The sequence below is a fragment of the Psammomys obesus genome, unplaced genomic scaffold (assembly GCF_907164565.1).
Source record: "Psammomys obesus unplaced genomic scaffold, mPsaObe1.curated_primary_1811, whole genome shotgun sequence".
NCBI classification, from domain to species: domain Eukaryota; kingdom Metazoa; phylum Chordata; class Mammalia; order Rodentia; family Muridae; genus Psammomys; species Psammomys obesus.
The window spans coordinates 19,335,731-19,387,476 of NW_026594428.1; the positions used below are offsets into that span (position 1 = coordinate 19,335,731).

The window sequence follows — 51,746 nt, forward strand, 5'->3', positions numbered from 1 at the left end:
TATATATATATATATATATATATATATATATATATATATATATATATCACATACTCCTTCTTCCCAAGGCTTAGGGAACATCATGGAAGAGCAGGTAGAAAGTTTGTAAGATCCAGAGGTGGTGGGTAACTATAATGAAAAAGTGTTTTCCAGCTACAACAGGGTAGATGCACTCATGAACTCATAGCCGTGACTGCAGGCACTGGACTTATATAAGATCAATCTTGATGAAATCCCGGCAGGAATGAAGGAAGTGTCATGAAGTCTCACCCCTAGCTGAGGCGGTGTTAGCAAATGATGGGTGCTGGGGGACAGAGAGCCAGTTTTCTTCAGGGATAGGCTCCTGTGGGCTGTCTGTGCTCCAGTAGATGCCCACACACTCAGGCATCACTAAGTACACTCAGGAGGTTCAAGACCTCATAAAACTGGGACGGACTAGTGGCGGTAGGGATAAGAGAAGTGGTGGAGGGGACGGGATGCAGGTATGAAATTCTGAGACAATAAAAAGGAAGAAACTGTGGTGCACACTTGAAATTCCAGCACTTGGAAGGCTAATAGAGGAGTTTTTCTGCAAGTTTGAGATCAGCCAATTACTTGCATGTCAGTATCAATACTAAACAGTGAGCTCTGGGCCAAACTAAGCTTTGGAATGGGATATTACATTTATAAAGGGGAGTGGGATGGGCTGTTAATAAAGCAGACCTTGAATTGAGCCTGGCTGCTGGTGACCTGGTATAAATGTTCACACCAGTAGCTTCACATCAGTAGCTTCACATAGGTGGTGTAGTGGTAGTAGGTATGCTCCTCGGTGCCCCCAGTTACCTATACTTAGGACAACCTGATTGTGAACGTAAGGAATGACATGAGACCATGTCCGTTGGCTGCCAGCTGTGTCAACTGCCTAGGAAGCTCAGAGTTGGCTGATTCCAGACTGTGGAAGGCACCTCTGTGGCCCTAAGGCTACACTGTTGACTTTGAGTGGAAGGAGGTTAAGCCAGAGATCTGTCCTGAATGTAGTGCTTGCTAGCCTTCTCCGCAGGGCAGCTGCTCAAGGATGTAGTGGGCCATACTTAGGGATGCAGTTTTTCAGTGCTCACCCACTTCAGTTTCTCTGTTCCTTGTTCCCCTGGGACAGGAGCTCATGGTTTCAGTGATTCCTTCAGTAACATGGGCTTAGGGTTCAAGGCCCAACTTTGGTAGTTCAAAACTTATTTTATCAGTTTCTTAAAATATTTTTAAATTATTATATTTTTGGTTTTGCCTACATGTGCATCTGTACCTCACATGTGTGCCTAATGCCTGCAGAGGCCGTAGAAGGCATGTGATCTCAGAACTAGATTTATAGCTGGCTACAAGCTGCCATGTGGTTGCTGGGAATCAAGCTCTTAACTGTTGAGCTCGCTTTCCAGTCCCCAGATTCTTTAAAGGTTAGCAAACTTGAGGGGGCATCAGCCTTGTTGTAAAATTAATAACAGGTACATTTATTAAATCTGGATGCCAATTTGCTAATTTGCCACAGGGGACGGGCTCTGCATGCCCGAGAATACTTGTATCCAAGGCAACCTCTCCTGCAGCAGCAGACAGAGCAAAGGGAAGGAGACTGGAGAGGAGCTGTAGTCACACTGCATCCTCTGCAGCTGTCAGAATGATGCTCCAGTGATTAGCAGACCATATTGTACTGTTAGGGCGGTTTTTACTGTAAATGCTATTCCTTGATTTTCCATTTCTCTCGACTCCCAGCAGGCCTGTCAGGAGAACACATTGCCTCATATTGGCTGCAATATAGTTAAATAAGTAACAGCTTTTAAATTGGATTAGCAACCAATGCTGCTACCAATTACTCACATATCAATATCAAGTCATTTGGGGTAAATTAATTTGATCTGTGGGTTATTCATCCATTATTGATTATTTGCTAGATTTAACTCTGGAAAGTAACTAGTATGCTTCATCACAGCATTTACAGTACACTATAAACTTACTCAGTCTGGAGTTCTCGGGCTGGCAGCACTGGGGCTGCCTACTGGCTTGTCAGAGACACAGGGGGATGGTCTCATCACTGCTTACTGAGTCTCCAGGGAGAGAGCCAGGAAGTGGCTGTACCAATCCTTCGTGTGACTGTGAGAACTGCTGTGGTAATGCTTACGAACATGAGCCCACAGGTTTGTCTCCTGCCTGCTTCACTGCTGGGTACCATTTAGAAAGCTACTTAACCTCTGAGATGCTTTTTCCTCATCCATAAAATGAGGTCAATAGTAATTGTCACCTCACAGGGCTATGGGGGAATTATACTGTTATGTACAAGCTGTGGGCTGAATAGGTCCTCAAGTAGTATGCACCTTCCATGTGTCTGTCACTATTCTTGCAGTTCTGGATATGGCATAGTGAGATATGGGTGCTGTATTCATTTGCTCTGATTCTCTGGTCCCCCAGACATTCATCAGCTCTATGGGCCTGTTGGTATAATGTTCTTTGGAAATGTATACACCTTACCCTTGTTCATTCAAATGCTGATTTCTCCCCCCCACACACACACACACACTCTCTGGTTTCAATCAGTATATGGCATTGTGACACTCATTCTAAGCCTCCTCTCTCAACTCTTGTGTAAACAGGCCAAAATAAAGCAACTAGACACAATGTTGAGCTGGGAGGAGCCAGAGGACAGGAAAGAGGAGAGGGGCTAGAGGGCAGAAAATGAGTGGGAGGAGATGGGGTGAGAGGAGAACTAGAAGAGAGAGCTGAAGGAGAGATCTTGGAACTATGTGGAGAGGACTGGACCTAAGATATCACAAAAAGCAAGTATAATGTGGGAAATCAAAATGTTAGGAAACTATGAGTGCTGGGAGGTTTAGGATGGAGTAACTATTGCCCAGCATTGTGTTCTAGGTTAACTAAATAAACCCAGTCTCTGTGTGGTGATTTGGTTATATAGCTGTTTAGGACTAACAGCAGAATTACCAGAAGATATATCAATAGTAAATATTAATAGTCATTTAAAACAGGACCCAAACAAATCACACCTTGTCTACCAGACTGTATCACTCATTTTCCCTCTCCCTCCATGTTGTGCATATATGTGTTTATGCATGTTTGCATGTGTTTGGGTGTTCATTGGTGGGAATGTGCCTCTGAACCTAAAGCTCTCTGCTATGGCTAGTTTCAGTACCCGGAATGCTCTGGGATCCTGTGTGTCTGGAAGTACAGGCTGGGTCCCACACTAACCAGGCATTTTTGTAGGTTATGGGGATACAAGCTCTGATACTCTCAGTCATGTGAAAAGCACTTTAACTGTTGAACCATTTCCACAGCCCCTTGGCAGCCCTTTTCACATTGCTAGCGTACCTACCATACAACACAACTAGTATCTTAACACAATTTAAATGCATATACCTACTGTGCTGCAGATCACAGGCAGCATTTCCATACTGCCGGTCTGAAACTACTCACACACTATACCTCCTCACTCTCCTCTCCCAGGTCATTGCTATTATCACTCTATTTTCTGTCAGGAGAATTTGTCTATGCGTCTTACTTGATATCAGTGACATTGGACAGTGCCCATCTTTTTTCTGGCTTATTTCTCTTTTTATAATGTCCACCAGGTTCACCCATGTGTCAGTGTTTTTCCTTGTTTGAAAATACATAGTATTCCTTGAATGGATGTTCCAAGACTCTATGCAACCTTTGAGAGCAGTCTGTCTTTAGATATATACTCAACACATCCCAGTCTCTTCTTCTGCTGGGTGCTCATGAGGTGACATGGCGTACAGCGGTGTACATCAATCAAAGCTACAATCCTTGTAGTTGGAACAAATCTTTCTCTAAATAGAGAGTATTGCTTTATTTTCTCAGGAGAACCCAATCCATTGCATGTTCCACAAAAATTATGCCCATCTCTGCTTCTACCAGTTAAAGTGCCACAGCTTAAAACCTCGCCAACACTGGATACTCTTTCCCAATTTAAACATGCTGTCTCACTGAGTAAAGCCGGTTATTGAACACTTACGTGTGCAAGGCACTGTGCTCCACCCCGAGTGTACTACAGCTGAGACAGAACTTTGTGCCGTGTGGACTGCAAGAACACTGTGTGCTGAGCACGATTCTGATGGGTACTCTATAAGGGGACATGCACCTGGCAGAAGGTTGCAAGCAGTTACCAGTGAGCTCAGAGCAGGCAGCAGAAACCAGCAGTGAAGGGAGGCTGAGTTATGTTAAAACTACCCAGCAGGGTATTAAAACAGATGCTGAGACTCATAGCCAAACTTTGGGCAGAGTGCAGGGAATCTTATGAAAGAAGGGGAAGATGAAAGACCTGGAGGGAACAGGAGCTCCACGAGGAGAAAAACAGAGCCAAAAAAATTAGGTACAGGGGTCTTTTCTGAGACTGATACTCCAACCAAGGACCATTCATGGAGATAACCTAGACCCCCTGCACAGATGTAGCTCATGGCAGCTCAGTGTCCAAATAGGCTCTCTAGTAAGGGGAGCAGGGGCTGTCTCTGACATGAACTCAGTGGCTAGTTCTTTGGTCACCTTCCCTTGAGAAGGGAGCAGCCTTGCAGCCTTACCAAGCCACAGAGGAAGACAATGCAGCCAGTCCTGATAAGACCTGATAGGCTAGGGTCAGAGGGAAGGGGAGGAGTTCCTCCACTATCAGTTGACTGGGAAAGGGACATGGGAGATGTGGGAGGGAAGGAAGGTAGGATTGGGAGGGGATGAGAGTGGGGCTACAGCTGGGATACAAAATGAATAAATTGTAATAAATAAAAAAATATATTAAAAATAAAAAATAAGTAAAGAGATATTAAACAAGAATTTTAAACACACACACACACACACACACAAAAAAAAAAAAAAAAAAAAAAAAAAAAAAAAAAAAAAAAAAAAAAAACAACTAACAGCAACCACCTCGGCGTCCAGCTGAGAAACTGTGATCTTGGGAAGAGAATGGAAAATCCCAGAGAAGTTGAGATGGCATTCCATTCTTACCATTTGCTTTTCCTCCATTTCTGCAGTGGCTGAGTGCATCTTGTTGCCTATCTCTCCTTTCATTGTTGCTACTATCCATTATGTATTCATACCTTTTGCCTTTTTAAAAGTACAACCACTCTGGAAATCAATCTGGCGCTTTCTCAGACAACTAGGAATAGCGCTTCCTCAAGATCCAGCCATACCACTCCTAGGCATATACCCAAAAGAGGCACAAGTACACAAAAAGGACATTTGCTCAACCATGTTTGTAGCAGCTTTATTTGTAATAGCCAGAAGCTGGAAACAACCCAGATGCCCCTCAACTGAAGAATGGATGCAGAAACTGTGGTACATATATACAATGGAGTATTACTCAGCAATGAAAAATAAGGAAATCATGAAATTTGCAGGTAAATGGTGGGACCTGGAAAGGATCATCCTGAGTGAGTTGTCCCAGAAGCAAAAAGACAGTCACGGTATATACTCACTCATATAAACATACAATATAGAATAAACCCACTAAAATCTGTACATCTAAACAAACTAAGCAAAAGAGAGGACCCTAACTAAAATGTTCAAATGTTCAATCCCCATCCTGAAAGACAAAGAGGATGGACATCAGAAGAAAACGAAAATAGGAAACAACCTCGGAACCCGCTACAGAGGGCCTCTGAAAGCCAGAAGAAAACAGGAAACAACCTTGAAACCTGCCACAGAGGGCCTCTGAAAGCTTCTGCAGTATAGACTGTCAAAGCAGATGCTGAGCCTGATGGCCAACTGATGGGCAGAGTGAATGGAATTCTATGTAAGAAGTGGGAAAAAGTAAGAGCTGGAGGGGACGGGAACTCCACAAGCAGAGCAACAGAACAAGATAATTTGAACACAGGGAACTTCCCAGAGACTCATACTCCAACCAAGGACTATTCGTGGAGATGACCTGGAACCCCTGCACAGGTGTAGCCCATGGCAGTTCAGTGTCCAAGTGGGTTACATAGTAATGGGAAGAGGGACTGCCTCTGACATAATCTGATTGGCCTTCTCGTTGATCACTTCCCCCTGAGGGGGGAGCAGTCTTACCAGGCCACAGTAGAGGACAATGCAGCCACTTTTGATGAGAACTGATAGACTAAGATCAGAAAGAAGAGGAGAATGTCCCCTATCAGTGGACTTGGGGAGTGGCATGCATGCAGAAAGAGGAGGGAGAGTGGGATCGGGAGGGGAGGAGGGAGGGGCTTATGGGGGGATACAAAATGAATAAAGTGTAATTAATAAAAAAAAAGATTAATAAAAAAAATAATAAAAAAAGTTCAGATATTCATAGGTATTCCTCTTCTATCTGTAAGGATCTCTTTGCACATTAGATAGTTGGTCATTTGAACTGGCAATGTTCCCCCAAAGGCTCAAGTCTTTGAACACTTGCTCCCCAGTAGGTGGTGTTGGTTGGGCAGGTTATGGGGCCATACAATGGGCAGCTTTGCAGGAGGAAGTGTGTCCCTGGGGGAGGGCTTTGCGTGTTTATAACCTCACCACATTTCTGGTGTAAGCTGTCTGTTTTCTATTTTCCTGAGAAAGGTATGATCTGCTGCCACGCCTCGCCCACCATTATGGTCTCCTCTAGCGCCATTAAGGTAAAATAAGGCCTTTACTCTTTATGTTACCTTTGATCATGGTATTTTATCACAACAACAGAAAGTAATTAATACAGAGATATTTCAGCCTCTGGTTCATGAATTTGAAATCGGGCTTTGGGACCCATATGCTTCTTTTACAAACAATATTCTTTGTTCACTTTTCTTTTGGAAAATTCTCTGGTTCTTCCACCCAGCTTTGAAATTTTTTCCAACTTAAGTATATGAACTCTTTTATACAATTATTTCTTCTATTTTTCAATTACATTTTAATATTGTTTATGGTCTGTTTGATGACATAGAAGTTTAAATTTTTAATAATTAAATTTATCAATATAATATATATTTTTCAATATAATATCCATCCTCAGTTACTTTTGATTAAGACATGTGATGCATATGGGAAGGCTTGTGGTTTGATGAGGGTTGACAAATACATACCTCATGTAACCATGCCTGCAAACCAGATGTGGGACGCTTCCCTTCCCTGTTCCTGACTATTCTCTCCACATTCCGATGGTCCACAGACCATCATCGATGCTCTGACTTCTATCACAAGAAAAATGTTGCCTCTTGGAAAACTTCAAATGGGTGGAGTCTTAAGCCCTCGCCTGTCTGGCTTTTCTCCTGTGTGTGATACTTTTGTCTGTCTCCCTTAATATAGTATCTGTGGGGCTATTGGGAGTAAAGCCACCATGGGTACCCTTTCATCTGCCTTTCTGTAAGCATTATTTTCATTTGTTTGTGGCTAAATAGCTAGAGTGAAATTTCTGGGTCACAGACAAGGTGGACATTCAGCCTTATACAGGGTGGCTGACTCTTTTCTAGAGTGATTGTATCATTTCCTCTACACCAGCAAGAAGAGTTGTTCTCACTGTTCACGTCAGCCCTGCACTTTTCATGCTTTAATTAACTTCTCTATGAACTCAGAGACAACAGGCTATAATTAATCCTTCCCCGGGGGGCGGGGGTGGGGCTGCCACTTGTCTCAATAAAATTCATTAACTAGTTAATGATGGCTTGTTACTTTAGATATTGAAATGCTTTTGTATGTGTTTTTCTTTCTTGGACTGTGCCTTTCGACCATTGGTTTTATTGGGTTTGTCACTCGATTTTCTTTTTGTTGGGTCATAATACACTTTAATAGCTAATAGTAAAAGTCACTCCCTTGTGCTTTTTTTTTTTTTTTTCAAAAGGTTTCTGGTTATCCTCATGCATTCAATTCTGCAAGATGTTCACAATTTCTAAAAATTTGATTTTTGTTGTAACAATGGAATAGACAATGAAGTCAAAGTGGTATTCTGGCTTCTGAAAATTGTTGCCAATGAGATAATAACCCACATTTACTTTGTAAAATGTCTTCTTATTATCTCATAATAACCATCTGTACTGATGGACTGCATTGTGATAATTCCATAAATGGATACTATGTGTTTTTTAAGTTGTGATAATTATCGCTTACATCTCATTGTTCCTTGTGTTTGGAATCATGAGATTTTTCTAATTCTCCATAAACATCTGAGAGGTTTGTGTGAGTTATGGTCACTGTGTCCTAGAATGTTACCACCTGCTGATTCTCACTCACTGCATTTTAGAACCCATTGACCAACCTCCTCCCTTCCCTCCCAGAATTCGTAGCCTTTAGTGATTAATGCTCCACTCCTGGACTTCTCATCCTAGTCAGAATGCCTATTATCCAAAAATCAAATATAACAAATGTTGGTAAAGATGTAGAAAGAAAGGAACTTGTATTCTGGTGGGGAGAATTTGGATTAATGATGCTGCTACCATGGAGTACAGTTTGGAGGTTCCTCAGACTAGCAGTATGTCTAACATGCACTTTAGCTATCCCACTTCTGGGTACATATACAGCAAAAATTAAATCAGCAAGTCAAGCCATACCCATGTACCCATGCTTACAACAGTTGAGAGATGGAATCAGCCCAATGTGCACTAGCCAGTGAGTAGGTAAGGAAATTGTGGTGCGTGTGTATGTGTGTGTGTGTGTCTGGTGGGCATGTTAGTCATGAAAAGAATAAAACTTTTTAGTTTCATTTTTAATGACTTTTCTCCCCATACTAGCACTATGACTGCATATTTATAAGCCTTGTTTTCTTTAATTTATTTTTAGTTATAGGAGGATAGCACACATGTGCACGTGAGTGTATTTTGCTTGCAGAAGCAAGAGATCCCTCTGGAGCTAAAGTTAGAGGTGGTTGGAGCTGCTTGATGTGGCTGTTCCAGGTCAAACTCAGGTCCTCTGGTAGAGCAATATATGATTTTCACCATTGAGCAATCTCATCAGCCCCCATCTTGTGAAATGTTTGGGACTGGAGGGCATGATGTTAAGCTAAAAAAGCAGAGGCAGAAAGACAGATACCACCTATTCTCAGCCATAAGCAAAAGCATATTTCTTATTTCTTTTAAAGGAAGCATTATTATTCCAGAGAAAATTCAGGAAAGGTGTGAAAATTCCATATCTAGTTGGAGTTCAGAAGCCTTTTTAATTAGAGCCTCAGGCATCATGGGAATTCCTATGGAAAGTAATTTAAAAGTCTATTTTGGGAGGCGAATTTACATTTCTTGTTAATCTGCTCCAGATATGGCTGTGCTGTTCTCAAGACACTTCACCAAGCAAGCTCCATGTGCTGCCAGCTCAGACATGAAGTCACCTTCAGAGGGTACAAGTTTATTCCCAAAAGATCACCGCTACTCTCCCTTCAAACCTCAAAGCTACCTTATGGGGCTTGGCTTTAGGAGAGAATGGTTGTGACTCAAGACAAAAAGGGACGGTATATTCTAGAGACATGGTCTCGCCCTGAGTTTGGGGCCCATTTTTTAAAGATATTAATTAAAACCTAAGATAGAAACTGATGCTATGCATGTGCATGTAGTTGTCTTTCTTGGCTCTTTTCTTTTTAGAGTGGGGGTACAGTGTTTACTTGTTTTCTTTGCCTTTCTGGGAGAAATTAAACCAGAGAATTACAAATATCAGCATGAAACTGACTGTGTACCTTTGCTGGGAATAATGATAACGTAGCCACTACAGACATCAGCAGATGAGGTCCTCAGAAAGGTAAAAATGGAATTACTGCGAGCCAGTAACTCAACTTCCAGATATATACCCCTAGAGAACTAGTGGCAGGGATAGATCTCTACAGCCCAAGCTTATGACAACATTGCTCACAACAGCTGTAAAGGGGACACGGCCCAAGTATCCACAGGCAAATGAATAGTTAAAACAAACAAGGTCTCTACACACAAACAAATGTTAGTAAGCTTCAAAAGTGAAGGGAATTCTAATGCCTATTATAGTATGGTTTGATCTAGAGCACTGGTTATTAACCTGTGGGCCACAGCCTCTTTGGAGGAGCCTTTTCCAGGGGTCACATATCAGATATCCTGCACATAAGATATTTATATTACAGTTCACAATAGTAGCAAAATTATAGTTGTAAAGTGGCAATGAAATAATTTTGTTTGGGGGTCCACAGCATGAAGAGCTGTATTAACGGTTCACAGCAGTGGAAAGGTTAGGAATCTCTGCCTTAGAGTGTATTCATCCAACAAAGCCATATTTCATTGGCAGGTACTCTGTCACAGGAACGTGCCACTACAAGGCATGCTGGGAAGTGCCTCTGGAAGGCAGAGGAGACATGTATAACATAGGAACATTAAATGTAATTTCTTGCATGGCAATATGTTGCTATATAAACATACGAAAATAGTTTCAGTCAATACGCATTTTGATCAAATGGAGTGTGAAGCTGAGAGGCATCCTGGTGGGGGTGGAAATGTACAGCAGGGCAGCCAGGCCTTCTTTGCAGTGACATTCAAGGTGACATTGATCCCAGGGCCTCAGATCTAGGTGGATGGGAATGTTGTAGGAGACTTGCCAGCTTCTAGTCACAGATGTAGGGATGGCTTATGTACTGTCAGGTTTCTTTTATTCTCCAAATCCACATGGGAGCCACGGGCAGGGTACCACCACCTCAGCTGACGAGAGGAACCATGCTCACTCAGATGTGATGAGACAAGGGTCTTCTATTGGTATTAAATGTATGCTTGCAAGTTCATGTTTTGGCTTAATCTCCTAAGAGAGAAAATTTCTAGTATGTTAAAGATTTCTTCATCAAGTGTGCTTGCCTTGGCCAGGTGTGGTGGTGCAAGCCTTATAAAGCAGAAGACACCGGAGAACTACCACAAATCAGAAGCTGGCCTGCTCTTCCAAGTGACTAGATTTTGGCCTAGTCTTCCAAATGAGGTTTTGTCAGTTTAGTATCTGTAATATTTGATGCCCCTTCATTATGAAATGATGTCATAAGTTCTCTCACCCCTGTTTCTGGCTTGGCTATCCTTCTGCAACCCAATACCTCATTGCTTGCTATAGGGATGTACATTTAAATAATTTTTGAGCCCATTATCTAAAACATAACTTTCTACACAGATTATTTCTCACATTTAACATAGCGAGAATCAATTCAATGACAATTTCAGAGCTGGTTGCTTGGTCCTTCCCTAGGTCTGCCATGATGCATAGAGAGATAAGATCTGATGATGACATATGCTCAGTATCTGTACAGGATTTGTTCATAGCAGAGACTATGCTTCTAATACTCTTCAGACTATAAATTCTTCTCAAGCCCATAGAAGAAATTTTGATGTTGCTAAGCATTGAAAATATTAGCCAGTGTATGAATCATTTCCTACCAATATGCACGATGCCTTCTCCAGTGTAATTTTCTGTGATATTACTAACATATATTTTTGCTTTAAGCATTTAGTTATGTATTTATTTAATAAAACTTTATGGATTTCCTCTGTGCACCAAGCACCATCTAGCTCCTGGGGATAAGCAACAAGCAAAGATAATCTTTATTCTAAGGCAGTTCTACGATGTAGGAAGAGGGACGGGTGAAAGGTGAAACATTGACTACTGGTGTGTGGTAACAACAGAGGAGACAGGAACAAGGTGCCATGACATAGCATGGGGTAGACCATAGGCTTTCTGGATGAACTGAGTCCAGGAGTGACTCAGATTGAAGAGGACATGACTCGTATCGGTGTGTAGAAAAGACATCTCCAACCAAGTCTGTGAGCCCTAAGCCACAGATGACATGATGTGCATAGCAAAGTGCCAGCACGTTCCTGGTTCATTTGCATCCAGCAAAGCCTGGCCCCGAGATCGGAAGAATAGACATGTTGGTCTCAGGTGTGATAGATCTACTTCTGAGCAGAGGTTGGGGAACTCTGTAGCAATGGATCCACCCACCGTCCATGACCAGCGTGCATGACTTTTATTTTTCTCTCTCCTACTGCCATTTTTTCAAAGGTACAAATGCATATTTTAATTCTTTACTGTTGATAATTTCATAGAGCATATAATGAAATATGATTGCATCAAGCTCAACATTTCTCTCTTCCAACTCCTCTGATATATTCCCCAACAAACTGATGTTCTCCAGGCCCCACCTCTTACTAAGGAGCAGTGGACAGACAGCTTCTGGGGAAGGGAGGATCATTCTTTTCTGAGGATGTGGTCACTGGTAGGTTCCCCATGCTCCAGAGGATAGCCACACATGCTTGCAGTGTGGTCAGCATTTACTAAATTTAATAGGTTATTTAAAAAGAAAAAGGAAGTTGCTATTTTTAATGACTCTTTAGCAAGACAAAGTTTCCTTTTAGGAAGGCAGCGGTGATCAAGTCCTGCACCTATACTGGCTTATAACTCTTGAGCAATGCTAGAATAGTTTCTTTTCTATCATCTTAGAAAATACCAATTCTACTCTCATTTTACTGCTTTTATGTATTGAGCAAAACTCCTTAGGAATCACTAAGGGTCCTTTGCTTTTTGTTGAAAATTTTATTGCATAGCATTTCTAAGACCAATCACATACTCTGTAACTCTCTCCCTGTGCGCAGTAAATTACTTATAATTAGGCTTGCATTTGTTACCACATATTTACATGAAGGCTACAATACTTTAATTGACAGCTATACTTTAATTGGCTTTAATTGACAGCTGCAACTGTTGCACATTCTCAATTCAGGTAAAGAATAGCTTTTTATTAGTTTTTTTTAAGACAGCCTTATAAAATCTCTTTAGATAACTATAATAAAATTTTCTTTTGTTCCAAGACACTGAGAAGAGTAGATATAGTTTGCATATTTTAGCCTCTTACAAAACAAATACAAAACAAATGTAAGTGCAACTCAGTTTGCATGGTGCATAGCTGCTTCCTGGAATAGGTGGCCATATCTATGTTTCATTAATGCTTCATATTTGAGACAGAGCTTGCCCTGGGACATGTTGCCTCTGACTCTTGATTATATTACACAAATATGAGAAAAAGGAAGGTGATAAAGTTAAATTTCTGAGAGGTGGGAGAAAAGTCATCACTCAGGAGGATATGTAGCCAGGATCTCACTGAGAATACAATTAGAGTCAGAAAACTTTGCATAAATCTCTGGCAAATACTTCCAGCTCTTGTGCAATATTATACTTTTCTACATAGCATTTGCCATGTTCTGGCCAACAATGGGTAGATATCCTCCTAAAGATGCAGTGACTGGCACTCTGGTCTTTGAATAGCTATTATGCCCTTCACATCACTCTGCTATGTCCTCACATTGCTGGTGGCACAGAGCAACTATATGCTTGGCATTTGATAGGGTCAAAAAATTGTTCAGTGGATGAACAAAAGCAAAGCCCCAAAAGGAAGGCTGCTCTTAGGAAAACTAAAATTCTATGCTGCTTTGACCAGCTGTGCTTCTTATGTTGTTCCTTAGAGCTAAGCATGTGTTTCTAGCTTTACATTAGCAATGAGGAATTGTGGCCTTCAGGTCAGACTCACTGTAAGAACTGCCAGATAAAACGATGTTAGAAAAGATAACAATGAGCAGCAGGGGGAAAGCTCTGTAGAGAAGACTGGAGATAAACCCCTTTGAGGTTTCCTGGTTGCTGATTCTGCTACCTCCACACAAAGCACATGGCATTGCTAGAACTGATTTGGCTTGTGGACCAAATGCTTCAAAGATGTCATTGGTCACTGAAACTTATATGAATTGTGGTATGCATTGCTAATAAAAGAATTACGGCAGGTATCTCTATCCCTGATCTCAAGCTGGTCTATAGAACAACACTAATAAAAACTGCATGGTGCCGGCATAGAAACAGACTGGAGGATTGATGGAATCGAATAGAAGACCCAGAAAACACACAAAACACACCACACACACACACACACACAGAGATACTTGAGTTTTGACAAAGAAGCCAAAAACAGTACAATGGAAAAAAGACGGTGCTGGTCTAACTGGATGTCTACATGTAGAAAACTGCAAATAGATCCATACTAATCTCCCTACACAAAACTAAAGTCTAAGTGGATCAAATCCGTCAACATAAAACCAGACACTCTAAACCTATTAGTAGAAAAAGTGGGGAAGAACCTTAAACTCATTGACACAGGAGACAACTTCCTGAAGAGAACACCAATAGCACAAGCTCTAAAGTCTACAATCAATAAATGTGACCTCATGAAACTGAAAAGCTTCTGTAAAGTAAAAGACACTGTTGTCAGAACAAAACAACAGCCTACAGACTGGTAAAGGATCTTCACCAACCCTATATCTGACAGAGGGCTAATATCCAGAATATATAAAGAACTTAAGAAGTTAAACACCAGCAAACCATGTAATACAATTAAAAAGTGGGGTACAGAGCTAAACAGGGAATTTTCAATAGAGGAATATTGAATGGCAAAGAAACCCTTAAAGAAATGCAGGGACTCTTATGAAAGAAGTGGAAGATAGTAAGGCCTGGAGAGGACAGGAGCTCCACAAAGACAGCAACAGATCCAAAAAGTGTGGGCACAGGGTTTTTTTTTTTTTTTGCTTTTTTTTTTTTTTTGAAACTGATACTCCAGCCAAGGACCAATCATGAAGATAGCCTGGAACCCCTGCACAAAGGTAGTCTATGGCAGTTCAGTGTCCAAGTGGCCTCCATAGTAATGGGGACAGAGACTGTCTGACATGAACTGCTCTTTTTTTAAAAATTTTCTTATTAGTTACATTTTGTTAACTCTTTATCCCAGCTGTATCCTGCTCCCTCATTCCCTCCCAATTCCACCCTCCCTCCCTCATCTCCTCCCTGTCCCTTTCCAAGTCCACTGATAGGGGAAGACCTCCTCCCCTTTCATCTGACCCTGGTTTTATCAGGTATCTTCAGGACTGGCTGCAAAGTCCTCCTCTGTGGCCTAACAGGACTGCTCCTCCCTTGGGGGGGAGAGGTCAAAGAGCCAGCCATTGAGTTCCTGTTAGAAATAGTCCTTGTTCCCCTTACTATGGGAAACCAATTGGTTACTGAGCTACCATGGGCTACATCCAAGCAGAGGTTCTAGGTTATATCCATACATGGTCTTGGTTGAGTGTCAGTCTCAGAAAAGACCCTGTGCCCAGATATATTTGGTCCTTGTGGAGCTCCTATCCTTTCTACATCATACTAACTCCCTTTCTTTCATATGATTCCCTGTATTCTGTGGAAGGTTTGGTTATGAGTCTTAGTATCTGCTTTGAAACACTGCTAGGTAGAGTCTTTCAGATGCCTTCTGAGGTAAACTCCTGTCATACGATATGAACTGCTCTTTGATTGGCCTGCTCTTTGATCACCTCCCCCTGAATGGGGAGCAGCCTTACCAGGCCACAGAAGAAGACAATGCAGCCACTCTGATCCTGATAGACTAGGATCAGAGGGAAGGGGAGGAGGACCTCCCTTATCATTGGACTTGGAGAGGGACAAGGATGGGGAAGAGAGAGGGTGGGATTGGTAGGGGAGAAGGGAGGGAGGTGCAGGGGATTACAAAGTGAATAAATTGTAATTAATAAAAATAATAAAAAATGATAAAAATAAATAAATAAAGTGATTACAATTGATTAAAAAAAAAAAGAAATGCTCAACTTCTTGGTCATTCAGGAAACGTAAATCAAAACAACCCAGAGATTTCACTTCACACCCATCAGAATGGCTAAGAGCAAAAACTCAAGTGAAAACACATGCTGGAGAGGATGTGGAGAAAGGGGAACCCTCTTCCATTTCTGGTGGGAATGTACACTTGTACAACCACTTTGGAAAACAATCTGGTGCTTTCTCAGAAAATTAGGAATAGTGCTACCTCAAGATCTAGCTATACCATTCCTAGGCATATATCCAAAAGATGCTCAATTATACAACAAGGACTTTGCTCAGCCATGTTTGTAGTAACTCTATTCATCATAGCCAGAATCTGGAAACAACCCAAATGTCCCTCAATGGAGGAATGGATACAGAAATTGTGGTACATTTACACAATGGAATACTACCCAGCTATTTAAAAACAAGGAAATCATGAAATTTACAGGCAAATGGCTGGAACTAGAAAAGATCATCCTGTGTGTGGGAACCCAGAAGCAGAAAGACACACATAGTATATACTCACTCATAAGTGTTTATTAGATATATAATATAGGAAAAACATAATAAAATCTATACTCCTAAAAAAGCTAAACAATAAGGAGGACTCTAGGGAAGATCAATCCTCATTCAGAAGGGCAAATGGGATAGACATCAGAAGCAGGAGAACAAGACAGGGAGCCTACCACAGAGGGCTTCTGAAAGACTCTACTGATTGGGGTATCAAAGCACATGCTGACTCATAGCCAAACTTTGGGCTAAGTACAGGGACTCTTATGAAAGAATGGGGAGATAGAAAGACCTGGAGAAAACAGAAGCTCCACAAGGAGACCAACAGAGCCAAAAAACTGGACCCAGGGTGCCTTGCAGAGACTGATACTCCAACTAAGGACCATGCATGGAGAGGTCCTAAAATCCCTGCTCAGATGTACCCTAAAGACTCAGTCTCCAAGTGTGTTCCTTAGTAAAGGGATCAGGGGCTGTCTCTAGCATGAACTCAGGGGCCAGTTATTTGATCACCTCCCCTTGGGAGGGGTGCACCCTTGCCAGGCCACAGAGGAAGACAATGTAGCCAGTCCTCATAAGACCTGATAGGCTAGGGTCAGATAGAAGAGGAAGAGGACCTCAACTTTCAGTGGACTAGGGGAGAGGCATAGGGGGAGAAGAGAGAGGGAAGGTGGGTCTGGAAGAATATGAGGGAGGGAAAAATTTAAGATGCAAATCCACAGAAATGAATTGATTTTAATTTGAAAAAAATTGCATTTAATAAATCTATTAAATATCTTAAAAAGAAAAGAATGACAACATTTGAAGTTGTTATTTTGAGAAAAAAAAACAAAAACAAACACCAAAACCCTGGTTTGCAAAGCAAGGTTTGGAACTTGTTATTTTCCACTATAGTTAAGAGATGAGAAGCCCGTCAAAGCCTAGCCCAAGTAGGTGGCCCCTGATACTACCTGTGGTAACTGCGTCATGGTCCCAGAATTCAGATTCCCTGGTTCAGCACGTGGAGTTCATCACGAGACTTTCTGGAAAGTACGCATGTGCTCATCATCTTCCTGCCAAGCTTCAAACCACCTGAGATGAACCTGCGACATCACAGATCATTGAGTGTTGGGAAAATAAAATGTGCATAGAAACTGGCTCCTTCAAGTTGTTTAAAAAGCATTTAGAAACTGAAATTTGGCCTTAGTGTCAGTTTGCATCAATCCAAGTCAACAGGAGAGTGTGATCTGCCCGTGGGTAAGTGTGTGCAATTAGGACTGCTCTTTTCTCTTGTGTCTTGGCCCCTTCCTACCACACTTCAGCCTGGTGTGTATCTGTGATTGTGTTTGCTTTCTCTACCTTAGATCAAAGAACGATGTGCTGTAAGTATATGTGACACGAATTACTTTTGAAATAGATTGGAGCTCGTCTTGTTTTTATGTCCCAAAGTGTTTATGTCACAGTTGTGTGAGTTTGTAGGAGGAAGTAAGCTTTATGAATCGCTGTATTAAATCACAGCTAGAAAACAAAGAGTGGACTGAACTTAGCCAGCGCTGCACCTCAGTGCTTTCTGGTTGATGTCTTGCTACTCTCCCTTCCACGTGAGCATCTCTGATCATTTGGATTATGTTTCATGCAGGGAGCAAAATACATTTAAAAACTAGCTTTGTCTTGCTCTCTGACTAGATTTGAGACTTGGCTCAAATCATATCATGTACTGTAAACCTGCCAAAAACCAGACAACTGTGGCTGAGGAATTCTTGGGATTTAGTGGAGAACTTACTACGTTGTTTAGTTAAGTTGTCAAGGCAACAAGCTGCTTTTCTAAATAGTTATGTTTATATACACAGACAAATGCTACTTACTCCCAGCTTTAATCAAAGAAGCTTCATTTTGCAATCATCACAGAGAATGAATGCAGAGACACATGACTGCCCACACAACTGAGTGTTTATCCCTGAACATGGCATTTATACCACCATCTCTATGGTCAGGGATCATCATGGAGCAGGAATGGTCAGAGAGAATATTAGAACCAGAAGACAGAGAGAAAGGATATGAGATGACATTGTTTCCTGGGCAGGGCACAATGTTTCTATAACCTTACAGCAGTTGTTGCTGACTGCAATGAGCCTATATAAGACTGAACCTATCAATAGCCATTCGAGGCTTAAGGAGTCTATAGGGCCCTACCACTCCATCTTGAACTATTGGCTACTGATATATTTTAGGAAGAAGCTTTTTTTGTCATATACCAACTGAGGAGCCCACTAGGCTCCAATAAACAGTTCCTGTCCACTTTTCACTAAGTGCCTCCAAAATAAACCCAAAAGTCCTGAATCTGTGAAACTGACCAGTCGGGATGGAAAAAGGGTATTGTTGATAGTGAGGAGGCATGGGGGAGTAGAAGCCAGCAGGGGAGAGTATGATCAAGTGGACCCCAGGCTTCATTCTGTTTTAATAATATAATTCCAGATATCAGGCAATTTGTGAAGGAAAGTAGTTTATTGAGCCCATGATTCTAAAGCTTGAAAGTCAAAACCGGTTGACTACAGCTGCCCGAGACCTAGTCTTGCAACCTAGCACAAAAGCAGAGGGGCATGTGAGTTTATAAAAAGAAGAGCTAGCCTGGCTTTGGGACCACCCTCCCTCCCATAGGAAATGCATGGGCTCTTCTCAACAGCCCATACGCTTCCCAGAATCCACATCTCTCCAGACTATTGCACAGAGAGTCAGATTTCTACCTGAGCTTTATAGGGACAACAACATTTAAACCAAATGCAGGTAGTAGATAAAATAATATTTTATAACCCAGGAAAACTCACAAAGTTTATGCAGTACTAAAATCTCAGCATAAGTGTCTCTCAAAAGGTCAAAATCTTGGCTTTCTTCATGATGGGTCATACAGGGACTCTTCCATAACATCTCTGAAGCTAACCACACATGTATTTCTGTTTTTACATACAAAGGGTAACTCAGGGTCACTGCACCTACATGAAGTAAGAAGCCATGAAACCCATTCCTTGGCTCTGAAGAAACAAAGCAAGGTGCATCAACCTGGATCTTCTGAGGCTAACAAAAATAGTGGAAGGTTGTTTTGAGCAGCCAGAAAGCAAGACACACGCAAAAGACTCTGGAGCCCAGTCCCTCCATTTCATTCTCACTTCTGTGCAGAGTTTCCATCTCTGTAAGGCAGGAAAATAAACACTAGACTGAAAGAAAGATTTGGTCATGGCAAAAATCATGCTATGAGTTTTCAGACAGCAGATGTGCCATCGTTTTGAACCAGGTGTTCAATCCAATAGTTACAACCAACATACTTACAGACATGCATTGGAATGCACTTGACCATGTCTCTTCTAGATAAAGACATCAAGTCAATGCCAAAGGTGTTATATTTGGTGGGGAATGCACAAAACTTTGGATATCTATATGGTAACCTTATGCTTTATTAATTTCTTGCAGTGTGATACAATCTGAGATGACAGAGTATGTGCTCGAGAAGGAATGAATGAATGAAGACCCCCAAATCTTGTGTATCCTTCATTTTTAAAAATAATTATCCTAGTGCTATATTAGGGAAAGCACTTAGTGACTAAGAGCACTCCACTCTAATTTAGAGAACACAGGTTTGAGCTCTTGGTTCACTAAGTGGCTGGCTTTAGGTAACTTTTCTGACTGAAATTCTTAAATGTGAGCCATGCAAAGGACATCATTGCTTTTCCATTTAGCCCATAGCCACTACAGTATACTTCACTCAGCAAAAACCCACCTCAGGCTCAACTCAGTAACAACCACTAATTTATGAGTTCATTTAAATGTCAAGGCCAGAATTAAATGAGAACTGGCCTAGAGCTGTGACCTGAGCAGCACCCAGTCTTTAGCTCTTGTTTTTCCGACTGTAAGGTGGATCCATTCTTAGGTTCATGTCACTGTCTCATGGTGGCAAGATGACTACTAGCAGCCCCAGCGGAGAGAGTGGTCTCTTGCTCAGAATGCTCAATGTAAACTTTGAGGATTAATTCAGACAGCAAATTTGGGCTTCATGTTGAATCTTGAATAGATATTATTGAATATGTGAGTGATATATTAACTGTCACACCTGGGTTTCCTGCCCCTTCTTGAATTCAAAGATGAAGCTGGTACCCCAAAAGTTCATAGATAAGAATATAAGGAAAGGAGGTTCTTCCAAAGAAAGGCCATGTAAATACAGGAGCAGGTGCTCACAGGCAAAAGCTGTTGCATTCTGATCTTCAAGCCTTCACTACAGAAAAGAATCCCCATTAAGGTGGTGTTTCCTGAGCCTCGTGATGAAGCAGTCAGACTGCTTCCCACATCCTAGAAATGTTACAGTTATGGTGCAGCACTGAGAGCAATCCCCACATATTTCTGCTGTTACATTTAATTCTACCTAAAGCAGAAAGCATATTGATTTTACAGAGTTGTTAGAAGGGCAAATAGATGCTATTTTTCTGTTGTTTAGTATTTTAAACACCAGATAAGTTAGAAATATTTTGCTTTGTCCTCAAAGCCGTTGGTACCAGATGTTTTCACTGTTCATTTTCTTTTATTCTCTGAATATCATTCCCCTGCAATTTACATTGTTGTGATGCAGATAAAATTTACAAATATTAATAGTTTTTTATAAGCCCAGCATAGCATGGATAATTAAATTTACCAAATGCAACACCAATAAAAATTTTTAGATCAAGCTAAAGGGCCAGATATTTTATTTGAAAAAGCAAATAGCATCATCCATGAATGAAGAGCTTAGGGTCGCTGGCTGCTAGGGTTGCTGTCAGGCTTGCAGAGATTATTTCATGAGGGCTTCCTTCTAAAGATCAGGCAATGGAGAGGGGCAGACAGTCACAGGAATTCACAAAAGCATTATGTCACTCAGATTTACATTCAGTAATCTCTTCCCTGTAGAGTCTTAATCTGGCTGTGTGGTTCTAATGATCATCTTCATACTAGACAATTCTGAAAGCCTATTTCCAATACTGTGGCTCCACAAACACCACACTTAATATTTAGTGCTTAATAACCTTCCTGACCTCTTAGGCATTTCTGGTGGATCAGATCCATGGTGGAATTCTTGGTTTTAACTTTCCACTAGTCTTCCCTTTCTCAGCAAACAGGACTAGTATTCATGCCAATGATACAAAAGTTGTGTTTTGTTTTGTTTTTTAATTTCTCTTGTTTTCTCCTTCTTCCTCTGACTGCCAAATGAAATTCCTGTTGTGCCTAACTTCAAAATACATCTTGATATAGCCCATGGCAGCTCAGTATCCAAGTGGGTTCCCCAGTAAGGGGAACAGGGACTATCTCTGACATGAACTCAATGGCTCACTCTTTGACCTCCCCACTTCCATATTTGTCCTCTTCTGCCTTCCATGTATTTTCTCCAAAATAAATGGCTTTCCCTCTTCCTCGTATTCTTTTATTGCTTTTTCTCTTTCTCTCATTCCTTTATTCTTATTTCTATCTTTTTTCTTAGATAAGGTCACAGTACCTAGCTCTGGCTGGCTTGGAACTTTTTATGTTAAACCAAGCTAACCTTCAACTCATATTGCTTCTGCTTCCCCATTCCTAGGATTGAAGTCATAAGCTACCACACTACATTAAATGCTTTAGTACATAGGTCTTCCTATAAAGTATTTTCCCCTCAACCAAGCTTTGTAATGAGTTTTACACATTAAACTTGACCTCTAATTGTTTCTATGGTCTCAGTTCTTGATTATCTAGCTATGTCCACCCACAGAAGCTTCCCCTCTTCGGATTCTTTCTCTTATCTGTGCTGGTCCTGGCAAAGCAGAGGTTTGAACTTGGATTTGCTGATGGCTCCAAGCTCTTTTATGATAAGATTGGGGGGGGGTATTCTCTTTCTTGCTCCCTGTCCTCAGAATGTTCATCCCTATATCTTTCTTCTTTTTTTTTGCAAGCCACTTTTTATTACATGCTTTTATTACAAAGTATAGGTAGATGCTGCTTAGCTACTTTTTTTTTCGTATTTTATTTTTTTCTTATCAGTTACATTTTATTAACTATGTACCCCAGCCGTGTCCCGATCCCTCATTCCCTCCCAGTCCCTCCCTCCCTCCCTCCTCTCCACCGTGCCCCTTTCAAAGTCCACTGATAGGGGGGACCTCTTCCCCATTCATCTGATCCTGTTTTATCAGGTATCCTCAGGACTGGCTGCAAAGCTCTCCTCTGTGGCCTAACAGGACTGCTCCTCCCTTGGGGGGTGGGGAGGCCAAAGAGCCAGCCATTGAGTTCCTGTTAGAAATAGTCCTTGTTCCCCTCACTATGGGAAACCAATTGGTTACTGAGCTACCACAGGTTACATCTGAGCAGAGGTTCTAGGTTACATTCATACATGGTCCTTGGTTGCATGTCAGTCTCAGAAAAGACCCTGTGCCCAGATATCTTTGGTCCTTGTGGAGCTCCTATCCTTTCCTCATCAGTCTAACTCCCCTTCTTTCTTATGATTCCCTGTACTCTGCCAAAGGTTTGGTCATGAGTCTTTGCTTTGAAAACACTGCTAGGTAGAGTCTTTCAAATGCACTCAGTAGACTCCTGTCAATATTCAATGCACATCCCATCTGTCTTTCAAAACGAGGATTGATAATCTTACCCCATGTCTGCTCTCTTGATTATCTTTTTTAGGTGTATAGATTTCATTATGTTTATTATATCTTATAGGTCTATATAAGTGAGTATATACCGTGTTTGTCTTTCTCCTTCTGGGATATTTCACTCAAGATGATCTTTTTCTAGATTCCACCATTTGCCTGCAAATTTCATGATTTCCTCCTTTTTGATTGCTGAGTAGTATTCCATTGTGTAAAAATACCACAATTTCTGTACCCATTCATCTGTTGATGGACATCTGGTTTGTTTCCAGGTTCTGGCTATTACAAATAAAGCTGCTATAAACATGGTTGAGCAAATATCCCTTTTGTGTACTTGAGCAAACTTTGGGTATATACCAGCAGTGGTATAGCTGGGTCATGAGGAAGCACTATTCCTAATTGTCTTAGAAAGCGCCAGATAGATTTCCAGAGTGGTTGTACAAGTTTACATTCCCACCAGCAGTGGAGGAGGGTTCCCCTTTCTCCACAACCTCTCCAGCATGTGTTGTCCCTTGAGTTTTTCATCTTGGCCATTCTGATGGGTGTAAGGTGATATCTCAGGGTCGTTTTGATTTGCATTTCCCTGATGGCTAATGAGGATGAGCATTTCTTTAAGTGTTTCTCTGCCATTTGATATTCCTCTGTCGAGAATTCTCTGTTTAGCTCTGTTCCCCATTTTTTAATTGGATTACTTGGTTTGCTGCTTCTCGGCTTCTTTAGTTCTTTGTATATACTCGATATTAGTCCTTTGTCAGATAAAGGGTTAGTGAAGATTCTTTCCCAATCTGTAGGCAGGCGTTTTGTTTTGATGACAGTGTCCTTTGCTTTACAGAAACTGTTCAGTTTCATGAGGTCCCATTTATTGATTGTTGCTCTTAGAGCCTGTGCTGTTGGTGTTCTGTTCAGGAAGTTGTCTCCTGTGCCAATGAGTTCTAGGCTGTTCCCCACTTTTTCTTCTAACAGATTTAGAGTATCTGGTTTTATGTTGAGGTCTTTGATCCACTTGGACTTTAGTTTTGTGCAGGGTGATAAATATAGATCTATTTTCATTTTTCTGCATGTGGACATCCAGTTGGACCAGCACCATTTGTTGAAGATGCTGTCTTTTTTCCATTGAATGGTTTTGGCTTCTTTGTCAAATATCGAGTATTCGTAGGTGTGTGGGTTTATTTCTGGATCTTCTATGCGGTTCCATTGATCCTCCTTTCTGTTTTTATGCCAATACCATGCAGTTTTTATTACTATTGCTTTGTAGTACAACTTGAGATCGGGGATGGAGATACCTCCAGATGATCTGTTGTTGTACAGGATTGTTTTGGAGATTCTGGGTGTTTTGTTTCTCCATATGAAGCTGAGAATCTTTTTTTCAAGGTCTGTAAGAATTGAGTTGGTATTTTGATGGGAATTGCATTGAATCTGTAGATTGCTTTTGGCAGGATGGCCATTTTCACAATGTTAATCCTACCAATCCATGAGCATGGGAGATCTTTCCGTCTTCTGAGATCTTCTTCAATTTCTTTCTTCAGAGACTTGAAGTTTTTCTCAAACAGGTCTTTCACTTGCTTGGTTAGTGTCACACCAAGGTACTTTATGTTATTAGTGGCTATTGTGAAGGGTGTTGTTTCCCTAATTTCTTTCTTGGCCCTTTTGTCTTTGGTATACAGGAGGGCTTCTGATTTTTTTGAGTTGATTTTGTATCCTGCCACTTTGCTGAAGGTGTTTATCAACTGGAGGAGTTCTCTGGTTGAATTCTTGGGGTCGCTCATATATACTATCATATCATCTGCAAATAGTGACACTTTGACCGCTTCCTTTCCGATTTCTATCCCCTCGATCTCCTTTAGTTGTCTTACTGCTCTGGCTAGGACTTCAAGTACTATGTTGAAGAGATATGGAGAGAGTGGGCAGCCTTGTCTTGTCCCTGATTTCAGTGGGATTGATTTAAGTTTCTCTCCATTGAGTTTGATGTTGGCTATCGGCTTGCTGTATATTGCCTTTACTATGTTTAGATATGTGCCTTGTATTCCTGATCTCTCCAAGACTTTAAACATGAATGGGTGTTGGACTTTGTAAAATGCTTTTTCAGCATCTAAGGAGATGATCATGTGGTTTTTCTCCTTCAGTTTGTTTATGTGGTGAATTACATTGATGGATTTCCGTATGTTGAACCACCCTTGCATGCCTGGGATGAAGCCTACTTGGTCGTGGTGGATGATATCTTTGATGTATTTTATTGAGTATTTTTGCGTCAATGTTCATAAGAGTGATAGGTCTGAAGTTCTCTTTTTTTGTTGGGTCTTTGTGTGGTTTAGGTATCAGGGTGACTGTTGCTTCATAGAATGAGTTTGGTAGTATTCCTTCTGTTTCTATTTTGTGGAATAGTTTGAGGAGAATTGGTGTAAGCACTTCTTTGAAGGTCTTGTAGAATTCCGCGCTGAAACCATCTGGCCCAGGGCTTTTTTTGGAGGGGAGACTGTGAATGACTGCTTCAATTTCCTTGGGGGATATAGGGCTGTTCAGTCTTTCTACCTGATCTTGACTTAATGTTGGAAGATGGAATCTATCAAGAAAATTGTCCATTTCATTTAGATTTTCAAATTTTGTAGCATATAGGCTTTTGTAGTATGACCTAATAATCGTTTGGATTTCCTCAGTGTCTGTAGTTATGTCACCCTTTTCATCTCTGATTTTGTTGATTTGGATAGATTCTCTCTGCTTTTTAGTTAGTTTGGCTAAGGGTTTGTCTATCTTGTTGATTTTCTCAAAGAACCAGCTTTTTGTTTCATTGATTCTTTGAATAGTTTTATTTGTTTCTAATTGATTGATTTCAGCCCTGAGTTTGATTATTTCCAGCCTTCTGCTCCTCTTGGGTGTATCTGCTTCTTTTTTTTCTACGGTTTTCAGTTGGGCCATTAAGTTGTTTGTATGTGCTGTTGCGAATTTCTTCTTGCAGGCACTTAGTGCTATAAATTTTCCCCTGAGCACTGCTTTCAGTGTGTCCCATAAATTTGGGTATGTTGTGCCTTCATTTTCATTGAATTCTAGGAAGTCTTTAATTCTTTCTTTATTTCTTCCTTAACCCAGCTGTCGTTGAGTAACAGGTTGTTCAGTTTCCATGTACGTGTAGGCAGTTTGTTATTTCTGTTGTTGTTGAGGTCCAGCTTATGTCCATGGTGGTCAGATAGAATACAAGGGATTATTTCAATCTTTTTGTATCTGTTGAGGCTTTCTTTATGACCAACTATATGGTCTATTTTGGAGAACGTACCATGTGGTGCTGAAAAGAAGGTATACTCTTTTGAGTTTGGATGAAAAGATCTGTAGACGTCTATTATGTCCATTTGATTTAAGGTCTCTGTAAGTGTTTTTATTTCCCTATTTGTTTTCTGTCTAGTTGATCTGTCTCTTGGTGAGAGTGGAGTGTTGAAGTCTCCCACTATTAGGGTTTTAGGATCAATGTGTGATTTAAGCTTTAATATTGTTTCATTTACGAATGTAGGTGCTCTTGTATTTGGGGCATAGATATTCAAAATTGTGATGTCCTCTTGGTGGATTTTTCCTTTGATGAGAATATAGTGGCCGTCCTTATCTTTTTTGATTAACTTGGGTTGAAAGTCTATTTTATTAGATATTAGGATGGCTACTCCCGCTTGTTTTCTGGAACCATTTGCTTGAAAGACAGTTTTCCAGCCCTTTACTCTGAGGTAGTGTTTATCTTTGTTGCATAGGTGTGTTTCTTGGATGCAACAGAATGATGGATCTTGTTTCTGCAACCATTCTGTTAGTCTGTGTCTTTTAATTGGGGAGTTGAGTCCGTTGATGTTGATAGAAACTAGTGACCAAAAATTGTTACTTATTTTAGATGTGGTGTTGGTGGTGTCACTGAGTTTCATTGCTTGTCTTCTTTTGGTTTTTTTGTTGTGTAGTTATCTATTTCCTCTGTTTCCTTCGATGTAGTTGTTTTCTTTGGTTTGGAGTTTCCCTTCTAGTAACTTCTGTAGAGCTGGGTTACTATGTAGATATTGTTTAAATTTGGTTTTGTCTTGGAATATCTTGAATTCTCCATCTATGTTGATTGAAAGTTTTGCTGGGTATAGTAGTCTGGGTTGGAATCTGTGGTCCCTTAAGGACTGTATGATTTCTGTCCAGGCCCTTCTGGCTTTCATAGTTTCTGTTGAGAAATCTGGTGTGATTCTGATAGGTCTACCTTCATATGTTACTTGGCCTTTTTCCCTTGCTGCTTTTAGAATTTTTTCTTTGTTTTGTAGGTTCAGTGTTTTGACTATGATGTGATGTGAAGAATTTCTTTTCTGGTCTAGTCTACTTGGTGTTCTGTAGGCCTCTTGTATGTTTATGGCCATCTCCTTCTTTAAGTTGGGAAAGTTTTCTTCTATAATTTTCTTGAAAATATTTTCCGGACCTTTGAGCCTGATGTCTTCTTTTTCTTCTACTCCTATTATTCTTAGGTTTTGTCTTTTCATGGTGTCCTTGATTTCTTGGATGTTTTGTGTTTGGAACTTTTCTGATTTTATTTTTTCTTTGAGAGACGTGTCAGTTTCTGCAAGTGTATCTTCGGCTCCTGAGATTCTTTCTTCCATTTCTTATATTCTGTTGGTGATGCTTACCTTTGTAGTGCCTGATCTTTTCTCTATGTTCTCCAGCTCCTGGTTTTTCTCTATTTGTGTTTTCTTTATTGATTCTAATTCTGTTTTCATGTCTTGCACCATTTCCTTCATCTGTTTGAATGTGGACTCCTGCTTTTCAATGATAGCTTCTATTTTTTTTTCCGTTTCCTCTCTATGTCTCACTAATTGTGCCTCTACTTCTTTGGGTATAATTGCCTGTATTTCTATGAGAGCTTTGTTTATTTCTTCTTTATTTGCCTTCATTTGTGTGGACATTTCTTTGAGAGCTTTGTGCATTTCTTCTCTGTTTGCCTCAATTTTCGTGGTCATTTCTCTGAGAGCACGATTTGTTTCCTCTTGGTTAGTCTCGATTTCTTTGGTTATTTCTCTGAGGGCTTTGTTCATTTCCTCTCTATGGGCCTCTAGTAGCTGGAGAAACATAGTTTTGAGGTCGTTTTCTTGTCTATCTAGTAAATTGAAGTGTCCATTGTTTTGTGGGGTTGCTGGTGAGGTCATTGTGTCCTGATTTTTGTTGGGAGTGTTCTTACGTCTGCCTCTAGCCATCTGCTTATTTATAATCCTCACTGGTTGTTCCTCGAGATTGTAGTTTGGGCTATGATCCTCTCTTTCTGTTTTCTGGACTGTTTTTTCAGGAAGATGAGAGAGGTTCACTGCTTTGGGAGTGTGCACTTTGTTTTCAGTTTTGCCTAAGTAAAGAATGTGATGCTGGCGCTATTCGCGTGCACTTTTAGCGGGCGCAGTGTGCATGCGCGGATTCTCTGATTATTACAGTGGCCTGCAAGCCACTATTACACAGTTCTGACTGAGATCCAGGGATTGTCTGCCTGGATTACCCTGGTGGACCCACAAGGCAGAGGCTTCACTGTTGGGGTCGCTATCCCAAGAATCCCTCTGATGCCCACACTAGGAGTGTGGGTGCCAGGGATCTCATCTGGTTGCTTCTGTGGAGAGGCCCTGGGTCTGGGGCAATCTCTCCCTAGAAGGCTCATTCACTCTCTTGCAGGACCAGTTGGAATGCACAGAGGTTCCCCTTGCTCGCTACTCTCTGTTTTGGTCCTGCTGCGGAAGTGCACGGGTAGGCTATCAGTCAGCTCTGTGACACTGTGGCTGCAGAACTCGGTGTCCACCTTTCCTGTGTGCTGCCTCTTTGTCCTTTCCCTCTGCCAGGAGGGGTTATGTTGACTGGTCCCTGGGTGGCGCGGGAAAGAGTTAGGGTGAGTGTACTCAATCCCAGATCCCGGGCCCAGATCTCTCTGCCAGAAGCAGCCTAGCGGTAGAATCTATGTTTGCTGATCCCAAGAGAGTACAGGGTAGGGTTGAGTGTCTTCAGATCCAGAGCTTGGGTTTCTCTGCTAGGGGCCGCTGGAGAGAGGGTGTTGTGTCCTTGGCAGGCTGCCTCTCTGTCCTTCCCCTCTGACCTTCTCCTCTGCTAGGTCAAGCTTATGGAGGTGCTCTCAGGGGAGTGCCAGCAGGGGTTGGGGCTTCTCAGTCGGATCCTGAGCTGGCGGCGTTTCTCTGCGGGGGGGGGGGGGGGGGCACCGGTGATAGAATTTGCTGCTAGACCTTATTGCGCTGGACCCAGGATAATCTCAGGACGTGTAGAATGACCACAGTCCCAGATCCCGAGCTGTAGTTTGTTTGCTAGGAGCGGCCGGCAGCACTGGAGTTCCGGCACTGTGAAGCTGCTGTGTGCCTCTTTATCCTTCCACTCCACTGCAGCAGGGTTATGGCGGCGTTTGGGGGAGTGCCCAAAAGGATTGGGTTTTCTCAGCCCCGATCTCGGGTGGGGTACAGACAATGTGGTCTGTGGCAGATTCTGCTGGATGCCTCCTGCCTCCTCCGAAGAGGAAGTAGGGATTTTGAGCTGGGCGCGCAGCTGAGATCCGTGCGCGGCAGGAGCTCAATTGTGATGGTGGCAGGTACCCGCCGCGGTCAGAGAGACCTTCCAGGGAAAGACTGGGTGATTGGTGACCAGTCTGGCAACTTTCCTTCCCCGTTGGTTTTTTTTGCGACTGGGACTCTCAGCCTCAGGCATCCATGTGCCCACCAATCAGCTTGGGAAACTGATCGGGACAAGCAGGCTTGCAACACCAGCCTGGAGACCCAAAGCCTGAGTTAGCCGGGTTCTCTTCCGGGTTCTGGCTGGGCAGCCGAGAGTGGACCCGACCGATTCCCACGCCGTGGGAGCCTCCCCTCACCTGGGAAACACGATCCACAATCGATCGCTGTTCTTTTAGGGCCCAGAGTTCAGTCTCCTGGTCGCTGCTCGGAGTGTGTTGTCCTGCTTCTCAGACACGGTGTTCTCCCGGTGCCGCCATCTTGGCTCCTCATCCCTATATCTTTCATCTGAGTCTTTCTTCTTTCTGTGGGAGTCAGCCCTCCATGACCATAAGCTCTAAAGAATAATGTTCTTTCTACATTACCTGGAGCCCATAATTACTTTTTACATTTTTATTCTCATCTTCCCCACTGCAATGCAACTTCCAATATGGTGGAGACTTTAATTTTATTCCTTATTCCATATTCTATGCTTAGAATAGTGCCTCCCACACACACACACACTGAGTGATGAGAAGAAAGAAGATAGAAGGAAGAAAGAAGCAGGGAACATGAGAGTGGGGAGGGAAGGAAACAAGGAGGGGAGGAAGGAAAGGAGCAACAGCGATCTGGAATTCCACAGAAAAACTTGAAATAGAGCTGAAGGGAACAGAGCAATGACCTGAGACTCCTTTCATCCCCCAAGGGCAGCACACCTGGCTACAGCTCCTCACTGTTACTCACAAGGGATTCTTGTTTTTAAAGACTTTGAGTTCTGCACATGGAAGACTTACATTCAGTGTATCATGTTTCTCCATTATTCTATTTGCTGCAGTGTGAATAAACTTCAGTGTATTGAATGGAGAAGGGGAAGTGCAAAAGTACATTAAAAGGATAAATGCAAGAGAAGGGACAAGTATTTAGAAGTGACTTGAATATTAAAGGCAACAATTTTAGTCCCAAAGATCAACTGCACATACAAGTGGAGAGATGAAAAGTATGGAATTTAAAGAATGATTAGTCTGAAAGAGCCTGGTGTATTTCAACCACCATGTTGTGAATTTTAAGTGAAATACATTCCATATCAGCTTTACATAGGCCAGGCCAGGGCCCAGGAAAGATTCAGAAAGAATGCCTACTTTTCACGTCCAAGATTCTCTTTCTTATTTGATAGATCTTATTAAATATACAAGAATGTGAATACATGCACATGTTTCTAAAAGTGAGAACTGTTTCCCTGATAATGAAGTGTGAAGCCCTCCTTCGGAAGGGCATTAAACTATTGCTCACTTTCATGATGACTATATCAACTTGAATGTCTGCGTGCGGAACACTGCAGCCTTTACCTGCTGACAAACCTGCCTGCATCCATTTGGCTGCATGTGAGAAAGATCACACTTTCTTTCTAGCAGCTAACTGATTTGAATATAAATAAGCAACTTCTTCCGCCTGTCAGTTCCCTCAAGAATATTTAGTGCTGTCTCCTTTAATGAGTGCTCATTACAGATGAGTGCGAGTGAACACATTTAATCAGGGTAATACAGGGTAATGATCATGTGAATTTCTCCACGTCGGGTCCTGCTCCATCTGTTCCAAGCCATTTGTCCATGTAAAACTGTCAACGTTTTGAGCCGCTGACTGACAGGTGAAGCCAGACGTGTGTGGTTTGGTCTCAGTACCAGGGGTTCTCTGGTATGCTTTCTTCCACTAAAAGACCTCCTGAAGGACCCAAAGGAGCTCTTTCTCTCTCTCTCTCTCTTTAGGAGCAGCTTTTCTTTCATTTGTTTCATTGATAATTAAAATGTTTATCTCACTCTTACCTAGTGCAACAATGCAGCCAAGGTCTGCAGCGACCTTGATTGACAGAGTTGGCTACTCAGAGGGACTGGAAGACCTGACCTTGGAGATTTCTTCTCAATAACCGATGGCCAGTTCCTGGTGATGAATGTGTCATTCAAATAGCAACCCCACCTGCTCTTATTTCACGTTCCCTCACGGTAAGATGTTTCAGGGATGGAGGAGTAATTTAGTGGTAGAGCCCTTGCCAAGCAAAAGCAAGGCCCTGGGGGCAGACTCAAGAACCACCAATAAAATGGCCAGATGGGCTTTTGTGGTCATGGCTTAGCTGATAAAACATTTACCTTGCAAGTATGAGGACCTGAGTTTATTTCCCCTAGAACCCAGATAAGTAAAGTTAGGTGTGGTGGCAAGTGCTTATAATCCCATTCCTAGAGAGGTGGGGACAGGCGGGTCTTTGGGGCTCACTAGAGAGCCAGCCTAGCTGAATCTGTGAGTTGTAATCCATTGAGAGACCCTGTTTGAAACAACAGCATGGCTGGGACCCTGAGGAACAACGTACCCAAGCTTGACTTCTGATTTCCAGTCACACCTGCACACACACGCACACCTTTGCACACATGCACCTGCACATATATGCACATTGGCAAACACATACACATTTGTGTAGACATAAACACACACACAAACACACACCACACGAAGACAGGGCTGTCTCAGACAAGCTAGTGGCAGCGCTTGTCCTAGGGCAATGTGCTTTTGACAGCTGTTCTTGTTGAAGCGATAATGACAAAAAAAAAGCTGTATCTTAAGCCTTGCGAATTGTTTTTTACTCTCTTGTCTCTGTTCCTCAGGATGGTTCTAACAAGTTACCATAAACTGTCTGAGAATCCAGTGGGCTCTACAGATGCTACAAAGCAAGACACAAATAGGGTTGGGCATGGCTGAGTCCTCTGAAGACTGTGTGTTCCCTTTTTTGTTTTTCTGTCAGTGCTAAAAGATTATACTGTTGTTCTGGACTCAAGCCTTCCTTAACTTGTGTTACTGTGCATTCTTGTGATCCAGTGTGCAGTAGTAAACTATTTGACCCATGCTGCAGTCACACCAAACACTGCCTCATGTTGTAAATGTCATGGCAATGCTAGAACAGAGGAACTGTTAGTTCCTCTGCTGTCCAGGAAGAGACAGAAACAACACTTGCAAAATGACTTGTGTCTCACCCTCTGCTTTGTAGTTGACTTGGGTTCTGCTTCACAAAACAAACAATGAATGGGTGGATGGATAGATAGATGGAGGCATGGATGGGTGGTGAGTGAGTGAGTGAGTGAGTAAGTGAGTACTGAGTCTGGTGGTGCTTAAGGCAGATCACTCCTCTTTGCAATTGGCATGCCAAGTACAGTGGCAGAAAGTTTGACGGAAGGAAGTCCAGGTCATGGGTGTTTGGAATTCTTGGCTTCACTATTCCATGGATGGAGCCTCTTCCATTTTGCTTTCCTAGTCAGCAAAATGCAAAATAAAAGTGATTTGCAGTTGGGGTGTTTCCTTTCAACAGTCAAAGAAGAATGAGTCTTGTCCCATCATCATGCCCCAGTCTGGATATGTGTAAGAGTGACCAACCCAAACTGCCTCCCTGAACTTCTGATTGAAGTTGGTTCCCCCATCTCATCAAAGATGAGGCAACCCTGCCTGAAACTGTTAAAAACTCATAGAGCAATTGTGTCATCAGGAGAGTGACTGCCACTGTTACTTCTTCCTTCCTTGTCTTGTTGTCTATAACTAAGGATCTAGTGAGAATCTTTCCTGATCCTTCAGAGAAAAGCAACGCATATCCAGAAGGATGTATGCCTTGTTGCCAGGGTCTGATAAGCATATTTCATTAAGTACTAAGTTGGAAGTTTTAACTTCCCTAGCATCTATAAAATGTCCTCACTTTTCACTCTGCTGATGATTTGTCTAAAGAACTTAGTTTTATGTCATATTGAACACAGAATTCATTCTTAGTTAGGGTTTCTAGTACTGTGAAGTGACACCATGACCACAGCAACTCTTTGTGTGTGTCTTTTTTATTAATATTTTTTATTTTTAAATAATTTTATACATTCACTTGTATCCCAGCTGTAGCCCTCCCCCTCTATCCCTCCCAATCTTCCCTTCCCTCCCTCATCTCCCTGCCCCCTTCTGAGTCCACTGAGAGGGGGTATCCTCCTCTCCTTCTGTCTTAGGACCATGCATGGATATAACCTACAACCCCTGCTCAGACATAGCCCATGGTAGCTCAGTATCCAAATGGGTTCCCTAGCAAGGGGGACAGGAATTGTCTCTGACATGAACTCATGAGCTTCCCCTTCGCCCTGAGAGAGGAGTAACCTTGCTAGGCCACAGCTAAGGACATTGCAACCATCCTGAAGATACCTGATAAGCTAGAGCACAGCAACTCTTATAAAGGAAAACATTTCATTGGGGCTGGCTTACAGTTCATTTTAGTCCATTATTGTAATGGTGGGAAGCATGGTGGCACATGGGCACCTAGTGCTAGAGAGTAGCTGAGAGTTCTACATCCTGATTGGCAGGCAGATACATCCTGCTGGAAGAGATAGCCTCCAGGCCTAGCTTGAGCTTTTGAAACCTCAAAACCCACCACCAGTTACACACTTCTACCAGTAAGACCACATCTACTCAAAGAATAATCAATAGTCTTTCAAATAATCCTTTCAAATAATGCCACTCCCTAAAAGCCCATGGGGACCATTTTTATTCAAACTACCACACCTTAGAGTGACACTTGGAAGCTGCATTGTTCTTGATTTTTTTGGCAGAGCGGTTTTCAATCAGGGTGGTTTTGTCACCAGAGTCATTTGGTAATATCTGGAAATGTTTTTGATTGTCACAGGCTGGAGATGTAATGTGTTGGTAACGTCTAAGAGTCAGAGTCAAGTCTGTGAGATCCATCCTGCATCCATTGCACAGGACTTTCCTCCACCCACCAAATCAAACAATTTTCCACTTCAAAATGTCAGTATAGTTGCAGATGAAACAAATATGGTTTAGCTCAACACGTGGCACATGATAAATATTAAATGCTCGCTTGTTTTTCTCTAATTTGTGGGACAATTGTAGCAGCAACCATCACTTGCCCTTATAACTCCCAGCTGTTCATTGTTCTGGAAGAAAAATAGAACAAAGGTTTCAGACCCTGGATCATCAGCAGATGGTGATCCACGTGGATCCTGAGTGAGTCTTCATTTTGTCATGCATGACCTTCCTTAGGCTTTGCCCAGTGTCTGTACATACATGCAAACTGTATTACTGAACTCTGTTTACATGTGTGTTGCATGTTTATGTCGAGGGTGGAGGGTGTTCATTTGTGTGAAAAACCAGAGTCCAACCATGATCCTCAAGGATGTGGTTTACCTGTTTTTATGAGATTTGGCTGAAATGGATCTGTAGGGAAAGCATTAGACTGAAGATTTTGCTAAGCTGGCTGACACATGAACCCAAGGATCAGCCTGTTTCTGCTTCGCTAATGCTGGAAGGAAGGTAAGTATGTGATCACTAAAGCTGGCTTCTCTTAAAACTGCGACTTCTGGGGGATTAAACTCAGGTCCCCACATTTGTGAGGCAAGCACTTTGCCAAGGGAGGCATCTTCCTAGCATCTATCTTGCTTGTATTTTTATCATGTGTGGTTTATTATTTAACAGTGTTTGAGGTTGTCCTGAATTAATGATTCTGCAGTCTGGGGTACTAATGTGTAGAATCTTACATTCCTACTCTGATGATATCACTATGAGAGAAACTGTTTGGATTTTTCATGTTGCTTGAGGATGCTTCAATAGCATTAAGTAGAATCATAATTAAGTAAGGCTAGCCATGAAGGAGCTCTTCACTAGCCACCTAAAGGTGTCTGGTTGCACCATTTACTTATGATGACTTTGAAACCTACGCAGACCTGGAAAATGCAAAAGCTATCAGTAGGACACAATTTGTTTCTATGGTATCTCTTCCTCATTTGACTGTCTTTGAGTTGAAAAGGAAGAACAGTAAACAAATGAGCTCCACTTTCCTCTTCTATTGTCTTCCGTGTTAGCATCACCTCTAAAGGGGACCTGGTCTAATGGAAAGAAAACAGAAATCATAAATGGAAGAGCCTGTGCAGAACTCTTGCATCATTTAAAGAAGTCATTGGTTTTTCTCTTTAAAATGCTGGAAGGTGTCATGCTCTTTCTCTTTCTGGCCGTGATGGTGCAGTTTTTCACTGGGGTCCTGGCAAGTGGCTTCATTGTGGTTGTCAGTGCTATTGACTTGATCACACACAGGAAAATGGCCCCGTTGGATCTGCTTCTTTCTTGCCTGGCAACTTCTCGGATCATTCTGCAGATGTGTGTCTTCCTTGTACAACTGAGTCTACTATATTTGGTGAAATACTCTTTATTTGTTGATAATATTACCTTTGTCTTATTTATAAATGAATTGAATCTTTGGTTGGCCACATGGCTTGGCGTTTTCTACTGTGCCAAGATTGCTACCATCCCTCACCCATTCTTCTTGTGGCTGAAGATGAGGATATCTAGGTTGGTACCATGGTTGATTCTGGGGTCTGTGTTCTGTTCAACTATTACTGCTATCATCCATAGCAGAGAGACTACAACAATTCCTAAACAAACCTTTACAAGCTTTTTTTCTAAAAATGCAACTCAGTTTGGACAGATAAATGCCACACTACTCTCGGTCTTCATTCTTGGGCTCACACTTCCATTGCTCATCTTCATTGTTGCTATTCTGCTCTTGATCTCCTCCCTGTGTAACCATAGCTGGCAGATGAAGACTATGGTAGGTGCCAGGGAATCCAACAGATATTCCATCATCAGTGCAATGCTGTCCATTCTACTGTTCCTTTTCCTTTATTTCTCCCACTACATGATAGTTGTTCTGATGTCTACTCAAGGCTTCCAGTTTGGAAGAGCAAGCTTTCAAGTCGGCATGTTGGTGTTTGGTATATGCCTCTCATTACACTCGATTGTCTTAATTTTAGGAAATCCTAAGCTGAAACAAAATGCAAAAATGTTCATTGTCCATTGTAAATGTTGTCATTGTGAGAAAGCTTGGATCATTTCGAGGGCAGTGCCTGCTACTCACCACTCAGCCACCAAGACATAAACATGCATAGTACCATCTTAATCATCCAGCCTGAGGCTTAATCCTAGGTTGGCTACTCTTTCAAAAAGTTAAATTGGTTATCAAAGAACAACACATGCTGGTGGATGACATCAAGGTCCGTATTTCAGTTGTCATGTGGAAGCCTCAGCTTGCAAGATGATGTCATTGAGGAAGTAGAATGGTTGGAGTATAGATCGTTCTGGATGGTGGTGCTGCAGTGCATGGGAATCTGTAGTTTTCTCAAAATAAAAACTTTAAAGAAGAAGAAAAGCACAAGATTGAACTTTTAATACCCGTGGACAGAGTGCTCTAAAGTCATGTGTTGGTTGCTTAGACTCAGACACTGTTCCAGACTTGGATGGGTTGACTGTGTATATCTTGATTACAAAAATCAAATCTTTTCTATTTCTTTTTTTTTTTTGTTGTTGTTGTTGTTGTTGTTGGAGTCACAGCACTCACTCTTCTTCAGGTCATAAAGAAAGCAGAGGACAGCCAGGCCTTCTCACTCCTTGTGAAAAAATTCACCTACTCCAAGAGGAGAACACTTAGTGACACATTTCACTGACCGAAAATAGGGATAATAGACAGTGGAAGAGGAGGAGGAGGAATAGACAGACTTTTAAGAGGTAGATGAGGACAGGGAAGAAGACAAGGAGAGAAGAAGAAAAAGAAGAAGGAACTTCTCATTTCCTGTAGTTGTACACCCTCAATAGACCCTCAAAGACTTTTTATTTCTCATTTGTGCACTCAGCCTGGGGGTCCTTTGGACTGATAGTATCAATTTGACATTCTCTTACCACATGTCTTCCTAATGAAGCAACATCAGTAGGTATGGATGGAGCTCATAGTGTTTCCATTCGCTTGAAGTCACAGACACATTTTCTGTTTGGAAGATGACTTTGGAAACTAAGCTAATTAAAGTGTGTGTGTGTGTGTGTGTGTGTGTGTGTGTGTTTGTGTGTGCGTGCGCGCGCGCACATGTGTGCACGCACGCGCGCACAGGTACATGCATACCCACACTTCTAAAGCCAATTCAGAATCCCTTTGCTTTGGGGCAAATGTATAAAAAGGTGTCTCATGAATATCTTTACTTTGTAGCTCAGGTGTGATAATGTAAAATGCATCTGGATTTAGAGTTGACAGTCACCAGGAGGGAAGATTAAGCCACAGAGTTCCTAACCCAAGACATGTTACTCACAGTGGAGATGCTTCAGAAGATCCAAAGATGGGTGCATCCTGTTTGGAACAGAAACCGTGGTACCTTGCATCTCTCCATGGTTTCAGACTTAGTTCCCCAAGGAGCAAGCAGCAGCCTCCACTTTCCTGCTGCCCCTGTCCCCTCACACTGTGTGTCAGGTTCATAGCTAACCCTGAACTCAGGCAGCTAGTTAGTTCTGGAAGGCATGTACTCTGGAGGTGATATAGCTCTCTCTTGAAGAAAGGGCAAAGGAGAGTTGCTTGCTTTTCTTGGGTCTCAAGTTCAGTGAATTCCTGCTCCTTGACTCTTTGAGATATGCACTTGCAAGTGGGCAGAGTGGGAGCAACTTCAACCATTCAGGAAGAAATGTGCAATTATACAATTTGCTTGTGATTTGTTTTTTCAGATACCATTTTTTTCTCATTCATCTTTTCTTTGTATATATCAACTGTAGAAAACAGTGGGTCCTACTGTGACACTTTCATACATGTAAATAATCAAATCTGCCTTGAAACCCTCCTTTGTCTAATCCGTTCTCTGTCCCTTTTCCTTTTCTCAAACAGTTTCTCTTCTATATTTATGTCTTTTTTAAAATCTGGCTTCTATATGTGAGGGAAAACAGGACAGTTTGTCTTTCTGAGTTTGTGCGTAACATGGTAATCTCTAGTTCTAGTCATGTACTTGCTGATGGTGTAAGTTTACTCTTCTTGATGCCTAACACTCTGCCAAGTCCATTGCACCTATACCACATTCTCTTTGCTCAGTGCTGATGGGCAGGCACATGGGTTGGCTCTTGTCTATTGTGAATGCTACTATTCTATGTCAGATTCTGATTGTATTTCAGCAGCCCCTGAATGCTAGCTAATGAGATGACTTTTTTAAATTGTTTATTTAACTTTTATTAATTACACTTTATTCATTTTGTATCCCCCCATAAGCCCCTCCCTCCTCCCCTCAAGGTTCCACCCTCCCCCCCTTTCTGCATGCATGCCCCTCCCCAAGTCCACTGATAGGGGAGGTCCTCCTCTCCTTCTTTCTGATCTTATGACTAAGTATAATGCTAACATTAGTAAGAATTTTTGAGGAAATACAGAAAATAATAATTAAGCATTCTGAAAACATTTCACAGTCAACTTTCCTCCTAAACTCTTCTCTGGTTATCTTCTTTCTGGTGTTGTGGAGGAAACCATTGCTCAGTTTTAGAATAGAAACACTTCACTGGCTTCATAGTTCTTAGATAGTCTTTGTCTGGTTTGCCAGCCCTCAACACTATCTGTCCTTCCTTGCTCTCTTGCTTCAAGAGCTGGGCTTGACCTGGTTTGGAGATATTTTCATTACCAGATCCCCGGGCTCCTGTGTGAAATTTCATCTCCAGTGAATGGAAACATCACTAACCATGGTATTCACGGTATTTAAAGGTGGTGACTCTGGGAGGTGATTTTGGTAAGATAAGGTTGTCTGACTATGGCTCCCATGATTGGTCCCTGGTGGATTTATCAGAAGAAAAGAGACCAGGGGAGGATCATGTATACGCTTCCTCTGCCCACCATGAGATGCTGTGCATTGCTACCAGACTTTGCTATCAGAAAGCCATTGTAAGGTGTCACGCCTGATATCGAACCTGAACCAAAACCCAGGTTAATCTCTTCTTTAATTATTTATTTATTTTTGGTGGGGTGGTGTTAACAAAACTGGTCCATAGAATGGTGTTTTTGGTGATGGAAATATACTGAGGCAGGGATGAACAGTGTGGATCCTGGGAGCTGTGGCCACAAGATCTCCTGCATGCTCTACCAGGAAATCTCATAACTGAGTTGCATCATTGTGGTGTCCAGTTAAGCGTGGTACAGGATGGAAGCTCTTTTTGAAAAGGGACCAGCAGAAATATTCTGCTCTGTTTTGGATAGAGAGTGGACATGAATCCCTAGTAGAGTACTCTCCATTCTTGGCCATGACATTCCCAAGCCTCAGGAGAGCTTCACAGCTTCTGGAGATGAAAGATGTGACATCAGTTGAACATTCTGACTCTGTGGGTCTATATACATGGACTTTAAAAACCATTAAATGTCATAATTTGAATATTAAAATAATAAACAATCTAGAATGTCTCACAAGTGATAAATATCTCATAAATTTTTTCTCATGGAAATGCAGCAATTGCTTGGCGAGAGAACACTCTGGCCTTGGAAGAGCTCAGCAGACATTAGCACTTAATGACTACCTTTGGACTTGAAGCTAATGATTTCTTGAAGCTAATAGCCAGCCATTCTCGGTCCTCCAGATAGCTCAAAGGTTACACCCAGTTGAATGTTTATAGTCTTATTTTTCAGATTATGAATATTATTTTAATTTCAGGCTTGGGTAATACAGCCTTCAAAAATTTGCCCATGGATAGCTCTACCTTTTTTGAGTGAGACAAAACAGGTCATCAAAAAGATACATGAAAGTTAGAGAACCTTTTCACTGTGGAAATTGATTTTGGTATTCAGTGGATGACAGATGTTTTGGACAGATGGCACCATATTGGACACAAACCCAAATGGACAAGGCAGGGAGAGTCACATGCTTTAAATGATCTTCCTAAGAAACAGGTACAGGGTCTAGTGTTATGCATTGTATTAACATTAGAGCTGTATTCCTTTTGTTATTATTTATTATTATTATATTACCATTTGCCACCTCATAGCTGTAGACTCATCAGAAAAGTTCACACCATAGAAATATATGTTTACACCATAGAATCACGATGGTAAAGCATCGGAAGTTTATGCAAGTTCACAGCAACACAAGGGCATTGGATTCACTGCCTTCTTGACATACAAATGAACATCCCATTCTTGATACATTAAACCATCTGATGTGTCCCACAGACACCTTTCCAGCATTTAATAATGTCCACTTTTAAGACGTGATGTTAACATTTGGATATGTGGCTGTGACATCTGGAGCCACTTAATCTTTTTTGGCTGAGCATCAGAAGTTGGTGATTTCATCCTATCTTTCAAAGCGTATTCAAATCAATGATGCGCACACAGGTTTCCTTTTATTCTGTGCTGTATTTGTTTCTATCTTAAATGTTTCATAGCACTGAATCAGCTAGCTGGCTACAGAACACTAATAGCATGGCTATTTTTTTTTAAGTGACTGAAGGTTCCTTTAATTTTCCCTATAAGCTTTCTGAGAAAAAGAGATGCAGTGTAACTGTTTTGTTTGAGGATGCTCTGAAACAGAGCATGTTAACTTCTCTTAGCTAAACTTTCCATCGATTTAGGAATATAAATATGAGACTGATGTGTGACAGGGTATAGTGTGCATCTGGGAGCAAGCGGGATGAAGTCTGCTAGCCAGATTGAGCCTGGCTCTTGATGAGCACTCACTGAACAAGCCAAGTTGCTGAACCATGGGAATGTCCTGAGAGGACAGGCAGGCAGAAAATGGTGCAGGACCCAAGGCAGTGACTACACATGAACCAGGACCTCATGCAACTGTCAATGAATGACATCCGGACCCAGTCTGCTAATTTGGACAACAGATGCTTCCAAGTATTCCTTCACTTGAAATGCCACATAATTATAGCAGGACTTCCTCAGGTTCAACAGCAGAAAACAATGACAAGGAGTCTTTTAATATAGTTTAAAGCTTAGGCCTTATGTTGGGCAGTCTCCAGCTAGCTTTCTAGCTTAACCCTACTAATCCTGTCGGGTTAGCTAACCACAGTGTGGTTAGCTCTACCTCTTTGACTCACTGTAGCCCATTCATTCACCTGTGTTCTCTGGCGAATCCTTTCATTTACCTTCTTTTCCAAATCTCTCTCCCCCCTCTCTTTCTCTCTCTCATTCTGCCTCCATTTCATACCCAGCTATTGGCCATCAGATCTTTATTAGAACCAGTAGGCAAATGAGGAAAAATGAATATTATAAAAGTGATGAGCCATAGAAATAACAATACTAAGATCTGGCTATATTGTAGCTCTCTGCCGGTTTAGCAATATACAGAGACACCTTTACACAGTGACTGCTACATACACTGGCTTTAGAAACCCTGTCCAGATGTAATTTTTGACTAAAAGTTCAGCTTCTTAATAAATTCACTGGAACATTCGTAACTACTACTATGAAAAAGCAAATGCAGTTTCTAAAATGAAGACTCAGACTTTGATCACAGGTATGAGGTTTCCAGTGATGCTTTCCTGGGGAATAGACTGAAACAACCAGCTGTAGCTCTCTGGGATGAAGCATCCTTGGGTAAGACATGATTTCTGTAGTGCCATTAGTTCATGGGTGAGCCAAACCACTGAGTTTACAAAGCCAGAGGTTTATCTCATTGGGTCGCCTCATAAAAAGGAATCGCCAGCTGATCCTGGTCACTATGTCAATTCTGAAAAGCCTGTAAGCACCAACCAGAAGTAAGTCTCAATTTCTCCATCTACAAAGTGGAGAGAAGAATGAAGGGCAAACGGAAACAACCCTCATCCCCATTCTAGCACCAGGAACATCGCTATAAGAATAGGGGCTGCCATAACAACTAGCAACAGCATGATACAGAATAGTCAAAATGTGGGAACAAATTCACTATAGAGTTTGCCTCTCATTCTTTATTAGTAATTGTTACACATGCAAATTCTCATGGTTGTTGACATAACATAGTGAGATCAGTTAGCACGGCTCATATCCTCACAAGAGGATAACCTCTTGAGATTGGCCAGGCAGTAAGGAAGCAGGTCACTGGAGAAGAATGATATATTCTCTCTCTCTTTCTCTCTTTCTCTCTCTCCATCAATTGCCTATGACTCTTCTTCTAGGGATGACAATTTAATTAACAAATAAGAGATCATAAATTAGAGAAGGAGTAGGAGGGATATGGGAGGAAATGAAGGGAGGGGAGGGAAGGGGAGGATGACTGAACTCCAGTATTCATATCAGAAATTCTCAGGAAACAATATGGGAACACCCTGAATGCCCATTAACAAGTCAGGGAGCAGAAACCCGCCATATGTCCATTCCATGGAGTATTATTAAGTATTTTATCAAAGGATAAAGTGTATGCTACAACAGGGATGAACTTTGAAGACATTATACTAAGTAAAAGAAGATTGTACATTGTACAATGTACAATCACACATATGTTTTTAGAAAAAAATTCCTCGCAGCCCTGTCTGGAAAAAAAAAAAAGAGTGGAAAAGAGTGGCAATTGTCTGCTTAGCTGCTAATCTTGTCTGTCAGCTGAGACACAAGCTGGTTCCAATGGGGAGGACTCACAAAAATCTCACTGTGTGTAACCCACAATGAAGGTGCTATCATCTGTACTTGTCTATGAGCAGATGCAATGGCACAAAGCCATCCAACCCAGCCTCTTCTCTCTTATGAGCAGAATTATTTTCATTGTGGCATTCATGTATACATACACACACGTTACTTGCACTGTAACATTTAAAGGAGTGCTGTTATCTAAAATATATAAAGAACTCAAGAAGTTAAACACACAAAAAAAAAATTCAATTTTAAAAGGGGGTACAGAGTTAAACAGAGACTTCTCAACAGAGAAATATCGAATGGCAGAAAAGCACTCAAAGAAATGCTCAACCTTCTTAGTCATCCAAGAAATGCAAATCAAAATGACTCTGAGATTTCACCTTACACCCATCAGAATGGCTAAGATCAAAAACTCAAGTGACAACACATTCTGGAGAGGTGGTGGAAAAAGGGAAATCCTTTCCATTGCTGGTGGGAATGTAAACTTGTATAACAACTATGGAAAACAATCTGGCACTTTCTCTGACAATTAGGAATAGCGTTTCCTCAAGATCCAGCTATACCGCTCCTGGGGGCATAGATCTGAAAGATGCTCAACCATACAACAAGGACATATGCTCAAACATGTTCATAGCAGCTTTACTCATAATAGCCAGAATCTGGAAACAACCTAGATGTCCCTCAATGGAAGAATGGATACAGACATTGTGGTACATTTACACAACGGAATACTTCTCAGCAATTAAAAACAAGGAAATCATGAAATTTGCAGACAAATGATGGAACTAGTAAAGATCCACTTATAAGTGGATACTACCCATCTAATTCAGGATAAACATATTAAAATCTACAATCCTAAAGAAGCTAAACAAGGAGAACCCTAGGGAAGAGACTGAAACCTCATCCAGAAGGACAAATAAGATAGACATCAGAAGTAAGAGAAGACAGGAAGTAGGAACAGGACAGAAGCCTTCCACAGAGGGTCTCTGAAACACTACCCATCAGGGTATCGAAGGAGATGCTGAGGCTCAAAGCCAAACTTTGGGTAGAGTTCAGGGAACATTATAAAAGAAGGAAGAGATAGAAAGTCCTGGAGGGGACAGGAGCTCCACAAGGAGACCAACAGAGCCAAAACAAACAAACAAACAAAACAACAACAAAAACCCTTGGCTCAGAGGGGGCTTCGGAGACTGATATTCCAAACAAGGACCATGCATGGAAAGGATGAAACCCATAGGCTGCTCAGTCTCCAAGTGGGTTCCCTAGTAATGGGAACAGGGACTGTCTCTGACATGAACTCAGTGACTGACTGGCTCTTTGATCATCTTCCCCTGATGGAGGAGCAGCCTTACCAGGCTACAGAGAAAGATGATGAAGCCAGGTCTGATATGACCTGATAGGTTAGGGTCAGATAGAAGGGGAGAAGGACTTTCCCTATCAGTGGACCAGGGAAGGGACATATGGGGAGAAGAGGGAGGGTGGGTAGAACTGGCAGGAGATGAGGGCTGACCGACAGCTGGTATCCAAAGCGAATACATTGTAATATATAAATTAATTAATTTTTTAAAAACACTCAGGGATCCAATTGCCTCTGCCTTCCTAGTGCTGGGATTAAAGGTGTGTGCCAGCATTCCTGGCTAACAACTGCCACTCTTATGTGGCTATACCTCCTTCTAAGGTGCACAGGTGTGTTGGGTACACAGGTGAATTGAATACAAGAATATGCCATGATTATTGAAAATATAGTAAGAAAAAAATTCAAGGTTTTTAAAAGGTGTTACTTTTCAAAGGAGGATATTTTGAAACACATCTCTAGGATAAAACTCAGAGCAATCTAAAAGAATACATTTTCCTTTCTTTTCTTTTCTCTTCCTTCCTCCCTCCTTTCTCCCCTCTCCTCATCTTCTTCTTTTGTGGCTTGGGAAGGTCAGGGAATAGACTTTGCTTGCAGATAAATATTTAATCATTCTGTGGCTGGTGCAAAGTGAACAAACTCTGACTGGGATGGCATGTCCCCAAGTATTAGAAAAGGACACATTTCCCTGGGTGAGACCCCTTCCCTGGGTCAGATGAACCCTCTGGGGAATTGTATCTGGGGCCTTATCTTCAGGGTAGCTGCTTGGCCTGGATGAAAGTTCAGGCAGGGTTTGGCTCAGCTCATGTAGGAAACTTCACCTGAAGAGACATCTCTCTTTGCCTTTTGGCTTGCTTCTGTCTCTGTCGTCGTCTCTGTCTCTGCCTCTATCTCTGGCTCTATCTTCTGCTTCTGTTATAGTCCAGGTCTCTAGCGCTATAATTCACACTAGTTCATGGGCATTCACATCCAGATCCACTCATGCACACTGGGAGGTGAGGAAATCAGGTGCAGGCAGAGTGCTGCCCCTTCTGAGATTCCCAAAGGGACAAAGTAGGAATGCCTCCCCATCTTCTTGTTTTCACAGGAAGAGAATAAATGGACATCTTGTGAAATAACTCCAATGTGTTCCCTTTGTCATTTTAAATCTTATCAGAAAAAACAAAACTAAAACAAAGTAGAGTGGATACAAGAAGGGCCTTCTGGGGAAAGCAGCTCAGACCCACAGAACCCAGCCTTCTGGTGGCCAAGGTCAGGCAGGGCCTGGGGACCATATGCTGCAGGGCTCCAGGAACTTTACCTGACTGGGGCTGCAAGGAAATAAAGAAAAGACTCACAGAGAAAAGTCTGTGTTTTCAGATGGATATGCTGCAGCATCTCAGAAGCTCAGTGTGTTTATTATACAGTTCTTGAACAGCAAGGAGGTGTTATTGCATACAGATAACCAAGGAGGCAACATTATTATACCACTTAACAAGGAGGCAGGCTCAGCTTATCTCTGTAGAAGCACTCACTATTGAGAGCTATCTTCGGGCCATAATTGTCTGTGTAGGGCAAATACCTTGGCTGGCATTTCTGCACACACTGTCACTATCAACATCCATACGTCAACAATTCCCACAAGGCCTGAGTCACTGGGGTCCTTGACATGGCAGTGCCGATGTCAACCACACATATTCACTCAGGAATCCAGTCATTCCCTACACTGAGTGCCTTCTGCCTCTGTGATCCAGTATACAAATACCTGAGCAGGTCAAGTATATGCTGACAATGAGCAACAAGACCAGAAGTTTTGCTGTTTAATTTGATTTTTCTTTATTATCCATACTATAAATTCACAAATTATGCCAAAGAACATGAGGGATTCTTATTTGCTGATGTCTCTATTTAAATAAGAAAACACAAAACTCACTTTGCATCACTACCACCGTGGCCAACATGTGTCTTTATAAATTCCCTTTTACCTTTTATGTTAAGGCATTTTTATTGATGCTTTTAATGATTACAAATATTTTATTAAGAATATGTAACACGGTATACAGAAGCAGAGGTATTTGACAACTACTCGTTGAAAAGTTGAATTCTGTTTTGGGTGCTTCCTTACCCGAGGGCACTGTGTTTGGGCCACTGCCCTGATTACATCAGTGTTTGATGGGCACTTTCGTGTATCTCTCCTTATTCTTATGGTCCCATTATAAAGCTCTGAGGAGCAGGATGGCTAGGTGCATGGCTGTGGTGTGTTCTGGCAGATTCCTTTTCCTTGGAAGGGGATGAGTTTATGTTTCCACTAGGAAGGAAGCAGAATTCTGGATCTTTAGATCCTGGCCAGCACACACTCGGCTGGTTAATATAGTTTTTCCCTTAACCCTTGCTGATTTAATAGGTGAAGAGAGTGTGACTTTAATTTGCAAATATCTCTTTTCAAATAATTATCAAGTAACTTTTGCCTTTCATCTTCATTTAATAAGCCTTCTCCTTGTGGCCTGGCAGAAGCTAATTAGCTTTTTACGTTTTCTTGATAAACCTCATTCCAGCACATTAGAGACCTTCATTCTGTGCACAGTCTGTCCTGCTGAAAGGCTCCAAGTAGCCAGACTTGCTGGTGCACACTTGACCCTGAGCTTGGCCCAAGGTGACCTTTAGTGCCTTCAACCAGGGTAGTTACAGGACAGATATCGAAGGCACAGAGCTCATCCTGATGGGCAGAGAAGGTCATGGGTGGTATGTCCATGGAAGAGGGTGCTGTCACTGTGGACAAACCCTCTTGCAGTGGTAGGAGGTTGACAACACTTTATGGTTAACAGGAGAGTCTCTCAGTTTCATCCCCAGTTCCAGGAAAGGAAGTGGTGCAACAGGCTGTTATCAGCTGCCATGCTGTCGCTTAGCCATCTGACCTCAGCTTATACGGTCTGACTGGCAGCCCTGCTCTGACTGCTTGTTCTTGCAAGGCTGGGGCACAGGGAGAATATGTGGGCTTTTTCCCAGAGTCTTGGAATACAGAGAGAAGGGCACAAATCTTTTACTGATGGCATGTTGCCTCTTTGCTTGATCTCTCTAGAAATTAGTATCAAATCTCCAGTACATTAATGGAACAAAGACAACAACCAGTGTTAGGGTCTGGAACTCACTGAAGAAAACAACCCAGATTCAAATAATACACAAATAGCAAAGAGCATTTTATTCTGTAGAAGTCCAGTGCACTGGGTTCCTCACCTATGCTAAACAAAATGGCAAAGAACCCCAAATTGAACTCGCATGCTTCTTTTATAGGTACTCAGGGGGAATTTCAGGGTGGGTTAGGTAATCTTAAGTATTATTGGAGCATTCAAAACACTGGCAGCTTTTGGGATGGTTAGCAATCATTAGTTAATCATAAGACAAGGTATGTCTAACCCAACAGTTAAGCAACCTTATTTTTTCTGCCAGATGGTCCAGTAGAGGGTCTGACAGAGGGTCAGGTGGCCTCTGATTGGCTGCCCATTTTCTGTGGTTTTATGCTGAATTATTCTGGGAAATGGTAACTTAGGCCTGCTCCATTTTTTTTTTTTTTTTTCGTAACAAGAGACTGAAGCCTGTCTTGGCATAAGCCCAGATCCCATGTCAGGTTGTAGTGAAGCCTCAAATGGGGCTTCAGTTCCTGTTGGGGTCTCACACCAGGATGATGCAGGATGATGATGGTGATGTCACTGACTTGATCCTAGGTCTTTATTTTTAACCTTCTTCTTGGCAAATATTAATTTTACTTATTAAGGGTAGTCGGTGTGATATTTACATATGGATAGCATGTATTGATCATGCCAGGCACAAGCTCAACATGTGGTTTTGTTTTAGAGTTGTTGCCTTTTTCCAGCTTCTACAAATTAAGATGCTTATGTGAAATTTGCCTTTCTGTATCTGATGCTGCTATACATTGCCCTCCAGTTCTCTAGTGCTATAAGTCACAGGATTTCATCTTTATGGCTAGTCAAAGCTCTAGGTCTATACCACATTTTCTTTATTCATTTGTATGTTACTGAGCACTGTGGCTGATTCCATGTATCTTGGCTATTGTAAATATGCCACAGAAATTATGGGTATGCAAGTGCACCTGAAAATAGATCCAGGAGTAGGGTATCTTTGATGCTAATTCTTTCAGAATGTGAGATTCGAGGAAGGTATGATCCCACTGGAAACTGGGACCCACACGCTGCCACTCATTGTCCTGACTCACCTGAACACTGTATGAACTTAAAGGCTACTGCTGTAGTACTGAGGACCAGGTGCTTCCACAGACAAATGGAACACAAGCTAATCAGTAACAGGGGAGGCAATGAGTGAAGGCTGCATTTGCAAGAAGGTGAAATAAAAGGGAGGGGGGAAGCTAGAAAGTGGGACTCAAGGGGATGTGTGCCATGTGGAAGAGTTAAGGAAAAGGAGCTGGTGAGAAGGCAGGAAACAGAGCAGGAGAAGAAGTTGCAGAGAACTCCGTGGAACAGGCATGGATGGAGCTAAAGGCCTAGGGCTGGAGTTAATATTGGCCAGGAGGCGAGAAAGAAGGATATGGAACAGAAGAGAGTGACACATGTATCCATGGGAACAGTTGCCTGATATATGCTGAGCTCCGTCTACAGTCAAAGAAAAAGCCACTTGTGTTCTTGTCTACAGACAACCTAGATAGCTCCACACAGTGTTACAGGTAAAGCGTGTCAAATGGAAGGCACTTATATTACAGAGTGGATATAGAAAGCTATGCACTATTTCCTGTGCTTGCAAGCATGCCTTATTTCCCAGGACATCTCCATCCACATAGCAGTGATTCCTGCCTTCTCATGCTTTCTTTCCCTCTGTTGCTTTAAGTTCAGAGGTCTTTGTTAAAAGGGGAACAGAGGCATGGTCTGATCTGGGCACTGTGGTATGATGGGTAATCTCTGTGGTTCTACTCACTAGGTTCCTGTGGGGTTCTTCTCAGCTATGACAGCCAAGTTTGCCTCCTGGCCCAATTTATGTCCTTGGTCTGCAAGGCTGTCTCCCGGTCCTAACTTGAAGCAAGCACGGTTGCAGAAGTCGTTTATCTTTCTTTACAATTTCACTAATAAAATATGTACTAGAATTTTGCTATCTAAAAGTAATCTGAGTCCATCACACTGATCAAACAACTGAATAATAGAAGAGCCAACTTCTGTGACTGCTACCTGCCAGATAAGACCCAGCATGATGCCATGTGACGTACAATGAAGCTCGGACAGCTTTTATTTCTCCCTGAACACTTCCCATAAACATATTCTCTGCTCCAAGTCATGGTTCTGATCTCTCAGAAGCATTCGCTTCACCTCGAAAGCATCTGGATTTCTGCTGTACCAAATAGGCACATATGTCTTGAGGATGGCTTAGGATCTAAGATGTGTCTGTTTTGAGTGCAAAAATCACAGAGTTGCATTCATAAGCAAAGTAAAGAAAGGGGTAGGAGTTTAGGAGATGGCTCAGTGGATAAAATGCTGCAAAAGCATGAGGACCTGAGTTCAGACCTTCAGCAGCCCTACAAAAACATACAGGCATAAGTGATGGCCACCTATTTTCCCAGGACTGGGTTGGTGAGATAGGCAGATCCCGAGGGCTCACTGGAAAGCCAGTATAGCTGAATCACTGTGTTCCAGTTTCACTGAGAAACCCCATCTCAAATGATAAGGTTTAGAGAGATCCAAGAAAACACTTGACATCAACCTTTGGCATCTACATGGGCAAGCATAGCTGAGCACACCTGAATGCACAGATGCACACACACGCACACACACACACACACACACACGCACACACACACACACAATGCTGCATCTAAAGGGAAGAAAGAAAAACCAAGTTTTGTACAGTCAGAAACAAATCACTTCCTTTGGCCTGTGGCCACATTTTAGAGCAGAGGTTCCCAACCATCCTAATGTGGCAACACTCATGTTGTGGTGACAACCAACCACAAAATTATTTTCATTGTTACTTCATAACTGTAATTTTGCTACTTTTATGAATCATAATGTAAATAGCTGTGTTTTCTAATGCTCTCTGGCGACCCTTGTGAATGGGTCATTTAAACCCACATGGGGGTCTCAACCTATAGGTTGAGAACAGATTCAGGGACTGCTTATTTTTGAGGATCTGGTGACATTATCTGATATTCTAAAAAGCTTCCTGGGTCACAAACCAATGGGGGCATCTACAGAGTAAACAGAGAGGGCTCAGAGGCCTCTTTCCCAGGAAACCTGCACTAAGGGGCCGGTCACTGAGGATCCAGACAGCTTCCTGAAGGGAGCCTAGGGGTGTCATTGGCACAACCATCTGTCACTTCCTTAGACACCAGTTATGCATAAGGAAAGGCAGAGCTAAGTAGTCAGGTCTACCATCCCTCCTCTCATTCCTTCCAGTGTGTGTGAGAAGCTTAATATGGCCACTATGACCTTGCGAAGGTTTCTCGCCTGTGTCTTCTTTTCCATCCTTTATGGTTTGAGAAAAAAAAGTGGGGGGGCTTGGGGACTGTGCCTTATCTCACAGAAGCCTGAGTGTCCTCCCTGGGTGCTGAGCCAGAATTCAAAACCTCTCAGGGACTCCCCGACCATGAAGGGGACACTAGAGTAAGGAGGGCCGACTGTGCGGGCAGATAGCGTAGTGGGAGTGTTAGTGGGGTGGGCAGTGCTGCTGAGCAAAGAATGGTAGGGTAATGAGAAGTTACCCGCCCGGGGGCAGGGCGGCTGGCTTGAACCTGTTCTCATCAGACGCTAAGGCTGGGGCCGCAGAAGGGCACGCACATGCCGATTGTATTTACCAACAAAAATATTTGCAGGTTGGGGTTGGAGAGATGGCTCAGAGGTTAAGAACACTGGCTGTTCTTCCAAAGGTCCTGAGTTCAATTCCCAGCAACCACATGGTGGTTCACAACCATCTATAACGAGATCTGGTGCACAGATACACTTGCAGCCAGAATGTTGTATAATTAATAAATAAATAAATCTAAAAAAAACTACTTGCAGAGTAAGAGGATAGGTGGGTTTTTTTTCTATGCTCAGAGTTACAGAAGTATTATATATCTGGCTCCAGGGTAACTGTTTGCACAGCTCACTGATAGTGAGACACTGGGAAACTGTCACAGAATCTGTAACAGTGACTGCTAGGGCAGGAAGAGGCCTTCACAATGAGAAAACGACTCATGAGGTCAATGGGACAGACAAAGGATGTCAACTAGCCAACTCCAAAGAGGCTAGCACTTGGTTAGTACCAACAGTGCAAGCTCATAGAGGTGAAGGGTCAGGATAGTATCACAGCTGGGAAGATGGCTCAGTGAGTAAGAACATTTGCTGTGGAACCATGAGGATCTGAGTTCAAATCCAAGTGCTCAAATTAAAACAAAACAAACTAGCCAAACGACATCAAATATGGCTGTACTTGCCTACAACCCCCGCACTGGAGGGTAGAGACAGGCACATCTAGTCAGCCTAGCTACTCAGCCTAGCAGAGCTGTAAACTTCTTGTTCAAGGAGAGGTGCAGTTTTAAAGCAAAGCAGTGAGAAACAGCGGACTACACTGATGCTTTCCCTTGGCCTCTGCATGTGCACTTACATACTGTGTGTGTGTGTGTGTGTGTGTGTGTGTGTGTGTGTGTGTGTGTGTGTGTG

The 51,746-nt window shown here is 42.1% G+C and overlaps 1 protein-coding gene across 1 annotated transcript; it reads left to right on the forward strand.

Annotated features, from left to right (window-relative positions):
• Positions 1 to 35,348: 35,348 nt before the first annotated feature.
• On the forward strand, positions 35,349 to 36,305 carry Tas2r1 (taste 2 receptor member 1). The gene has a single exon (XM_055619011.1). The coding sequence runs from the start codon at positions 35,349 to 35,351 to the stop codon at positions 36,303 to 36,305; it is 957 nt and encodes a 318-aa protein (XP_055474986.1).
• The last annotated feature ends 15,441 nt before the right edge of the window (positions 36,306 to 51,746 follow it).

Bases quoted from the DNA above. Each gene is read 5' to 3' on its own strand.
- Tas2r1 (XM_055619011.1), top strand. From the start codon at position 35,349: ATGCTGGAAGGTGTCATGCTCTTTCTCTTTCTGGCCGTGATGGTGCAG.